The sequence below is a fragment of the Macaca nemestrina genome, chromosome 2 (genome assembly GCF_043159975.1).
Source record: "Macaca nemestrina isolate mMacNem1 chromosome 2, mMacNem.hap1, whole genome shotgun sequence".
Lineage (NCBI taxonomy): Eukaryota > Metazoa > Chordata > Mammalia > Primates > Cercopithecidae > Macaca > Macaca nemestrina.
In genome coordinates this window covers 144,788,964-144,861,052 of record NC_092126.1, presented here as the reverse complement: position 1 = coordinate 144,861,052, position 72,089 = coordinate 144,788,964, and positions in this window count along the sequence as shown.

Here is a 72,089-nt window from a genome sequence, read left to right as displayed (position 1 = left end):
AAGTGTTAGGATGATTTCAGATAATTATAAGACATGGTTCTTATTCATAAGGGATTGTACACACAATATAGCAGAGGAAAACAATTATGTCTATACTGAAAAATAATGGCCACCAGGAAGGGAGCTAACTTTAATTGACAACATGCCATGTGTCGGGCACTGCACTGATCACTCAATGTACATGACCACATTTGAATTATCCTATGGGAGGATAAAATATTCCATTTTACTATTAAATAAAATGCCACTCAGAGTTGTTTAGCAAACAAATATAATTTGCAGGATGCACTAAATATTATACCAACAGGTTATTGCAGAGCTTCCAAAGGAAAAGAAGAGATTGATTCCTGGAGAGTCATTATATATACACACAAACACACACAAATATATATTCATCTATAATATGAATTATTTAAAACATGATTCTGTGTGTCTACTTAGTCACAGAGATTTGTTTGGGCTTTATAACAGTTCTTTGCTATTTTACAGCTCTGATGGAGGCTGTAACATGGTGTTTATCATGCAAGTTAAACTTGAAGAGTTCCAATCCTAGCTCCACCATTCACTAGCTCTATGTCCCTGAACAAGTTATTTAACCTCCTTAAGTCTTGGTTTCCTCGAGCATAAATGAGTGTTAGTGGTATGTATCCCATAAGTTTGTGAAGATTAGCAACGTTAATATATTTAATCCTCAGCACAGTGACTAACACATACAAAATCACTCCATAAAAGCTAGGTATTAATTCTGTCTATTTTCTCTTGTGCTCTGTCGCCAGTATTTAGAGCAGTATCCATTATAGAGAACACAATCAATAAATATTTGCTAATGAAAGTTATGAATTTATTACTCTCGCCTGCAATTATTTTTTTCTATAAAGATTTACCCACCCATTGTGCACTATGGCAGACATGTACTAAAGGCATGGAAGGGTTACCTGTTGTCTAAATTGACCCGCTTTATGTGAAGAGGTATTAGGCATTTCTCTGGGTTGAAAAAAATAAGACTCAAACAACACTTGAAGAAAGGTGGCAGGCCTCAGTCCTGAATATAGCCTGCAGCAGCTTCCCAAGCAATGTGTTCCCTTTCAGAGAACTCAGATTCCATTAACTCAAGGTCACCTTCTCCCATTGTGCCTCTTGGATGTCTTCCCTCCCCAGACATTGCAGGGATGACTGGAGCAAAAAAAAAAAAAAAAAAAAGGGAGAAACAGAGCTGTAACTGCCCCCACTGAGTCAACAGGACCACGGTGTGAGCCTGGACATCTCAACCTCATTATTTTACTCACTTAAAGGACACTCAACATTATTATTTAACTCACAGGAAAGTGAAGGAGAAGAACAGGAAAGGGAAAGGCCATGAGTATATGAACATGAAGTATACCCAGGCCCAGAGTCCATAATTCTAATTGTTTATACAGAGATAATTAGCTGTCTTCATTTGTTCTATTTAAAGGATTACATGCCATTGCAAAGAATTCTATTAAAATGTCCAAATTCTTTTTAATGGAGACAAAGCTAACATTCATTAAGAAATGTCCATGGGTCAGTGTTAGTTTTACATTCACTGTCACATTTAATCCTCACAAAATCCCATGGAAGTGCTATCACTCGAGTTTACAAATGAGGAGACTGAGGTTTAGATGCATGAAATAAGCAGCTGAATCACCCAGTTAGCAAATAATGTTGTTGTTATACCAGGTCAACCTGGCTCCAGAGTTCATGTATCATAAACATATAACATGTGAACATCCAGAAATTTTGTGGTACTAATTACTTTTTGAAATGAGCAAACCTCCAAAGGATTTGGCCGTCTTTCTTGGTATATGGAATTTTTATTTATGTTGATCTTTGTGGAGAAGGGGTGTTGATCTATACTTAATCTCAACCAATCTACATTTTATGTATCAACGAATGCTTTCTTGAATGCCTTTTAGGTATCTGTCTAATCCGATTTGACTCATTAATTTGTCATTAAATGGATAAACAAAAAGCTTATTATAGGTATTCCTTTCATTTAAAACAGCAGTTTGCTATTCACTAATCTGTTCTCTGCATATTAATTCATACATCATAAAACAAATCCCTAAGGAAAATTGGTTTTCTCCTGCCATTCTCTAGTTGAAAGCTTAGGGATACACATAATTTGTTAATAACACAGCCAGTACCCAAGTTGCTGTGCCCTTCTACCTCAAGCCCAGTACTTTTTTCCCTGATCACAGCAACCTACTATAGGTGACATTGCACTGGAAACCCATGCAGCACATACCATCTTCTCCATCAGATACTTCCTGTCAGCAGATGAGCATAAGAATGGCTACTGGGTTGCTGGTTCAGTGCAACTAAATATTCATCATAAGTTTGCACATGAACAGCCACACACAATAATTAAACCCAAATTAATTTCCTCAGTTAATATATGCCACAGAATTAAGTTAAATCTCAACAGAAAACAGGACAGACTGGAACTATTAATCCTCCCAATGAGCAACAATAATTATTTTTGCCAACAGTTATTTCATTTGCATATGTAATATTACATCACACATTTTTTACATACTAGTGATGATTCTCTCTGCTTTGCCAGATTGAGAATTTAAAAGTATTAATTCAGATACTCTGTCAGCAGAAATTTCCACAGACCTTGTTCAGGAACAGACTTAAAATTTGGAGCAGTCAGATTCATTAACATTGCTGCTGTACTTCACAATGGAATCCTGTAACTACAAATGTGCATGTGGAATTAACAAATATACACACTATGAATAGCTAAAGACTAATTTCATAATATATGAAATGTGTCTACAAGTTGCATAAGAAATACTTCAAAAATTAATACATCTATTATTCCATATAATTATTTTGGGGATCAATGATGGTTTTCTCTGATTGGAAAATTATGTTTATAAAAATTCACTGATTTGTTTTTTCAGCAAATTCTTACTGGAAATCTCTTCTGTCCCCAGAATTGTGCCAAACCCTGAAAATACATCAATGCAAAAATAAACACAGCTTCTTTCCTCAAAGAGCTTCCTTTTAGTGGAGGACAGGCAGAGCTACAACTAGTAACTAACCAGTTAATTCCAAAAGTCTAGAATGCCTATTTTAGGGAACAAAAAGAGAGTTTGAAAAACTCATATGAACCTGCCACTTATTAGATTGTAAAAATTTAAACAAGTCATTCAGCCTCTATAGACCTCAGTTTCATCATCTGTAAAAACTGATGTGAGAGTCAGAGGAAAGAATTATAACAATTATATTAGCTTTGCTCATTGTGTGACAAGAACTGTGCTGATATTTTGCATATATTTTCTCGTTTTTTTCTTATAGCAATCCTATAATGTAAAATCAATATTATTAACATTGCCGTTTTACAAGGTTAGAGAAGTTAGCAGTGTTCACATAGCTAATACATGGTAATGCCACATTTTTTATTTGGTAAAGAGGACTTTAGAGATATTCTTCTTAGTTATTATTTTTGCCAATTAAGAACAAAATTCAGAGTAGACAGTAGCATACTTCTCCCTCTATGTAATCTGCAACCAGGGCATTTATTGAAAAATTGAAGAGTAACCAGCCCTTTTCATTCCCAATTACCAGCTGACTTTTTATGTTTTAACTGATAACTCAGCCATAACAACAACAAAAAAAACTTAATGAAACTTTTAATAACAAACATATTATCTCTAGTGAGTGCAGTTCTGCAGTTTTCATTGAAGCATATGTTATTTCTAGGAGAAACATATGTGAACTCCAGCACAGAACTGTTTATTGGCAACTGATTAATATTTCCTTGGCTGTGAGTTTAGCGGGGAGTAGAGAGTTCTTATAAATAGAAACTAAAAGATTAACAACCTCTTACTATTCAATTACCAATTTTTCTTATGGCAATGAAAAAAAAAATCTGTGACTTTGGGCTAGGAATAATAACTAAAAGGTAAATAAAAGAATTATCTATCTTATGTCCTGCCAAATAATATATTTCAAGAAATGATTACATACTGAATTGAATAGACAAAAAATGGATACAGAAAGAGAACACTATAAAAAATATCCTGGAGTTAATTGAGGATTTCACTGGTTGTAGCATATTGCTATGATCTAGATCCTATAAAATGTTTACATCCAATGTTCCTATTAATCCTTACACACCAACAGAAATGCGGCTACCACATAGAGTTGCTCTATTTGTAAACACAATGGATTCCAGATTTTATCTTATGAAATGAGAAGGAATTGACCTTCTGGTCTTCTGTATCACTTCCGCCTCCTCCGCAGATCCTCTTTTTCCCTGTTGTGTTTATTTGGCTGCATTTCCATCATCCATGAACCAGTTCCCTTTCCCAGGGACTCCTGAGTTTTGTATGGGAATCAATATGGCTTCAGGGGAGTATATTTTTTTGCTGGAGTCAGGTATAACCTAGGCAAAATGTGCTTCTCACCCCACTGGACAGCTGTGAATATGTGATCTAAACTGTTTCAATCACTGAGAATTACTTTCTTTTTTAATTCTATTTTTTTGCTTTGTTTTGCTGGGAGTACATGTACAAAGGCATTCTCTTTTTTCTGCTGTGTGTAAAGAGAACACATGGCCATAGGAGATGCAGACAACCATCTAGGGACCTGGGGAGAGCTAGCCTTAAAATGTAACCAAGACTAAACAAAAGAAAGAAATGATAACCTCATTGTAATGCTAAATCAAGTCAAAACGGAAGCTAGAGGCACCAGTAAGCCAATAATTTCCCTTTATTGTTAAGCCAGTTTGAGTTGGCTTTTCTGTTCCATGCATCTTGAACATTCTTCTTATACAAAAGCATACTAGAAAGGCCCATGAATCCATAAATCCTTTTGTACATGTAATAATCTTCCTCTTCCATTTCTCAGACTCTTGGGGCCCATTTGATTTTCCTCCTCCCATCCAGTGGGTGAATTCAAGTATCTAAATCAGACAAGAACCTGTATTCTAGCCTTTGATCATTGACAGCAATAATCAAGACCATCATTGGTTTTGAAGTCAGATACATCTGGTTTCCAATCTAGCCCTTTTTAGTTATTGGCTTGCATGACTTCCCTTGCCTCTGCCCCAGTTCTTCTTAGTAACTATATTCATATATTATGGTGGCCATAACAAAGTACCTGAAACTTAAACCACATAAACTGATTATATTTCATTTCTGTCGGCCAGAAGCCTGATATGGGTCTCACCACCCTAACATTGGCAGAGCTGCATTCCTTTCTGTAGTCCCTGAGTAGGATCCATTTCCTTTTCTAAAGGCCTCCCACATCCCATGGCTTTTGACCTCTTCTTCCATCCTCAAAAGCAGCAAGAGTAGGTTAAGTCCTCCCATCACCTCATTCTGACCTCATCTTTTGCCTTTGTCTTTTACTTTTAAGGATCCTTGTGATTACATTAGGATTGACTAGATAATCCCCAATCTCCCTACCTTAAGATCAGCTGACTAGCAACTTTAGTACCATATACAGCCTTGATTTCCCTTTGCCATATCAGGTAACATATTTACAAATTCAAAGAATTATGATGTAGACATCTTTTGGGGCCATATTCTATGTACCACAGTAAAATGTACTTCCTTGCAGGCATATTGTAAAGATTAAATGGTATGAAGCAAGCAACGTGCTTTGCACACAGTAAGTGTGTTATAAATTACAACTATTATTAAGCCATGCTGCATCCATGAGAGATGAATGGAGAAGTAAGATCTAGTCAGTTATTTAATCTTCCTAATACAGCCTGTGGATCATGGTCCCAAGACCCAGTAAGAAGTGTGTAGAGTCAGCACAACTTCTTCATTCCCTGTGTTTCCACATCTTCATTCCCTGTGTTTCCACATCACCTTATCCCCAAGTGGTCACCATACTTGCAATTCTCTCTCTGTGACTCTTCCCAGTGCCAGGATTTCTTGCTGCGGGTCTCACCTGGGTCTGTTCAAACCCTTGGTACACCGATTCCAGATCTTTCTTGGATCTTAACAAAGTAAACCTGAATTGATCTAATGCACTCTGATAAATTATGAAGCCAACTGGTTCAGAATGTTGATAGCTAACACCCCTAGACACAGAAATTATTACCTTTTAACAAAAAACCCCGGGGCCCTAAACCCATTGTTCCTTAACTGAGCTATTTGAATTTCAGTTCTATGACATTTGCCACCTCATTACTATCATACTTCTGTTATTACTAAGGATTTTTAAAATCATCCCAGTTCAATGAAACTTATTTTCAAAAAAATTTATATCACCACTTAAAATAAAAACTACTATAATTTTCTATAACTAGAAAGCAATAAAGAATGATAAGGGAATGAAGGCAATGCCACATCCAGATGACTATTGTTGCTTGCCAAGATTCTGAGCTGAGAGGGATATTAGAGTGGTCAAGAAAACCCACAAACCCAGGTATCCCTCAACATGGCATTGGGTGGTATAGCCAGACAACAGAATATTAGATCAAACCCTACAAAGCAGAGAGAATGTGTACACTACAACCATATGCTATCATGTGGATGAACCTCACAAACATGAGGTTGGCTTATAAAAGACAGACACAAAAGAAAATAAGTGGTATGACTTCACCACACTTACATAAAGTTCAAATCCAGGGAAAACTAATCTGTGGCGGTAGAAGTCAGGTTCACGTTCATGCTAGAGGTGGTGATGACCAGGCAGGGACACAAAGGGGACTCCATGGAATTGGCAAGGGGCTATTTCTTAACCCAGCTTCTGATATGTGGACATGTTTATTTTATGATAATGCATCAAGCTGTACACTTAAGATCTGTGCACTTTAATGTATGTATGTTAGATTTCAAAGAAATGTTTGCTTTCAAAACATCTCCACAAACACACTTTAGGAACAAACTGAGTTGTTCTCCCAGTGGAATCTAAAAGATTCATCACCACAGTCTTCAAAACACTACTTCCAAGGAGTAAGTTCTAGTGTTCCATCGCACGGTAGGATGACTATAGTTAACAATTATTTATTGTGTATTTCAAGACAGCTAGAAAAGAAAATTTGGAATGTTCCCAACACAGAGAAAGAATAAATGATTGAGGTGGTGGATTACCCTGAATACCCTGATTTGATCATTACATATTGTATGCAGGTATCAAAACAGTCCATGTGTCCTATAAATATGTACAATTATTATGCATCAATACAAAATGGAAAAAATCTCAGAAAAAAATAAAGGTAACATAAATAACACTGTCTCAAGTCAGATAAATGATGAGAAGAGTATATACCACTGCCCAAGGCATGTATCTCTGCCTACAACCATTTCCCCTAAGCTGAGCTAGTGACCCTCATCTATGCTTTCAGAGGACCATGGGACTTACCAGAATCATAGCATCTGTCTCTGTATTCGGCGTGATTATTTTCTAGCTGCCTTTCTCCAAACCAAGAGTCCCACGAGGGCAGGAACTAAACCTTTCACTGTAGGGCTTTATCCCCTAACAGGGTACTTGATGTGTAAGGGGGTACTCTGTAAGGATCTGTGGAATGAACGAAAAAGGGTGTGATTCTGTTGCAAGACACAGACTGTGTAGAGTTGGCAGGAGAGAGAGAAAAAGGGTGTGTATCTCACTGAGGGGAGCGATTGCACATAAATCCTGATGCTAGCACATTTACAAGTTTGAGGAGAAAGGAGGACTGGAATACTAGTAATCAGCTAGGAGCCCTTTGGAGGACAGAGGCTATGACTTTGCCTTTAAGGAGCCTTGAGTGGAACTGTATAGGGCCTAGTACTTTTTAATATTTGAAGGACCCAAGGTAGTGTTAGAGCTGTAATGTCAGCAATGAAAGCAAATGTGTGAGCTGTTTGGACCTATTAAAGATAAGTCATTTCAGGTGTATTCAGAATAAGTGCACATGGAAATGTGGAACTATTTCATTTTTCTTCTCCTTGCTGGGGATGAGTCAGAGAAAGAAGATGTCTGAATTCCTCAGATGAAGTTCCAAGTGCCTTTCAGCTACCAGTTTGCAACATTTTGTACTACAGGAAAAATCAACATGCCAAATTTCGTCTGATCTGAATGCTACAAAAGCCCCCATGTGCTTAGCAAGGTGCCTGATATCAAGTAGACACTCAACAAATGAAAGACTCTAGTAGCTCCAACCCCTATCTTCTTGCCATTAAGAAATAAAGAAGACAAGAAAGTACAGAAGAAAGGAACAGATGGAGGAAGGGAGAGAAAGAGGGCAAAAGAAACAATGGAAGCACAGTACATTTCAAATTAGTGGATTCAAACAAAACACTTTGCAGGTTTTGCAAAAAGGCAAATAAGAAAAGAAATTAAACCAACAAAGTGAACTGTAAATGTGTTCCATAATAAGAGATGATGTTATTAAATTACAGCTAATGATACTAACACAGATTGAAGAGGAAAAAAACAAATGATGATGACACTTAATGACTTTATTGTCCTGTGCTATGCACATTTTTGCTCAAATGTTCAGATATCAGAAATGTTCTGAATATTATGAATCAAAGAAGGGAGTAGACTGTGGAGAGATGTGCTAGACTGGAAAGCCATCCCCAGTGCGGGGAGCGGGGGGGGTTCCTTCAAAACCCTATTCTTTAGATGTGGGAAAACATGAAATGAGAAACAAGGTTACTCATGCCATAAAACAAGCAAGAATGCCTCAGCGTTTATATTTCATCAGAGAGTTTTTATAAAACCTGTGGTCCAGGCTATCAGAGATAATATCATCTATATAGCTCACAATTCTACATATTCTTGCTTATTTATTCATTGTGGACAACCTAATGATAACCTGTGAAAGGAGATTTCTTACTGTTTTCCATGATTTTACATTGCAGTTCAGCATGTAAGATAAATGCAACAGTCAAAGTGATTCAATAAATGTGCGGGATGATGTATGGTTACATTCCAGTTGTAGGCTGTATTACTATTCACCAAAAAAAAAATCCCTCTCTAGCTTGTTTCTCCCTGAGGGTGGATTATATACTCCCACTGTGCTGAACTCAAGATGTTTTATTTTGGTTAATCAAAAGAAAGGAGAAATGACAGATGCCTTTTCCAGGCAGAAGCACTCGTGCTGAGCTCTGGGTGCCATGTTTCTTTTCCCGCTGGCACAGCAATCACAATGTTCCCCATAGGAGCTGCTCCATCATCCTAGGTCCTAGAGTAAATGCGATATGGAGCAGACCCCAGCTGACTCACAAGGAACATGCAATGCCCTTTGTTTTCATCAGCTACCGAGATTGTTAGGTATGGCAGAACGACTTAGCTTGCACCAAATGGTATCCAAATGAGGCAAACAAAAATCAGAGCCAAACGTATAAATGCATTCATTGGTCCAACAAATTGGTATTGAACACATTCTATGTGCTGTCTGTGTTTACTTCTAGGATTAAAATTATGGACAAGTTCGTTATCTTCTAGACTAGAGTTGTAGAAACTCAAAAGTAAAGAACCAAAATGGATTGAAAAAATAAGAACTAGTGTTTGATAGATCAGTAGAGTGGCTAGAGTTAACAATAATCTATTGTATATTTCAAAATAACTAAAAGAGAATAACACAAATGTTTCTAGCACAAAGAAAAAACAAATATTAAAAAGTGATGAATATCCTAGTTACACGGATTTGATGTTTACAAATTACATGAACCTATTAAATTATCACACATATACCAAAAACATTTACATCTATTATATATCAATGAAAAGTTTTAAAGAAAAAAAATTCAGAAAGAATCAACATGGGCTCAAGAATTCTGAAGGAAGATCACATAGAGGTTTGCATCATGAACAGGACATTATTAGATAGGCATGTTTGGAGAGGACATTCCTAATAGAATAGATAGAAGCACATAAGCAGAGGTGTAACTAAAGGAGAGAACCTGTGTAGGGAATTAGTGGGCAGGAAATTGAGAAACAATCAGGATTGAGCCAGAGGAAAGAAAATCTTTATTTTTTTTTTTTTTTTTATTTTTTATTTATTTTTTTTTTTTTGAGACGGAGTCTCGCTCTGTAGCCCAGGCTGGAATGCAGTGGCGCGATCTCGGCTCACTGCAAGCTCCGCCTCCGGGTTCACGCCATTCTCCTGCCTCAGCCTCCCGAGTAGCTGGGACTACAGGCGCCCACAACCGCGCCCGGCTAATTTTTTGTATTTTTAGTAGAGACGGGGTTTCACCGTGGTCTCGATCTCTTGACCTTGTGATCCGCCCGCCTCGGCCTCCCAAAGTGCTGGGATTACAGGAGTGAGCCACCGCGCCCGGCCAAGAAAATCTTTATTATTAAACAAAAGCTTCTGTAGGCAATGGGAAATGAAAAGGTTTTGAGCATGGTAAAAATCAGAATTTTTAGGTACTTTGAAAGAGGTAAGAGACAGAAAATACTGGATTGGGGTAAAAATCATGGGTATGGAGCCAAGTCGACTTTTTTTGTCTTAATATGATTTAAGCAGAATTTTTGGTGTCATCAATTTAAAGTTATAATGCCATCCTGTTAAAATTATATATCAAGGTCAAAATTTTCAATCTCACATTTCATAACCAATAACAATGTGTACCCTATGAGACGTATATCAGAGCACTCTGCCTGCCATGAATACACGGTATATGTTCAGGGATAACAAAAATAAATGACCATATGGAAGCTTTAAAATATGCCAACTAATATCTACAGAAGACCTAGAAAACTACAGGATTTTTTAAAATTTAATCTTCTTAAAACGTAATGACTTATTTGCTCCCTTGAGTAAAAAATGCCCTATCTTAAAAAATTTATTGGTTGCTTTGAGTAGAAAGCAAATATCAGTTAAGATTGGGATCAGAATGACAACTAAGACATGACACACTTACTTATTGAAAATTATTATATTATTTTGTAGAGACAGGGTCTCACTATGTTAATCAGACTGGTTTCAAACTCCCAGCCTCATGTGATCCTCCCACTTTGACCTCCCAAAGTGCTGGGATTACAGGAGTGAGCTACTGTGCCTGGCCTGGCACACTTGCTTTTAAAATGATAGGTGGAGCAGACAATGCTAAATGTCCATTTCATTTTCCATTTTCTGGGCACAATGGAGCCAGACTCCCTTGCAGTTAGGCCACTGTTGTATGATTAAGGCAAGTGCATTGGGAGCAACCCAGTGATTTGCTTTTGTTTAATTCCAAACACACAGAGAAATCTACTTTCCTGCCTAGGAGTTCCCTATACTTACTGTTCAAAAGCATTAATTTACAAAATCGTTCAAAGAAAGACTAGATTAGCAAAGGATACAGGCAGGTCAGGAGCACTTAATACTTCAAATGCAACCAGATAAAGAGAGATATTCAAGGCAAAGCAAATGAAAGTATCTTTAGAGGAGCAATAATCACATACAAATCAAAATAGTTAGGTCATTTGAATTCTAAATGCATAAGCATATGGACTGATTCAAAACATTTATAACTTTATGTTTATGTAATAAAACAGAAGCAGCTTAGTTGTAAATGCATGTTTCTCTAAATCATGGTGTAATCTCTGTGGAAAAAATGTTTGAGGATTTCTGAACCCCATAATTATAACAAGTACTGTGAATTTGATATAATTATTGAATTCCAAGAGCATTACACGGTCCACCTCTTGTCTTCAGAACAGCCCTAGCTCATAGGCTTATATTACTGGCATTCCCAGTTTACCCAAAAGGAAATAGAATCTTAGAGATAAGGTAAATTACGAAGTTTCATGCAAGTGGGAAGACATAGTGAGGGGATCCTAGCCCAGGTCATCTGACTCTACAGAATACATTCTACACCAAGCTTGCCCAACCCATGGTCCGTGGGTCGCATGCGGCCCAGCACGGCTTTGAATGAAGCCCAAAACAAATTTGTAAACTTTCTTAAAACATTATGAGATTTTTTTTTTAGGAACTCATTAGCTATCGTTAGTGTTAGTATATTTTGTGTGTGGCCTAAAGCAATTCTTTTTCTTCCAGTGTGGCCCAGGAAAGTCAAAATATTGGATACCCCTGATCTAAAGTCTGTACAACTACCTTGCCTTTCAAGGTCAGCTAATCTTGAAAAGCCATTTTATTTAAACAGATGAGCCATTAGCTCTCAAATTAGTTTCTTCAGCATAAGCTAAATAAGTGTCCAGAATATAATTTAGCCAGCAATGATGGCATCTAACATCTCAAATGAAGTCCCTGCATATTTAAATGCTTCTAAATCACTACTTTGTTACAAAAGGTATACGATGGAGTCACTCAGAGGGACTGAAACATGTTGGCAAAGTATTCTGATGGCCCAACACCGGGTGAACAGATAAGAAAAAGCACTGAATGCAGTTAATTTTAGATAGGTCTGAAAGGGGGGTAGGGGTGCACAACGAAGAAAAGGAAATTTGCAGTATCTTGAGGACCTACAATTCCCAAGATCCCTATTGAGGACCAAGGAGGAAAACATAGGGACCAAAAATCAGTTGCATATCAAGAATCTTGAGGATTTAAATAACCTTGATTTAAATAAATCCTTGCAAATGCTAAGTGGTTCATGCATTTCCCTGAGCTCATTTTCTCTTGCAAGGTTCACAATGTTACCCTCAAATTTGTGGTAGCCCAGGTCCCAGTTCTCATTTCATGAAAAGATAGGAAAAAGAGTGTGTTTGGAATTATCTGGACCTACCAAACTCTCATAGAAAACTCAGGCCTAGCCTGCTGATGTTGAAGATGTGGCTGTTTAATACGGTGCTAAATCCAGTCCTGAAAGAGACAGGTTATTTGGAAGTGCTTCAACAACACTCCCACTAGGATGGCACGTACTGTGCCTTTTTTGCCCATTTCAGTATAAATTCTGTGATAAACTTTCTGTAAAATCTTTTTTAAAGAGTACAGTCAGTGACAACATCTTCATTAGAATTTTACCATGATGTGAGGCATAAAGTGTGGAGCATAAATTATGGCTGGCTTTCCAGAAATACAAGGTCACTTTTTTTCTGTATGAAAGGATGTAAATGCCCAAGAAATGCTTTTGATGAATCCCATAGGCTTGAATGAGTATTTATACTATAATAAACTTTCTTCTAATTTTATTCACTCTCAAAGAAAACAAAAATTCCTTTAACAGATTCAGGCTTTATAAGAACATTGGTACAAGATCTCATCTCTTTATTAATATTCTGTTTTAAAATTGAAGATAAAGATAGTACTGGCACCATTGGCTACACCCACCCAGCAGCAGGCTACATTCTTTGAAAACTTGCAATGGATAATCCATGAAGGAACATAGCAATACTGAAAATGCATAGTTTTTCTTCAGCTAATTGGAATAGGTTGCCATAATCATTTTCAGATTTAAGAAGAATTTGTAGTCAGTGAAAAATTGGTGTCTGTGAAATATGTGAAAACCTTGAGTGACATCCATGACACCATGGGGTGGACAGAATCAATATGTGTCTATACCTGGCACTGGACAAGGCTGTCCCAGTCTTCAGGTCACGATTCACAGTGTGTCCAAAAATCACAATTGGTTCAGAAATCTGCTCCAAGTATCTTTTGGATGAACAATTTATGAAATTCATCAATGCTTTAATATCATTTAGCAAATCAGAACAAATTAAGTTAATTCTGTAGTAAAATTTCCCTCATTAACTCATACTCAGATAAGTTTTTTGAGTGAAAGATAAAAGGGTACATTGCAACCTTATATGTAAATGTCAAAAATTATATGTATCACACTAGACAAAATGCTTAAGAGTTACCAGAGGGAGGAGCCAAGTGATCAAAGAAAAGACACATGGAGTTTGGAGTCTAAAAGATGCAAGTCTTTGTTATTGCTGCCTCAAAGACCGTGGACAACTTCATGCCCAGTCTTGGTCTTAGCAACATCCATAAAATTAGACATTTGAACTAGGGTTGACAAACAATGCCCATGGACCAAATCTAAACCACCATCTATTTTTGCAAATAAAGTTTTATTGAAAGGCGATCACGCACATTCATTTTCACATCACCTATGGTTGCTTTCCAGCTATAATGGCGGAATTCAATAGTTGTCAGAGAGACGGAATTGGACTGCAAAGTCTAAAGTATTTACTATACAGACCTTGAAAGAAGAAAGACTGTGGGCTGGGCATGGGGGGCTCATACCTATAATCCCAGCGCTTTGGGAGGCCAAGGTAGGAGGATCACTTGGGGCCAGGAGTTTGAGACCAATCTAGACAACAAAGTGACATCCCAGCTCTGCAGATTTTTTTTTAATTAAGTTTAATTAAAATAATTTTTAATTAAAATAAAGAGAAGAAAGATTGTGAACCGCGAGTTAGACTATGAGATCTGCTGGATTTCATGCAGCTCTCAAATTCCTATGTACCTATTCTGTGTCATGCCATTCAAAAGTTATTCCAAATGTCCCTCTTGCTTAAAGTTGATACAGTTAAAAAACAAACAAACAAAGAAACAAAAAGCAATAGAACAGTAGGACTGTAATGTTGGTTAACAGAATTCTTTGAAGTCTATGACACCTCTTTTCAAAACTCAGTTCTGCCATTGTCCTCGACATCCCATTCCTTTCTTCTATAAAATGGGATAACCACTATATAATATATTATGGATGTTGCTGAGCTTAAATGAAAAAAAAGTATGTCAAATATTAAGCATACTGTATGACAAGGGGTAAGTGTTAATTAAATAGTAGCTTCCATTAATACTACTACTGAGATAGCCTTTGGGATTATGGCAAGGGAAACAGTGCAACGACTGACTCATTTATGCCTTCCTCTATATACTAGCTTTTCGGTGAGAAAACGGAAGGAAGACCCTTTTATAGAGAAAAGCATCAAGTATATTGCCTGTGTCTGATCCACACGGCTCCCTTTTCTTAGTCTGCTGTGTAATCATAGCCAAGGAAATTTCTGGTCATCTTTAAAAATGAAACATTCTATGCATTTTTGTGCCACAGTGACACTTAGATTTGAGTAAAAAGTTGGTGGATCTAGAAATAGTCTAAGACTTCTTGAGGGTCCGGAGAAAAGCTGCCAGGAAAAACCATGTGAGTGAAGATATTCACCGAAATCAATAATTCCTAGATCACACTAATGCAACCTTACAGGTAATAATGTAAAACCTGCTGGCTAAGGCGCTCAAAGTTATCATGCCCGGAGCAGTCATAATTTGGTTCCAAGCATCAGGCTTCTATTTTATTTTGTGGTGCTTTATACATCATCTATGAAAACTACTGCTGAGACTTCCAGGTCCCTGACTTCTGAATGTGTAAATCACGTCAAACTATCATTTCTACCCCCACCCTAGTGAAAATATAAATAAATAAATAAATAAATAAATAAATAAATAAATAAATAAATATCTGCTAGGCATCATTTTTGAGGTAGTGATTTTCTTTTTCTTTTTCTTTTTTTTTTTTTTTTTTGAGACGGAGTCTCGCTCTGTCGCCCAGGCTGGAGTGCAGTGACCGGATCTCAGCTCACTGCAAGCTCCGCCTCCCGGGCTTAGGCCATTCTCCTGCCTCAGCTCCGGAGTAGCTGGGACTACAGGCGCCCGCCACCTCGCCCGGGTAGTTTTTTGTATTTTTTTTTTTTTTAAGTAGAGACGGGGTTTCACCGTTTTAGCCGGGATGATCTCGATCTCCTGACCTCGTGATCCGCCCGTCTCAGCCTCCCAAAGTGCTGGGATTACAGGCTTGAGCCACCGCGTCCCGCCGAGGTAGTGATTTTCACTACAAATGAGTTCAAGCAATGTTTTCCAAAGTAGCAAGGATGAAAGATAAGTTTGCTTCTTTTTTTTGTAGTCCGTTGTGCTCTGAGCCTTTAAAAACATAAATTACTAGTGAAAAATGAATTGAAAAGGAAACAAAATGCAAGATAAACCCAAGTCCAGACATATTATTTATTAAATTCAGGAGACACAAAATTGACTGTCAAATTGCTCTAAAATTTTCTGAGTTCTGTATTTCTGTACTTACCTCTTTGCAAACCAGTGTAACGTCAAAGGTTCTTGCCTTAGCCACGCCAAAGGACTGGTGTGGCAGCAGCCCGCGGCAACACAGAGAGACACGGATTGGACAGAGAGAAAAAAAGCTGTAGGCTTTATTGAGCAGAGTGACAGTACAACGTTTCCACAGCCTGGAAGGGGTCCGGAGCTGGTAGCCAGTGTTAGATTTTTTTATCACCTTTTAAACTCTTCAAGGTGGGAAATACCTGTGGTGGGAAGATGTTACCAGAGTGAGAAACAAAGACAATTAACATGTCTCAGATCTTGAGGAAAACCGGGAATTGCAACTTAAGTTTTATCTGCTTTAGGACCTTGCAACTACATGGCAAAGGAGACAGGATCTCACAGGATTTTACAAATTGTGTTTACAAGGAATTGGAATTGGGAGCATAGATAAGGTCTGCTGGTCACAGAAACATTAACATTCCTTTTAGTTTCAGGAGACAGGGAAGGGAGAGAGGAAGAGAGAACACAGGGAAGCTTACAGCAAAATTTTCACTGTTTACAGCTTTCTTGGGGAAGAAAACACATGCACAAATTCTGATGTTAGGAATATTTTAAGCATATATCTTCAATATTATTCATCCAGGACTAAAGTAAGTCCTGATGCAGGAAATGAGTGAGTTTCACAGCTTTCTGAGCCCCTACTTGACCCAGGAAGCCCAACTGGCACCTCCTCTCACCAGTAACCAACAGTTGGTAGTCCTGTACTTGCTGGCATTCTGCCTTTTACATAGAGGGTGGGCAGATCTGGAATTTGCTGGGCTGTGACGGTAACTTGGGATGTCCACAAAAAGCCCAGGATGGAAGAATAGCCTCCGCCAGACTAGCCACAGAGGCCACATGAAGCAACATGTGGAATCAGGGAGCGGGGCTGCCAAAGCAAGGGAAAGGTGGTTGTTTCTGGTTTACACTATCCATTATATGGTCTAGATTCTGTGCAATGAGCATGTAATTACTCACCTGCATTAGAGTGTTGAACAAAACTTTGCAGAAGGCCTCTGACTTGGACTGGGCTCCTGCGCTAAGCCTAATAGAACAAACCAATATGGCATTTACTACAATAGCTGAGCTTTATTAATTGCAGGAGGCTCTGTAACCAATTTACCAATTAAGTGATAACCAATTAAGTCATCCCTACACCGCACTTCCGTTTCCTATAAGTGAACGGAATTTTTTGCATTTTCACTAGGGATCACCTTATTGGTGGGATTTCTCTGAACCTGCTCATGTTCAGAGGTCTGTCTCATCCGTGAATCGGTTTTGCTTTGCTTTGCTTTGTTTTATTTTTCTTTGCTTAAATTAAAGTTTAAACTGTCTAAGGTATTTTCCTTTAACAGAGTTTTCAAAAATGCAAATTAAAGACTGATTAAAGCACTTTAGCACTTTTTGTTTATCTTTAGAAGTGGGGCAAAGAGTGGGGCCTTCAGAGCAAGCAATTCAAATGTTTCAGGTTCTCAAAAAGTATGTGTTCAATTACTGGTTTGTTTTTTTTTTTTTAATTTTTACTGAGCACACAGAAAGTAGGTTCAGTACTAGGCAGTGAAGGTACAGCAGTAAATGAGACACAGTTCCTGCTCTCATGGGACTTCTAGTCTGGTTCAGAGAGAGACACCTGAAAATTCATTAAATTCTTACAAAATCTATGCTAGAAATTTCTTCGGTGTAAAGTGGTAACAAAGAGGACAGGGTGGTTAATTCTCCCCAAAGGAAAACAGTTTGTCCCCTTTCCCAAAATGTGACCCCTTTCTTAAGGGTGTTGAGAGATGACAAGAGGTAGAAAGCTCAGCCATGTCATCTTGCACTAATTTTCACAAGTTTGTGTCTAAAACTTATAACCTCTAAAATCAGCATGCTCAACCCCACAAAATCCCCATCCCCAAGTGTAAATTCCTGCCAACAGCTACCCTTTACCACATGGAAAATGTACAAAATTGAGGGAATCATGATTTCCAGGAAAACCCTTGGGAAGCATTATTTGATGCCCAGGATCCTGCTGTGTCTTTGTCTATCTGGACAGGAGGGAGCAAGAAAGTCACTAAAAAGAACTGAAATCTTGATTGATAGGTCCTGGGGCCAAAATCAGAGTCAAGTAGCACCATGTGAATCTCCCATTGTAGTACCATGTGTGACATTCTAATACAAGTGGCATTTTTTTTCATGAACTTAATTGTTGTCTGACCCATCGTCCCATCTATAGCAGTGGCAGGAAAAGAGATATGATAAAGTTTCAGTGAAATCAATTCAGGCTCCCCAAATCTTCCAGGGAAGACAAGCTGCTGTGCTCACTCACCTGGTGTCAAAGAAGGGTTCTAGAGGGGAGTCAAAGAAAAGGAGCCCTTGGGTGTTAAGACTCCAAGCAGAAAATCTGAGCAATGTTTGCTTCCACTGGGATGGGCAATTGTCCTGTTTGACTTAGTTTTATTCACTACTGCAGTCACACTGTCCTTCAAAGAATTAGCTAAACAAACATTTTCCCCAATAATTGCTCATCTTCATGAATAAACATGCTAATAAGTCATCTCTGAAGCTACAAATATTGCTTACATGATGAAAAGTGGAGAGGTTCAGGAAGTCACACTGCATGCAGATATGACACAGATGCTTTTCAATTACTTTTCCAAATATGTGCTACCAGGTCTTGCTCCCATTTTTATGCATGCAACTGCATCCCTGGGGAAAATGGAATTTGGAAGCTTCTAATTATTTGTAAGACAATTTGCCAAGACACTTCTATATTACAGCCTGGCAAAATCTCTCACAAAAAGTTCAGTTATTTGCTTTTACCACTATACCTCTCCAACTATTTATATACCATTTCCAGGAAGACTGTCCTAAAGCCCATCTCTAATGGCATCAATATCTGCCTCAAAAATCAATAGCTCTCAGTATCTACAAATTAAATAGTACTGTGAAACTATTGAGATGCAGTACAGTATAATGGTTAAGAGCATGGCCTCTAAAGTCAGACTGCTTGACTTTAAATCCTATCTCTGCCCTTACTGTCTGTGTACACTTAAGCAGCCTATTTTATTTCTGTTTTCAGTTTCTTTACCTGTATAGTATGAGAAATCATAACAATATATACATTCTATATATTTAAGCAAGTTGTATATTACCTATGCTATGCATATGTATATATTATAATAAATTACATATAACATGTATATATTATAATAAATTATATATAAATATATAAACCACAAATACATAATATAATAAATGTATTAAATATACTTAATATATTCTAAATATACTATGTATAATATATCTTGCTTATTATATATAATTTTATATATATATAGCATTGTATATACAGTTGTATATACATGCGTATATACAGGATTTAGGTGTGGCCCAATCCTGCTTCCTTGGTTTTATTTGTCATATCTTTCTTACACATAGCCTAAATTCCAGCCAGGATGCCTAACTACTATTCATCCAATTCTCCAGACTTTCTTTTCTTTTTTAAAAAAATTAAAAAAAAAAAACATTTATTTATCTTTGTAATTTATTTCTTTGAACTGACAAATAAAAATTATATGTATTTATTGTGCACATGATGTTATAAAATATGTACATATTGTAGAATGTCTCAATTGAGCTAATTAACCATATGCATTACCTCCCATACTTATCATTTGTAGGGAGAATATTTAAAATCTACTCTTAGTAGTTTTTTTTTTTAATTTTTTAAAAAATTTTTTATTATACTTTTAAGTTCTAGGGTACATGTACACAAAGTGCAGGTTTGTTACATATGCCATGTTGGTGTGCTGCACCCGTTAACTTGTCATTTACATTAGGTATATCTCCTATCCCTCCCCCCTACACCCAACTCACGACAGACCCCTGTGTGTGATGTTCCCCACCCTGTGTCCAGGTGTTCTCATTGTTCAATTCTCACCTATGAGTGAGAACATGTGGTGTGGGATCTAATTAAACTAAAGAGCTTCTGCACAGCAAAAGAAACTACCATCAGAGTGAACAGGCAACCTACAGAATGGGAGAAAATTTTTATAATCTACCCATCTGACAAAGGGCTAATATCCAGAATCTACAAAGAACTTAAACAAATTTACAAGAAAAAAAAATCAAACAACCCCATCAAAAAGTGGGCAAAGGAGATGAACAGACACTTCTCAAAAGAAGACATTTAAGCAACCAACAGACACATGAAAAAATGCTCATCATCACTGGCCATCAGAGAAATGCAAATCAAAATCACAATGAGATACCATCTCACACCAGTCAGAATGGCGATCATTAAAAAGTCGGGAAACAACAGGTGCTGGAGAGGAAGTGGAGAAATAGGAACACTTTCACACTGTTGGTGGGACTGTAAACTAGTTCAACCATTGTGGAAGACAGTGTGGTGATTCCTTAAGGATCTAGAACTAGAAATACCATTTGACCCAGCCATCCCATTACTGGGTATATACCCAAAGGATTATAAATCATGATGCTATAAAGCACATGCACACATATGTTTATTGCAGCACTATTCACAACAGCAAAGACTTGGAACCAACCCACATGTCCATCAACGACAGACTGGGTTAAGAAAATGTGGCATATATACACCATGGAATACTATGCAGTCATAAAAAAGGATGAGTTCATGTCCTTTGTAGGGACATGGATGAAGCTGGAAACCATCATTCTGAGCAAACTATCCCAAGGACAATTCTGCAGACTTTCTAGCCATCCCACCTTTGTTCTTCCTGCCTGGGCTATTGAAGGCTTACTTAAACATTACTTTTTCAGAAAGATTTTCCTGCTTTCTCAGTCAAGTCACAATCTTCTGCCACCTTAGAGTGTCTACTGGAGAGTGGTAAAAAAAAAAAATAACTTTGATTCACTGTCAGTGGCTTTATAGAAACTCTGTTGAGAAGAATTAGAGGTCAGATATGACAAAGAGATAAAGAGAAATAAGACCGATTAGTAATGTCTGTCATGAGTGTTAGCAGGGGAAACAGCACCTTCTTGCCATCTCTGCCTATTTCTTCTGTTTAAAACATCATGAAGACATTGATTTATTCAACTGCTATTTTATATGCATCTTTGAACTGTGTCCTGTCTCTTTATACTCCATGAAGGAACAGCTTCCATTTTATTCAAATTTGTATTTTTTACAATGTGCAACCCAGTGCCTTGCACACCACATGAGCTTATATTTTGTTGAATTAGTTTGAGCTGTCCAGCCTTACATTCTCTTTATTTAAATCAATTCACTTTTTATTTTGCTTTGGGACTGACTCATGTCTCAGCCAGTGAGCTTTTACTCTGGAGACCAAGTCAGGCCATGTCACCCCATCTGCAATTCTTCTTGGCTTGAACCTGTGCCATCACAAGGACCAATGGATTCTTACAGCCTCCTAAAACCTACATTCACTCATGTTGCCCTTCTGTCCTACATCTGCATCTTTGTAATTCTTCTGGCTTGTTTGTGTATTAAATATATTTTCTTGTTTTCTGGATTCTTAATGCTCTAGCATCTGGGGCCTTGCTGATGAGGAAAAGAGTGCCTATCACAGGGCTAGCCAATCCTTAGAGATAGCAAATAACCCATCCAGAGTGCATCTTTCACATGCAAACTAACCAATTCAGAGCACATACTCCAAACTACCTCTTTCCTGTGGCCTTTATACTCCAGGAAGCAATATTCCCCTGCCCTGATCATCCCAAGGCCTGATACCAGACAACTAGAGACAACCCCTGGACCCTAGAGTTCACTAAAATTATTTAAACTAGCCAATTCCAAGCCTGCTGACCCTGCCTTGTCTTTCCCATGAAAGTCACATCAAAGGGCCCTGCCAATGCTTTCCCCACACTTTTTTTTTGCCTCCTGGTAGACCACAGCCAGCGGGTAGACCAGCCTGGAGCTTCCGCCCATGGCTCTGCATGCTATGGCAAGTCCCCTTCTCCCAGGGACTGTGAGTAGCAAATGATCATTTTCTGTTAGCCTCACCACACCTGAATGATAATAAAACCTACATTTTAAAGCCCACTTGCCTTTCTGTATTCATGGATCCCCCTCTCTTTACCCAGTCTTCTATCCTTCCTTTCAAATCATGAGTGAATCATCATGTGCCTTGAATAGCCAATTTTTAAACCCTTTCCCCCATTAGTTGTGAGATAACTATATGCATCTTTCTCTCTAAATCACCTTAAAGGGCTCTCTCTGCAGGAGACTGCTCCGGTTTATTCCCTCCTAGGATAATGCCATTAGAGATAATCACATTTTCTAGATACCATCTCCAAAGAACAATTGCCTAAACAGTCCCCATTGAAGTATTTTTCATTTATAACAAGATCTTATGATAGTTAAAAATAAATACAGCACTGAAAACTAATTCTCTGAATATCTATCGCTGTGAACTGTCACGTAGATCAACACACAGAGTATGTTTTGGAAAATTTTCCAGCAGATCTAACATTTCTTAATTCTATTTCTTAGTTTTCTGTTTTTTCAGAAGAAAGAAGTGTATTATTCTACTAATTAATGGACCTATACATCTTAAAACTTAATCTTTATTTGTAATCATAGTAATACACAGAATTTTTAGAAGTCTGTAAGAAATAATAACAACCTGAATCTAAAATAAAGTAAATTTTTCAAAGGAAATAATAGCAAAAGACATATAGGAAAAAGGCAAATTCATTCGACCACTCTTCATCACCCTCCTCACCTACCTAGTTGACCATGTTTATCTTTTATGGTAGTTATTGCCATGAATAATCATAATATGCTCATATTGCTATGTCTAAATTTACTAATTTTAAACATTATGCATTGACTTTATATTATTGCAGATAAGGCTTAATTTTCCTTAGATGCATTCTTTTCATCCCTTATGAAATCTGCTTGCTTCAGGCCTCTTCTTCTAATTTATTTACATCATAATTATCAATGAAATAAATTATCAGAATTTGGTTATTATCTATTTCAATGCTGTTCATTTCTCAAAAAATTATACAGTATTATTATTACTTTTATTTTCATACAACGTTTTGATTTCCTGTGGTTCATAACTATATTAAAAAAAATTTTTTTATGCAGCTATGCTAATTTTTCCTAAAACATTCAATACATGCAACATGCAACATACAAAAGCCTCTCCATATGGTTGATACATGCAACATACAAAAGCCTCTCCATATGGTTTTCCGTGATGCCATATACATCATCTTAATTGTTCTCCTTGGAGAACTTCCTCCTGGAGCCTTCAGCTCTTCTGTTCCAAATGGGACTGGTTTCTCCCTGGGCCTGCTATAAAGCTTCCATCCTGGGTCTTTCTGTCACCATCAACTGAAATTTCCCCTCAAGAATGCTCTGTTTCTGGATAAGGATGTTTTCCTTTGTCTTGATTTGTTCTCCCATTTTAGTAGAGCACATGTCCACAGCTTTCCGAGAAAGGTTCAGGAAGTAAAAATGTCTGAGATTTTTCTTGACTTAAAATGTCTTGATTAAACATACTCTCTTAAGACAGAGTTTAATATTCTCCTTCCTGTAGTGAGAACATTGCTCTGTATACTTTTTAGAGTTTCCTGACAGTAGTTCTAACACCTAATCTTTGGTACATAAGCTGTTGCATAGTCCTCCTTTCTTCTTAGTTAAAAGGAAGTTTGTTAAAAAAACTAACATCTTCTTAATCTTGTTATTTGGTCAGAGAGATTTTCTTGTTTTCTTTTTTTTAATTTCACCACTGTTTTCTTCATTCTTTTTTCCTGCAGCATTATTAAATAGATGCTGGAGTTCCTTGATTCACCTTATAATTGTTTCATCTTTTCTCTGCTACAGTCTTTTTGTACACTTTTTGACATTACTTTTTCAAACTTTTTACTATTTTAAATTTCAGTTACTAAAGTTATCATTACCAAGAGGGTTTTTTCTGTTGTTCTCAGAAGGTCCTCTTATTATTTCAACGAATGGAAGATCTCTCTTTATTTCTCCAAAGATATCAATTTAAAGTGCAAATGCCTTTATTATCTTTATTCTTCCAAGTTTACCATTTTTCCTTGTTTCTTGGTGTGTTTTGATCACTCTTGCATGTTGAAGATCTACCAGAAATCTTTGCTAGGGTTTTTTCCTGTCTATTTAATTTTGATGAAAAGTTACTAAAATTATTGTAACCCCATTGAATGTTAGCCAAGATGTGGACTGTAAATCACTTGTAGAGTGATCTACTGGAGCAGACTCTGGATTTCTGTGTTTATACTCCCATCTCTAGGGAATATGCCTCTGAGCATGGTATTTGGGAAAAGAGGGATAGGAAATCTTAGAACTCTTGATGTGTGTTTAGTTACTCTTTTATCAGAAAGCCTCTGATATGCCTGGTATCTCTGAAATTTTCCAGGAGAAGACAAGGGCAGGCAGTGGGAAGTGGAGCTAGAGTCTTGGTATTTAATTTTCCTTAAAAAGATTAGTCCTTCCAATTCCTGAACATCTCTGAGTTTCTGAAAGATGAACTGTCCACTTTTTTATCTGTAACCTGCTATATAAGCGTTGAGTCTTCTCTTTCTCTCCTGAGTTTCATTCTCATCAGGGACCATTTCCTCATCCTCACTCCATCTTCCAATATGGGTTGAGAGTTCTCACCTGCTATTGTCTCTTCTCCCTTTCTCATTGTTCTGGTAGATCTATATTTATTCAAGGCTTTTACTCTCATTTTATTAGGGTGTCAGCAGTAACCTGAGAAGATAAATGTGCATGTTCTTATATTATACTTAATTTAAATATAGCTGTGTATGTTTTAATGGCTAAATTGTTAAAGAAATGAGCTATGACTGTTTACACATGGGAAATCAATGAGGTAAATGGAGTAATATCCATTCCAACGCATACATCAGGGAGTCCCAAAAGCAAGATATGGACCATTGCATAATATCATTTAGAAAATTTCTTAAAAATACAGGCCAGATCCCTGAAGTGTCATATTCAGAACATCTAGGTGGTGAGTAAGGATTGGTATATTTAATAAATTCCCAAGTAATTTTTATGTTTAACTACTGATGTGGAAGTACTATTTTTTCATTTAATATAAGAGAAAAATTCCTCACTGAATTTACTCATGCAATTTACAAAGTAAGAGTGCCTCTCATTGACTTAATGTTTTTTCCACTGAGCTTTAAAAAAATGCAAGAAAATTAATATGTGTTGAACTTTCTGCCACGTAGCTTTTTATGTGTTCCCCAAACACTACAGTGACATAAGTAGATTCCCCGTTATATAGATGACTCAATAATGATCGGAGATATTACGTCATTTGTCCTTTGTCCAGTTAGGAGAGCCTAAAAGTGATTTAATGGCACAGAGGTGGGAGTAAGGAGGCTGGAAAGAGGTTAGCCTGCTTCAGATGGAGGACACATACAACCACAATGAGAGCTAATGCAAGTGTCAACTGGAAAGAGATTCAGAAATCCTGGAGGAGATGGGAGGTGGCATGAAAACTTAAGTAATAAGACTGTGGAGCAATGAAGCTGATGGTCTCCTATGCCAGCCCAACCATAGAATCCCAATATTGAAGAGACTGAAAATTGTAATATAGTAAGATGATTCTCTTCACTTACCAGGAAGCTACTCGTGATCATTTATATATTTTAAAAACACATGTTCTGAATGTATTTACTCACATTAGAACTAACTAATAAGTAAATAACACAGTAAATGTATATTGATGCTAACATTGATAATACTCTTATCTTTTCAAAATAATGAACATGGTCACTCATTGTGATGTACTTTCTTATTTGATCTTTACCAAAACCTTTTGAAATATATATGGTAGTCATTATCATCTCTGATGTTTCATAACAGTGAAAATGTATTCATGTCAGAATTATTTTGGTTGCAAGTGGCCAGATTCAAGTTAAGCTAATCGAGATAATTGATTAGCTATATTAGATTAGAAGGGTATTAGGTAAGCTTAAAGGGTCAAGGAAAATAGTATGCTTGTTAGTTTCTTATATTTTTCTCTCTCAAATGGCAGTGATTTTATTTGTCTTGTTCATGCCTTGTCCTTATCACTTTTTGTAAAGCCTGTCGCTTTTAAGGCACTAATTATTAATAAATAGTTACTGAAGAAATGGATTCTGAGCAAAATATCAATAATCATCTTTAGAGGTACCTATTTGTACCATAAACAACTTTTACTTAAGTAAAAAGTACTCTAAAAATAAACTATCATTCCCTTTTTTCACTAAAATATACAATAATGGGAAGGCATATAGGTTTTATAGAAACACTGAATTGAAACTTTCTATCAGAAAAAAAAAAAACCCTGCACCAGAACCTGAAAAGCTAACTGGAAAAATTATTAAATTTTTTTTAATGGAATAGATAGCCATCTTAAAAGTCCAGCAGTGACTTCTTACAGATTGTAAAATATATTCAATTACAAGCATTTTCCTTTCAGCAGAATCTGATTATACTAGCAAGAAGATATTTTGGATTAAACTCTGCTCTTCCTTTACATTAAGGAAAGATTTAAGGTAGGCATTAATGAGTGAAATTATATTTGAGGTACAAGAAGAACAACCAGGGGAGACATAAAGACAGAAAAGCTTAAGTTACATTTAGGTCCCAATAACTAGCTCAGTTTCAGAGGAGGCTGGAGCAATTGGGCAAAGTAAGTGCTGACAATGAAGAGAATTTTTTTAATTCTCTGGAGGTTCCTGAAGGTAAGGGTGACAGGACTGTTCTTGGTTTTATAGCTGCTCAAGGATTTTAAAGTAGGAAGTTGCTATTTAGGAAGAATAATTCGGCAACAGTGCTTACACAGGATTGGCGTGAAGAAAGTAGCATCTATTGAAGTAGAGACTAGACCATGGAAGAAATAATGGATGTCTAGGCTAGGCGAATGGAAGCAGGGAGGAAGCAAGGAGGTGATGGTTTTAACAGATCTTGAGGGTGTGGCCAGGCATGAGGAGGAAATGACAGTAGACATGAGGACAGACAGGGATCTGAGTCTTGGCATTGCTACAGCCCATCAGCTCATCACCCTGGACTAGACACTCGTGGTTTTCCCACGACCAGCAACTTTTTACATTACACTTTTAATGATTCTACATTCCCAATCCCATCCACATAGCGGGAGCACATGTCCCAGGCCTGGCCAGTCACAGTTCCATATTTTCTTGGCATCAGTGGTCATATGACTCAAGCAGGACCAGAGGCAACCTTTCCTGGGATTTATATTTTGTGCTGAAAGAAATTCTTTCCCCTTGGAAAAGGTCCCTCTGCAGGAGAAAAATTATTGCAGGTAGAAGGAGAGAGTCTTAAGTGAATAATTTATCAGTTCCAGTCCTTAAGGTACACGTCCATGATTTTGTGAGTTGCCCCTATATCATTCTTAGTCATATGAGACAATACGTTTTTTTAATGAAAGTTTAATTTTTGCCACTGTAAACCAAAACAGATCCCAATAATGCATAACCTCCTGGTGCCAGGTTCTGCCATTGTGATATGGCAGGAGTGCACAACATATCCCGCAAATTGTTGCAAGACTGATGTAGAAACCACATTCTATTATTTACTATCATCTATTTTCTTTTACTACTATATATTATATTTTACTTGCTATTATCTATTATTTACTTTACATGTAAAATTCTATACTCTGAATACATGTTAATTTTTTACCACATTACTCAAAACTATTGTAGATGCACTTTCATTTTGATTTCTCTAAGGCATTTATGCATCTGGTCTAAAAGAGTAAGAGTGGTAATGGTAATGATTTACAATACCAGCTTTCATTTGCAGTGTTTTATACGACCATTCAGCTAACAGAAGTTATAGAGTTGAGATGAAAACTCAGGACATTTGACTAGAGAATGCATTGTTAGCTACTATCCAAATCATCATCAGATGTACAATTTCAAAAAGGAAAAAGCATAGTATTGTCTTCCTTAATATACATCCTGACTACATCAGATGAATCAGACTCTGGTTTCAATGGCCTAAAGATAATTCAATTTTTGTGTCTGCAATAAAGTTAAAAGTTGAAAGTAAGTTGTCAGAATGGTCTATTATGGTTTTTGCAAACTGTTCTTGATATTGTTCAGTTAACATGAGGAGTTGGAATCATGACTCAGCTATCTGAAATTACATCTACTTTTTCTTCCCATGGAAGTAATTCCATTCTAAGGCCCATTAACTAAATAGAAGATATCAGGATATGGAAGACTGACTCTAAAATAGAAACTAATTAATCTAACATTGTATGAAAGATTCTAGTTTAAAGTACAGGATATCATCTTTTATACTTGAATTACCCACATTTAGAGAACAAACTTTTTCCATTTGGTGTGTCCACAAAAAAAGGCTGTAGGAAAAATAAATTAAATGTTTTGCTATTAATTATTTCGGTTGCTTTGAGATCTAAAATCAAATTTTTTGTCAAACAGGTATCATTAAATAGCAAAAATACAGTCATATTTCATTAAAAGTATATTTTTTCAATCAAACGTTAAGCCTCTGCTCTCTTTTGTTCATTTTACATGCTTGCACAGGCAAAGAAATTATGAAATATTATTTGAATTCCTAATACAGGCCAACTAATTGTGTTAAAAAGAACAAATCCAGCCTGATGGCAATTATCCATGTGAAAAATTAGTTTTCTTAGGAGGTGGCATTGTGCAATTTGGCTTCTAATTGGTGTATGGCACCAATTAATGTCTAACAATCCAACTAGGAAATGAAAGAAAATTTACTGAAAATAACCAAGTAAAATGCCATGCTTTGGTAGTACAGAATAATGACAGTGTTTGTCTCTCATTCTTTAAAAAAATTTTTATGATATGTAATTGTTTTGTCTTGCTGTTTAGGATTCATTTACATTTTCTTCTGGCCCTGTTGTATCCAGTAGTCTTTGCTGGGTTTCCAATTAGTCAATTAGCCATTGATAGGCATTCAATCACATTTTCCTTTGTGCAATGCTCTGTGATAGGCACTGTGACCACCACAAATTCAATCAACATTATTCTTGCTGCAGTGTTTCAAATCTCAAGTCTGATGTCTCTTTTTCCAGACCAGAAGCTTTCTCTGCCTGTCGCTGTAAAATCAATTTGACATCAGTGTTTTCATAGCAACTTGTGGTTATTTCTGTCTTGTGGTGATGGTGATGATGATGGTGATGATGAAGATGATGATGGCTAATATTTGTATAAGGTTTACTATGTGCCGGATATTTTTCTAACAATTTTACATTTACTAACTCATTCAATCCTCATAAATTTGTGAGTATAATTATTATTACATCTTCATTTTATAGAATAGAAAACCGTGGCATAGAAGAGTTAAATAACTTTCCCAAGGCTATGAAGTTCATAAGTGAGAGTCACACTTCAAACACAGACTCTCTCCTTACAGTGTCTGTGCTCTTAGCCACCACTTTACAATGTCCTTCTCTAATATGTCTCCTGAACCAACCTCCATGTAACTGGCTCAATGGATGAACTGAAAAAAACATATAATTATGAATGGGAAAAGAAAGTGGTCAGTTTCATGACAATAAATTAACATAAATACTTCAGAAAGAAAAAAAAGTAAGTTACCAAAATATGTTATAAAATTAGATAAGAATGAGACAATTAGAAATGAGGTAAAATCACTAGACTCATACTTAAAAAGTAACGAATAAAATAAATGTATTCACATATGTTTATTTTAACCTGAAATAAAATATGTAAGGTACATACACACACACACACACACACACACACACACATACACACACACATCTTAAAGTGTAGATGTATAACACATACATATATATAATTTTAATAAATCCACTCTTTAACCAATATTTAACAAAATGACTACGTTCCTATCCTAATCATGTTGGCTAACAGTGTTTCTGCTTTTCTCAAATCCATCAACTTCCTTGTATCTTTCTCTCATAAGACCCTAAGCTGCTTATTTAACACCATGACTAGCAAGGTTTTTACACATACATGATACTGACAAAATATTCTTTGGATATATGGGTATATGGATAGGTAAGGTAGGTATATTATAATGGAAGACATAGTTCGGACATGTATGCCTTCTAAATCTCATGTTGAAATGTTATCTCCAATGTTGGAGGTGGAGAGCCAGGTGGGAGGTGATTGGGTCATGGGGGCAGATCCCTTATGGCTTGGAACTGTCCTCGCAATAGTGAGTGAGTTATTGCAAGATCTGGTTGTTTAAGTGTATGACACCCTCTGCCCCCACACACACATACTCTCTCTCTGCTCCTGTTTTCTCCATGTGAAGTATCTGCTCCTGCTTTGCCTTCCATCATGAGTAAAACCTCCCCGAGGCCTCCCCAAAAGCCAAACAGATGCTGTTGTCATCCTTTCTGTACAGCCTGCAGAACTTTGAGCCAATTAAACTACTTTTCCTTATAAATTATCCAGCCTCAGTTATTTTATTATAGCAATGCAAGAATGGCCTAACACAATGGGCAAAGAGAGGTAGGGTGGAGTTAGAGCATAGAAGGTATAGGTAGCTGAAAATAGTAAGGAAAACAGACCAAATGGTAAGTCTCTGTTGTGTTGGAAAGTTTGAGGATCCTTCTGAAAGAAACTGGGAGCCATTCAGTGATGTGAGGAGAGGAATAACTTGATCATATATCAATATTTTGTTTTAAAAAAACTCTATGTTGATGATACAAGACAAACCAAATACAGAAGGCATGAGGCACAGTAATATTGAAGGTTTGGTGGCCATAGGATTATGACTAGCAGATCTCCAAGTGCAAGAAGCTGAATTGATCAAGGACCCCAGATGCCTCTGGAAACCTTTCTGGCATATGCCCTGAATCCATTCTTCATGCAGGTTGCTCACAGAGAATAACTAAGCATGGAAGGAATACCAGGTTAGGCCTGCTCCTGGAAACATGAAGTTCTCTGATGGCTTACTTTGAATCTATGACTCCTTGATTGCCTCATGAACTATCCACAGGTGCAGGACAGTCTAAAACATTTTATGCAACCTCTCATCTCTCTCTCTTTCACTCAGGGTCAGATTTGCATCACAGTCTGATGACTCTCAGTCCTACTTGACTTCCTCCCCATTGTCAATGAGGACATGTCTTGCAAAAAAGTCTTTGTACATTTCACCTTGCCTTGGCTTCTACTTGGAGGATAGAATAGTGCTGCACTGGATGGAGTCAGTTTATACAAGCTTATGAGAACCAACATTTAAATTTGCAGGAATTTTGCAAGCCAGCTTTTAAATATAATCATTATCAAAAATCGTTATGTAAATCTACAAGCAGATATGTTAACAAAAACGTTACGAAGATGTTAAACTCATCGCTTTATAACTATTATATTATTCTACTATTTATGCTTTCAATGTTATTTCTAATAGAGCAGATAATATACAATATCATGATGCTCTGCTGCACACATGGCCATCACATGGATATTTATGCTGTGGAAATCAACAAATGCTACAAATCAGTGTTTGTGTTTTTCTTTGTTTCTATTACCTTTTTATTTCAAAGAGCCAATTGTGAAACACTTGCTGACACACCACTTATCTGCATTCTCATAGAGGACCTTGTCCTTTGTAGGGACATGGATGCAGCTGGAAACCATCACTCTTAGAGGACCAAAAGAATATGGCCAGAGCAAAAGGACAACGGAGACCCTTAATCAAGTATCTTTTATTTTTAAAACATTGTTTAACATAGCAGAGTTTTTATTTTTTTGTAGACTAAAATTGTATATATTTAACATAAACAACATGAAGTTTTGAAGTATATATGTTGTGGAATGACTAAATTTAACTAAATAACATATGTGTTGCCTCACATAGTTATCATTTTTATGGTAAGAACACTTTCTATTCACTCTCTTACCATTTTTCAAGAATAAAATATATTATTACTTATGGTCACTATGTTGTACAATAGATCTCTTGAATTTATTCTTCTCCTTGCTGAAATCCTGTATCCTTCGATCAGCATCTCCCTAAATCCCCCACCTACCCACCAAATACTGCAGTCACTGGTAAGCACCATTCTACTCTCTACTTTTATGGGATAAACATTTTTAGATTCTACATGTGAGTGAGTTCATGAGGTGCTAGTCTTTCTGTGCCTATGGCTTATTTCACTGAACATGTCTTCCAGCTTCAATTATGTTGTTGCAAATGACAGTATTTCTTTCTTTTTATGGCGGAATAGTATTTCATTGTGTATATCACATTTTCTTTATCCATTTATCCATTGATGGACAGTTAGTTTGATTTTAAATCTTTATTATTGTGAATAATGCTTCAATAAACATGGCAGTGCAGATACCTTTTCAACACACTGATTTCATTTTCTTTGTATAAATAGCCAGTAGTTGGATTGCTGGATTATATTGTAGTTCTATGTTTAATTTTTGAGGTAACTCTACACTGTTTTTCCATAATGAATGTACTACTTTACATTCCCACCAACAATGTATAAAAATTTCTCTTTCTCCACATTCACCATAGCATGTGTTATCTTTTGCTTTTTGATAATTGCCATTCTAACAGGTATGAGGTAATATCTCATTGAGGTTTTGATTTGCAGTTCCCTGATGATAAGTGATGTTGAGTATTTTTATCACACACATATTGACTATTTGTATGTCTTCTTTTGAGAAATGTCCATTCAGGTTTTTGGCCCATTATCTAATCAGGTTATTTGTTTTCTTTCTATTGAGTTGGTCAAGTTGTTCATGTGTTTTTGATATCAACACCTTATCAGATGTACAGTTTACATATATTTCCTCCATTCAGTAAGTTATGTTTTCACTCTATTTAATGTTTTCTTTGTTGTGCATAAGTTTTTAGTTTGACATGATCCTATTTGTCTTTTTTTGTTGTTGTTGTTCCCTGTTCTTTTGTTGTCCTATCCAAAAAATCATTGCCCACACCAACATCATAGAGCTGTTCCCCTATGTTTTCTTCTACTAGTTTCATAGCTTCAGGTCTTATATTTTTTAGTCATTTTAAGTTTATTTTTGTATGTGGTTTGAGATAAAGATCCAATTTTATTCTTCTGTATGTGAGTAACCAGTCTTCCTACCATAATTTCTTGAAGAGACTATCTTTTTCCCATTCTGCATTCTTACCGCCTTTGTTGAAATCAGTTAGCTGTAAATGTGTGTATTTATTTTTGGTCTCTATATCCTGATCCATTAGTTTGTGTGTTTGTTTTTATGTGAATACCATACTGTTTGTATTACTATAGCTTTGTAGTATATTTTGAAGTCAGGTAGTGGGGAGTGTGATGCCTCCACATTTGTTCTTTTTGCTCAAGATTACTTTGACTATTTGGTTTTTTATTATGGTTCCAGACAAATTTTAGGATTTCTTTTTCTATTTCTGTGAAAATTATATTGGTATTTTGATATGTATTGCATTGAATACATACATTTTTTGTATATGATAGACATTTTAACAATATTAATTCTTCCAATTTATGAACAGGGAATATCTTTCCATTTATTTGTGTCTTCTTTATTTTATTTAATCAATGTTTTGCAGTATTTAATGTGGAGATCTTTCATCTCCTCAGTTACATTTACTTCTAAGTATTTTTAGTAGGTATTATAAATGAGATTGTATTCATAATTTTTTACAAAGTTTGCTGTTAGTATAGTAAAATGCTACTGATTTTTTATGTTGATTTTGTATATTGCAACCTTAATGGTTTTCAAAATTGATTCCAGCAGCTTTTTAGTGGAGTCTGATATTTTTCTACTTGTTTAGAACGTATCATTTGCAAACAGGGGCAACTGAAGTTCTTCCTTTCCAATTTGGATGACTTCTATTTCTTTCTCTTGCCTAACTGTACTGGCTAGAATCTCCAGTATTAATAGAAGTGGGAAGAGTGGGTATCCTCATCTTGTTCTGGATCTTATAGAAAAAGCTTTCAACTTTTCCAATTGAGTGTGATGTTAGCTGTGGGTTTGTCATATATGACCTTTGTTTCATTAAGGTATATTTCTTCGATGCCTAATTTGTTGAAAGTTTTTATTATGAAAGTATGAAAGTGTGCTGAATGTTGTCAAATGCTTTTTTGTATCTTGAAATAATTATATAGTTTGGGTCCTTCATTATGTGTATGTGATGTATCATATCTATTGATTTCCATATGTTGGCTTTGATATCAGGGTGATGCTGGCCTCATAAAATGAGTTTGGAAATATTTTCTCCTTTTTAATTTTTAATAAAAGTTTGAACAAATGGCATTAGTTCATCTTTAAATGTTTGCTAGAATTCAGTTATGAAACCATCAGGTCCTGGGATTTTCTTTGATAGGAGACTTTTTATTACTGGCTAAATATTCCTCCTTTTTACTCATCTGTTAAGCTTTTCTATTTGTTTGTAATTGAGTCTTGGTAGGTTTTTTGCATCAAAATTACCTATTTTTACACAGTATCCACTTTGTTGGCATATAATTATTAATAATAGCTTTTCACAATCTCTTGTATTTCTGTGATATCAGTTATAATGTCTCCTTTTTCATTGGTGATTTTATTTATTTGCATCTTCTCTCTTTTTGTCTTACACGCTTAGCTAACCCACCAGGGCCTGACCATCACTTGATGGGGGAACCCCTCTCCTGCCGTGGTGGGTGATGGGGAAACCCTCTCCTGCTTTCCTCCTGCCTGACTAGCTGTCTACTGTAATAATTGTGCTGCAAGAAACTAGGAAAACAGGAAGAAACTAAGCCTAAAATTAGTAGAAAGAAGAAAATAATAAAGATCAGGGCAGAAGTTAATGAAATAGAGACTATGATAATAACTAAAAAGATAAACAAAACTAAGAGTAATTATTTTGGGAAGATAAAGAATTCCAATACATCATTAGCTAGTCTAAGACAAAAAGAGAGAAGGTGCAAATAAATAAAATCACAAATGAAAAAGGAGACATTATAACTGATATTACAGAAATACAATCTTTTGTATTTCTCTCTAAAATAATAATTGGTTGCAGATGGCACCAGGGAAAGGGGGTTTCCCAATAGATAGAGAAACCTGAAACTGGTAATTAGTAGCTTCCAGATAAGATCTCAGGGGTTGGGCCAGTTGGCTCAAGCATGCACATTTAGAGTCAAAATGGCAGAATTTATGTGGTATATGACCTTCCAGGGACATCCCGCCAGTAAAGGGAAGAACACTTCTAGTGAGCATGCATACAACTCCAGTAAACATACTGCACATACTCACCTTCTGAGCACTAGTAGGCCACTGTCCATGTGGGCAATCCATCCCAAGGGGAGAATCAGGGGAGAAGGGAGCAAAGACCTGGGAAGTATGCTAATGTATAAAACAGAAGTAAAAGGTTAGATCATGCACTTATCCTTCAAGTAGCCTGCTTGGTCCTCTTCCAAGTGTACTTTCCTTCCTTTTCTTCCTGTTCTAAAGCTTTTTAATATACTTTCACTCATTCTCTAAAACTTGCCTCAGTCCCTTCTTCTGATTATGCCCCTCAGTCAAATTCTTTCCTCTGAGGAGTCAAGAATTGAGGTTGCTGCAGACCATAAGAATCTGCCATCACTAACACAATGTCGTAATTTGAGATCTTTCTTCTTTATAATGTAAGTATTTATTGCTATAAACTTCCCTTTTTAGAATTGCTTTTGCTTTATCCCATAAGTTTTTGTATGTTGTGTTTCACTTTAGAATTAAAAAAAAATGATTTCTTTTAATTTCTTTATTGATCTATTGATTGTTCAGGAACATATTGTTTAATTTCCATATATCTGTGACTTTTCCAAACTGCTTCCTGTTATTGATTTCTACTTTCATAACATTGTATTCAGAAAAGAAACTTGCTATGATTCCAATCTTCTTAAACTTGTTAAGACTTGTTTTGTGGCCTGTTATATGATCTATTGTGGAAAATGTTCCATGTGCTGTTGAGAAGAATCCAGCTACTGGATATAATGTTCTATATATACCTGTTATGTCCATTTGATCTTCAGTGTAGTATAAGTCCCATGTTTTCTTATTAACTTTTTGTCAGTCGTTTGATAAAAATGAGATGTTCAAATCTCCTCTTTTAAAAATGAGATGTTCAAATCTCTTTAATGTATTGCAGCCTCTTTCTTCTCAGATCTATTATTTCCTTTATGTATTTAGGTGTTCCAATGTTGAGTGCATATATAATTATTATTGTTATATCACCTTAATCAATTGACCTTTTATCATTATGAAGTAGCCTCTTTGTCCTGGGTAAATACCCAGGATTCATTGTCTCACGTGAAGATTAAGGACATGTACACACACAAAGAGTGTGTTTAGGAGCAGAGATTTAATAGTCAAAGAAAGAGAAAGGAGAACAGCTCTCTCTTGTGAGAGACAGGGGCTCCTGAATAGGAATTCCTGCGGGGAGTAGGTGTGCACTGGATTTTATAGGCAGGCTTGAGGAGGTGACGTCTCGTTTACATAGGGCCCACAGATTGGTTGGACCAGGTGTGATGTTTACATAGCATGTAGGGAAGCTGGCCACCCCACTCTAATCTTATTATGCACATGTGGTCTTTGCTTTAGCCAGCGCCATGTTGCCTGCTCCTTACTGTACACATGGCTGGCAAAGAGAAGGAAAGAGGGAGGCACCATTTTGAACATGCCTAGTTCCAGGTAGCCTTTTCCCATTGGCACAGCTGCCTGCAAATCACCTGTGCAAGCTTCTAGCCTGCTTTTGTATATCTGCAGCTTGATTTTACCAGTTGTTCTTTGTTAGAAAAAAACTGATTTTGGGGCTGCTTTCCATTTAAAGGGAAACCTTACCAAGGACTTCCTTACCCTCACTCTCTGCCTAAATAATTTATTTTTAACTCCTAGGTCAATTATATATAATGACCTTCTTTGCCTCTTTTTACAGTTCTTTATTTAAAGTCTATTTATCTGACATAGTATTGCTAATCCTCCTTTCTTTCGATTTTCATTTGCGTGGAATATGTTTTCCATCCTTTCATTTTCAGTCTTTTTTTTTCTTTAAAAGGGAAGTGAGTGTTTTATCAGCAGCATATATGTTATTTGCTTCTTTCTCTGGCTGCTTTCAGAATCCTCTTTTTGTCTTTGATTTTTGGCAATTTAATTACAAAGTGTCTTTGGGCAGTCTTTTTTAGATGGAATCAGATTACAGACCTTTCACTTTCCCGTACTTGAATATTTACATCTTTTCTCCAGGTTTAGAAAGTTTTCTGTTACAATTTTTAAAAAAATGTTTTCTACCCCTTTTTAGTTTTCTTCTTTTTCCTTAATTCCTATTACTTGAATATTTGCTGTTTTGATGCTGTAATATAAATCCTATAAATTTCTTTCTTCCTTTTCACTCTTCACTTTTTTCTCTTCTGACTGTATATTTTCAAGCAAACTGTCTTTAAGTTTAAAGATCTCTCTCTGCTTAATCTGGTCTGCTGTTGATGCTGTCTATTGCATTTTTCATTTTGTTTACTGTATTTTTCAGATCTAGGATTTCTGTTTGATATACAGTCTCTATTAAATTTCTCATATTTCTTGTTCTGGTCTCTTATTGTTTTACTCATGTTATTGAATTGTCTCTCTGTATTTTCCTGAAGGTCACTGAGTTTCCTTAAAACAGTTATTTTGAATTATTTGTCAAGTTGTTCATATATTTTCACTTCTTTAGGGTCAGTAAATGGCACCTTATTTTGTTTGGTGACATAATGTTTACTGATTTTTCATGATTTTTGTGCTTGTACATCAATGTAAGTGAATTTGAAGAAGTACTTATTTTGGTCTTTGCAAACTGAAAAGCCCTACAAAAAGCCCTGTAGCAGCTGTGGCACTAGGGTGCACCAAAAGCCAGGAACAGCTTTAGTCATCACAGTACAGCCAGAGGCCTGGGTTCTACTATAACAGGCATGGTCCTGGGGTAGGCCAGAAGCCCAAGGCACATATATCTGGCATGGCACTGAAACATTTCAGAAGCTCAAGGTCACTGAGGGCTATCTGGGTCCTGGAGTCACTGACATCAGCCTGGCAGTGGGGCAGGCAGGAGATCAAGTCCAACAAACAAGACTGAGGGATGGAACTGTATGATTCTTCCTGAAACTGGAGTAGTCTAGAGGCTCAGTTTATAGGTACTAGCCTGGAGTATGGGGCCATGGGCATATGCCTGGTGCTTGGTTTTACTGTGGCAGGCCCAGTTGTTGGGGTCCAAGGAAAAGTCCCATGCTCACTTCCCTCTTTTTCCCAAGTGGATAGTATTTCTCTATGCACTGTGCTGCCTAAGGTTGGGGGGTATAACGATGTAGGTAATGCAAAACTTCCATTTCCACCCTCTTCAATGCATCTTTTCTTATAATTGTGCTACAACAGGGTACTTCAATCTCTTACCTGGTTTTCTATATTCTTGTGAAGGTATTTGTGTGCATAAGACTCTGTGTGTGTGTGTGTGTGTGAATAATTTCTTTACAGAAATGATCCCTGGAGAGTTCTACTCCATTATCCTGTTTCACATATCACCTATCAGAAATTTTTAAAGGAAGAAAAAAAATACTAATAATACAACAGAACTTAAAGATAAATCCAATTCAATTTCAACATTATAAAAAAAATGAAAACTGAAGCCCAGATTGGCTCATGCTTACATAATTAAACAATAGTGGAGACAGAACTAATTTCAGAGAAATAAAATGAAATAAAGCAAATATAACCTGCAATCTACAGAAAAAGATAAAGTGATATAAACTTTTAGTTTCAAAGCCCTTATATTTTCCTAGTCTCCTTCGTTTGCTCTTTTTGTCTAAAGTGATGTTGGAATAGAGCTTTTTGAAGGAAAAAAATCAATATTACTTTTGGACACATAAGTTATTGCAGTTCTATCTTCATATATCTTAACTTAGACATCTTATATGTCAAGTTAAGGAATAAACCAAAACTGTGTTGCCTGGCTGTCTGTCCGATGTCTCAGAACAAAAGTAATTCAAATGCTTCTAAATAAGAACACTTACTTTGGGATTAAAAATATATCATCCAAATTTGGAGATGTGCGACAAATGTTTTGCATGTTATTTTCTTTAACAGGAAGCTGAGTCACTGTCACAGTGATTTCCAGGCTTTGATTTGTAACACCTCTGTAATGTTCCATGAAATTTTCAAAATAAAATTTGCTTCAATTCATCTCCATTTTTAAAATATAGCAATTTTAGGGCAAATGTGATTGGTGAAATATACTCCTATTATGTTTGAATGGAGAATTTGAAATAGACTGTGAATCACTTCTGTACAGAACAAGCTCCCCTAGTCTTAGAAGCAAGGCTAGCAAAAACAGCTGATGGATACCCTGTGATTTTATTTACTTGTCTTCTGCCTGCATCACAAATCTCCCCCTGGCTGATTATAAATGTAAAGTGCACTCCAGGGCAGTGGCATTCCAAGTGTGGTCCTCAAACCAACAGCATCATATGAGAACTTGTTTAAAATACAAATAGTTGACCCTAACCTCAGATTAACTGAATCCAAACTTCTGCAATGGAGTTCAGGAATGTGTGGTGTAAAAATCCTCCAGGTGAGACTGCTGCACAATAAAGGGCATGAATCACTGCTATTGCTCTTAGTTTTTAGGTGTCTGATGGGATCTAAGAAATGAACTAGGAAATTGAAGCCTTCTAAGAATATGCTATTACACAGAAAATAGATCTAAGGTAATACAGGTATACACACACACACACACACACACACAAACACATGTAAATATGTGTATATGTATCACATATCAAGAAAAGTAAAGCATGCTACTCTTCACCGGATGTTTCTAAATATCCAGGTGCTTTTTGTTGGATAGTGCATATATCTAGATGACCATATAAATTTTTCATCTATCTATCAGAAATCATATAAATGGAGTAATTTCCGTTAGCTTATTAATTATGACACTCACAACCATGTAAACACCATGAGTATTCCCTGCATTTATTTGACTTCAGGGCATTCTTTTCTGAGACAAGTGTGATCAAAATTCTTGGACAGTGGGGGATTGCTAGAGGCTATGGGGAGCTCTCATCCTTTTGCTTTTCACTAGGTTACCTCCCTTACAACATTCATTCAAAAAATTCCAATCTCTAGTGTTTCTCAGCCCCCTCCCCAAAGTGGATTCTCACGATACGTTGGTGGTTCCCAGACTTTGTTCTTCATTGAGCATCTAATTTAATTATTCCCTATATTCCCACAAATGATTCCACATATTGCAAGATTTTGTCTAGGAAAATATATTTAGCAATACTAACTTTGTTTTCTTAGACCCATTAAAGGCATAATTAAGGGGTCAATCAAAGCTTCCGATTAACACAAGTTACCAATTACTCCTTCAGCATTTTGTTTTATAATTAAAGTTTTGGTAGCCATTTCAATACTATATTTATAGATTCTTGCAGAATTTTTTAAATATTGGAAATAATCCTTTCTTGCCCAATATGACCTGCAAAATCTCAAAAGAAATGTATTTCTCTTCTTTTAATTCTGATGATGGTGTCTTGACCAAATATACTATCTGGGCCCAACTATACAAAGACTTCTATTGCTTTGCAAATAGAGTACAAAATCCCTTACAGGACTAAGAAGGCCTGGGTTTCCCCCTGTATCTTCCTCCCCATTTTCATCCCTGCCTTTGCTCTCTAAATTCTACCATCTGGCTTTCTTTAAGTTCCTCAAATGGGTTTTCTCTTCCCTACTTCAGGACCCTTGCGTATGCTCTTCTCTCAACTTGAAACCTTCTTCCTGCTCCTTTGCTTGTTAATTTCTACTATTTCACTCTCAGTTCAAATATCTCTTCCTGAAGACACTTTCCTAAAGCTTCCTTCTTTGCCAGCTCCACAGCTAGGTAAGGTCTCCAAAGTATTATCTTTTATTGTTCTGCTTTTTCTTCACTGCAAACTATAGCAGTATACTAAAGTAATTATTTGCTTAATTATTCTCCTCCAGAATGCAAGTTCATGGCAATAAAACTCATATTTGGTTTTCTCTTTGGTATCCTTAGTAGCTACCATGGTGCCCAATACATAATAAGGGCTCAATACATATTAGTTAAATGAATAAATGGACAAATAAATTAGCTGGGCAAATGTTTGGGTTTTTAAGTAAGGTTGAGATCAGTAGTAATTCATGAATAGGCTCATACTGCTGGAAGTAAACAACCTCTGCCTCTCAAGTGGATAGAACTTCAGAATAATATCTACAATATCACTATTACTGGATTTTGTCACTTCACACTGAAATTTTTAATGACATGAGAGAATTCTCTTTAAAAAATCTGAGTGAAATGCAAGAAATACATTTCTATATTGATCTTAAATGTGTGAAAATATAAAGGCATGTCAGAGTGAAATTCTCTATCCCCTTTACCACTTTATCTCATCATTGTCCATCTAGCTGGGGAGAGATACTTTAAAATGCCTTCGAATTGTTATAAAAGACAACCAACAATAAGAACAACAATAATAAACAAATACTTACTATATATCAGGCACTATTTCATATGTTTCATATGTAATTACAGTAAATCTATAAGTTCTGTTTTTAGTTGGTTTGTTTACCTTATAGATGCTCCACACTACAAACTATAGGTGTCTGATGTTGCCTTCTTGATTGGGGGAAACATTTCTTGTGTTCTAGACATGATTCATCTACATTACATCTTGTTCATCATTACAATCTGGGAACCTGAATATGACCTAGAGTGAGGGGAGAAAGATGGGGAAGAAGAAAGAAAGAAGGAAGAAAGAACAATTGGGAAAGGACATTTGAGGGTTTAATTAGAAAGATTCAATATCATTTGAAAATCTTTCAGGAGGGAATAGTAAAAAAATATTTTTATACTACAGTTTTGGACTCTAACATAGTTGTCAGCTCCAAGGGAGAACAGGATTATGTTGGTAATAGACTGTGCCCGCTTTAAATCCCAGATGTTGGGGAGCAACAACGCGATGCCCAGGCACATGCACACACACAAACAGATAATAAAGGACTAGAAAGAAATGCACTAACATTCACATTGCTTACCTCTTGTAGAGAGTTTATAAATTATTGTTATTTTACTGTTTGTATTACATTAATGGTAATAATTTCTACAGTGAAACCAGAAATTGCCAGAACATACATTTCTATATTCTATGATATTGTCAATATAAATATAATTTGCTGCCATGGTTGTTTGCCACATTTGTGTGTTCATGCCTAGTTTCAAGGACCCCTGAGGATGTGAAGATTATAGACACAGTCAGAACATAAGCAAATTGCAAAGGGACTTGTGTTGACTCATTAAATCCATGCTCAGTTTAAAGTACAGTTTAGGTTATGGTTGAACAGGAGCAAAGGGAGAAAGAGAGTTGAGGAAATTCAAATTCATTTAAATAATGCTGTACTTGAGGAAAAGGCCAGGTTTTTGAGCTGATTTTCTTATTTCATTCTATACAGGCACTCATGCATTCAACAAATTTACTGAATGCCAGCACTGCCAAGGACTGCAGGGCAAAACAGAGCTTAGACTTCAGTAGACTTAGAGAATGTGTAATTTATGTAAGGCATCTGATATTCAGCCTGCTCTGAATTGTTTTTTTTTTTTTCCTGATACAATCTAATGATCTTTTGAAAACATCCCCCCACTCCTCAGTTATACTAAATCCAGGTGCTTTAAGAAGAACTGAACCGGCCGGGTGTGGTGGCTCACGCCTGTAATCCCAGCACTTTGGGAGGCCGAGGTGGGCGGATCACAAGGTCAGGAGATCGAGACCATGGTGAAACCCCGTCTCTACTAAAAATAGAAAAAATTAGCCGGGCGCAGGGGCGGGCGCCTGTAGTCCCAGCTACTCGGGAGGCTGAGGCAGGAGAATGGCGTGAACCCGGGAGGCGGAGCTTGCAGTGAGCCGAGATTGCGCCACTGCACTCCAGCCTGGGCGACAGAGCGAGACTCCGTCTCAAAAAACAAAAAAAAAACAAACAAACAAAAAAAAAAAAAAAAAAAAAAGAAGAACTGAACCTTCATTAGGGATAAGCACATGACCCAAATCTTGCCAATGATAAAATAATAACACCCTCAACATACACACACATACCAGAAATATCAATTAAAATTGTTTTAGAAAGGCATGTGATCCAAACCAATCTACTGAGACTGATTCCTAAACATATTATATGAGTTAACTGTCATTACAAACTAACCCAAAAATGTAGAATGATTCTAATAAACTAAAATTTATTTCTTGCACAAATAAAGTCCAACAGATTTACTGGGAAAAGGATATATCTTTTGATGCATGAGTTAGTTTTGAGAATTCTAAATTTTATCTACTCTCTTAAGCTTACAAATAAAAACATCAATACTCAAAGGCAAAGCCAACTTGTAAAAGAAGGGATGGCCTTTTACCGTCACCAGGATCAGAACTTAAGGGTTCAGTGTCACATTGCATTCTACCCATGATGCTACGCTATCAAACTAAGTCAGCACCCAAAATACTCAAACCCTGCTTTTTGTGGGATAGGAAACTCACAAGGAGCTATAACTCCTCCAGTCCATTCAACCCATTCATTCTCCAGGTTTCAAAAAGGGAGGACAAGAAATACCAATATGAGTGACACAAGATCTCTTGAACTTCCTCACCTATTCGAGATTCTAAATTTCTCATATCAATAGTAAAATTGACGCTATCCCCTCTGAATGGAAAGTGGTGGTGGAGAGATCAAAAATAGAAATGAAGTAGGAGTCTCAGACCACGATGTTCAACCCCCCACCGTCCAACATCACAAACACATACTTTGAGCAATGTTTAGGGATACGTGAAGTTGAAACCTGTTGACATCACGATGCCCCTGTTCTAATTTTAATACTCAAAACATAAAAACACACTTCTTATTTACAAATTGATATGCACATCTTTTCCTTGTACCTCTTGCCCTTAGGACTCAGCCCTAGTGTAGTAGATAAAACTACAGAATATAGAGAGAATAGGTGCCATTGAGAACACTGGAATGTTCAATTTCAGGACATGGAAGTCTGCGAGTCAAACACATGGAAACTGTCAATTCTGTAGGAGGAACTTAAAGAATCCACTTTTCCTTGTTTTCTGTAGCCCTATGGCTCCTTTCTGCCACCATGATTATAAAAGCAACAAAAGAAAGGTTTCTTTTTTTCTCAATTCAGAAAGCCAGTTAGAGGCCAAACTGATCAGTGGCCTTTTATTTTGAGACTGTAAATGAAAAATTTAGTCTCAAACAAATGCAAAACAAATAGATTGTTGGGCACCGTTTTATCTAAACATTGGGTATTCCATTTTCCTTGAATATTATTAATTGTGTTGAGTAGAAGAGAGTCATCAGAGAATTAAAAGTGCATCTGAGTATTCTGAGAAATTCTATTTATTCTGAGAAGAAAAAAAAATATATAGCCACTAAATTAAGTGCTTACAAACAGCTCAATGACAAAAACAAAAGGCAGCAGGGTTGCGACTTTATAATTGCCTTTTCTTAGGAAATCGGCATTTAACATGGGAAAAGATGAGGTTTACCATAGCTAATCCTACTGTAGATATTTAATTCACCGTGACATTATCAATTATCTCATCAGAGGTTGTTCAGGTATTTCTTGCCACATTTTAACTGCAGGAATATGCAGTTCTATCTTTTGTTCCTTGATTTACAGCCTAATTTACTTGCTATAAAAACGCATGTGCTCATGCATTTATCTGCTTCACTAAGAGCCTTGGAACCATTTGTCTGAGCATATTCCATTTCTTCTTTGCAATGCAAAAAGCCCTTAGATAAACTAAGGGATATTTCACTCCTCAGTTTTTTATTTATGAACCATATCTGAGACACCACACTAATCAGTCCAAAGCCATTCATATCTGAGACATTTTCTTATTCCTTTCAGAATCCAACATGTTTCTCTTTCATCACTTACCATCTGCAAAATACAATCAGCATATTATGATGTGCTCTATTATGATATTCTTTAATAGTTCTACATCTGTAATTTTTATTTGTCTCAAGTAAATTTTAAAATCCTCAAGGACAAGAGTCATTTCTTCGACTTCTTTCTAGATGTATGCAAGATCCAGGTGCATCATACATATTAAATAAAAATCTATTGATGAAGTTCAATAGTTGCATATTGATCTAGATATTGACTCATTGAACAAATACTTGTTGGATTATACTAAGATCTAGACAGTGTTCTATATCACAACTTCACATACTTCATGTGTATCACCTGTGGATTTTGTTAAAACAAAGGTACTAATGAAGTAGCTCTGTGTTAGGGTATTAATATTGCATTTCCAACAAGGTCTCTGGTTCATGGACAACACTTTGAGTAGCAGGAGACTAGATCAGGATTGGAAAACATTTCCTCTAATGGGCCAAATAGCAAATACTTTACACTTGTTGGGCCATAGGGTCTCTGTCACAACTAGCCAATTCCGCATTTGTAACACAAAAGCAGCCATAGATAATAAGGAAATGAATAGGTGTTGTTGCGTTTCAATAAAATTTTATTTACAAAAACAAGTGTCTAGCCAAATGTGTCTTGCAAGTTGTAGTTTGCCTACCATGGCCTATGAATCCACAAATGATATGGGCCCATGACGTTCAAGCAGGAACTATCTATAGGCTTTTACATTCTAAAGTGTTAGTAAAATTAAATATACATTTTCTAGGCACCAGAACATCTTAATTTTATCAGGTGATTAGTAATTTGTATTTGGTTAGCAATTCACCTCATGTAAATGGGCTTGGATTAGTCTCTCTCAGGTTCTGCTAGACTAGCAAAATTAAAAAGTATTAATTTTCCAGTGTATCCAATCCATGATGCAGCTGATCAGCCAGTTTCAGGTAAGCATATTTTTTTTTTGTTCCTTTAAATGTGTGTGTATGTGTGTGTGTGTGTGTGTGTGTGTGTTTTGTTTGTTTTGGTTTAAAAAGATAACACTAACTTGACTCTGCCACCACCACTAGGAAGCACTTTTATGTGGTTGAGAAGACTTTACTCATTTTATTTGTCTATGAAATGTCCAAGAAAATTACCCAGTATTCAATTGTCCTGTTTTTCTTTATTTTCTCCCTTGTCTTTTCAATATTTCCAGACTGTCCTTTCCACTTTCATTTCCATTTTCAAACACCTGGTTAAGTGTATGTCAATACCTATTTATACCTCCCTGATATGGTTTTGCTGTGTCCCCACTCCAAAATCTCATCGTGAATTATAATTCCCCTAATTCCCACAATCTCCATGCATCAAGGGCAGGACCAGGCAGAGGTACTTGGATGATGGGGTTGTTTCCCCATGATGTTCTCATGATAGTAAATGAGTCTCATGAGATCTGATGGTTTTACAAGCATCTGTCATTTTACCTGCTTGTACTCACTCCATCCTGGCACACTGTGAAGAAGGCATCTGTTTCTCCTTTGCCTTCTGCCATGATTGTAAATTTCCTGTGGCATCCCCAGCAAGGTGGAACTGTGTCAATTAAGCCTCTTTCCTTTATAAGTGACCCAGCCTTGGGTATTTCTTCATAGCAATGTACAAACAGACTAATACAGTAAATTGGTACCAGGAGTGGAGTGCTGCCATAAAGATACCTGAAAATGTGGAAGTGGCTTTAGAACTGGGTAACAGGCAGAGGTTGAAACAGTTTGGAGGGCTCAGAAAAAGAGGGGAAGATGTGGGAAGGTTTGAAAATTCCCAGAGACTTGTGGAATGGCTGGGAGCAAAATGCTGATAGTGATATGGACAATGAAATCCAGGCTGAGGTAGTCTAAGATGGAGATGAGGAACTTGTTGGGAACTGGAATAAAGGTGACTCTTGCTATGATTTAGCAAAGAGACTGGCAGCACTTTGCCCCTGCCCTAGAGATCTGTGGAACTTTCACCTTAAAATAGATAATTGAGAATATCTGGTGGAAGAAATTTCTAAGCAGCAAAGCATTCAAGATGTGACTGGGTGCTCTTACAGGTATTCAGTTTTAGACATTCACAAACAGTTGGTTTGGAATTGTAACTTATATTTAAAAGGGAAGCAGAGCATAAAAGTTTAAAACATTTGCTACCTGATGATGTGATTGAAAAGAAAAACCCATTTTCTGAGAAGAAATTCAAACTGGCTGCAGAAATTTGCGTAAGTAACTAGGAGGCAAATGTTAACGACCAAGACAATGAGTAAAAATGTCTCCAGGGACATATCAGAGATCTTCATGCCAGCTCCTCCCATCACAGGCCCTAGGGGCCTAGGAGGCAGAAATAGTTTCATGGACTGGACGCAGGGGTTTGCTCTTGTGCAGTCTTGGGACTTGGCGCCCTGTGCCCCAGCCATGGCTAAAAGGGACAAATGTACAGATCAGGCCATTTCTTCAGAGGGTACAAGCCCCAAGCCTTGGTGGCTTATACATAGTGTTATGTCTGCAGGTACACAGAAGTCAAGAACTGAGGTTTAGGAACCTCCAACTAGACTTCAGAGGACGTATGGAAATGCTTGGATGTCCAGGCAGAAGTTTGCTGCAGAAGCAAAGCCCTCATAGAGAACCTCTGCTAGAGCAGTGCAGAAGGGAAATGTGGGGTTGAAGCCTCTAAACAGGATCCCCAATGGGGCACTGCCCAGTAGAGATGTAAGAAGAGGGCCACAGTCTTCCAGACCCCAGAATGGTAGAACTATGTGACTGGAAAAGCTGCAGACACTCAATGCCAGCCCATGAAAGCATCTGAGAGGGCAGCTGTACCTTGCACAGCCACAGAGGTGAGATGCCTGAGGTCTCGGGAAAAAACCTCTTACACCATCATTACCTGGATGTGAGACATGGAGTCAGAGATCATTTTGGTGCATTAAGATCTTACTGCCCTGCTGAATTTGGAGCTTGCATGAGGCCTAAACCCCTTCATTTTGGCAAATTTCTCCCATTTGGAATGGGTATATTAACCCAATGCCTGTACCCTCATTGTATCTAGAAAGTATCTAACTTGCTTTTGATTTTACAAACTCATAAACAAAATGGACTTGCCTTGACTCAGGCAAAACTTTGAACTTGGATTTTTGGTTAATGCTAGAGAGACCTAAGAATGTGGGGAACTGTGTGACTGGCAAGATGGCCAAATAATTACAGCTCCGGTCTGCAGCTCCCAGCAAGATCAACACAAAAGGCAGGTGATTTCTGCATTTCCAACTGAGGTACCTGGTTCATCTCATTGAAACTGGTTTGGAGGGTGAGCCAAAGCAGGGTGGGGCATTGCCTCACCCAGGAAGTGCAAGAAGTCAGGGAACTCCCTCCTCTAGCCAAGGGAAGCCGTGAGATAATGTCCCCTGAGGAATAGTGCATTTCAGCCCAGATACAATGCTTTTCCTGTGGTTTTTGCAACCTGCAGACCAGGAGACTCCCTTGGGTGCCTACACCACCAGGGCCCTGGATTTCAAGCACAAAACTGGGAAGCCATTTAAGCAGACACCAAGCTAGCTGCAGGAATTGTTTTTCATACTCCAGTAGCACTGGGAATGCCAGCGAGACAGTACTGTTCACTCCCCTGGAAAGGAAGCTGAAGTCAGGGAGCCAAGAGGTCTAGCTTAGCAGATCCCACCCCCATGGAGGACAGCTAGATAAGATCCACTGGCTTGAAAATCTCACTGCCAGTACAGCAGTCTGATATCGACCGGGATGCTTGAGCTTGGTGGGGGGTGGTGCATACACCATTACTGAGGCTTGAGTAGGCAGTTTTTCCTTCACAGTGTAAACAAAGCGACCAGAAAGTTTAAACTGGGTGGAGCCACCACAGCTCAGTAAAGCCACTGTAGCCAGACTGCCTCTCTAGATTCCTCCTCTCTGGGCAGGGAATCTCTGAAAGAAAGACAGCAGCTCCAGTCAGGGGCTTATAGATAAAATTACCGTCTCCCTGGGAAAGAGCATCTGAAGGAAGGGGCAGCTGTGGGCACAGATTCAGCAGACTTAAATATTCCTGCCTGCTGGCTCGGAACAGAGCAGCAGATCTCCCAGTGCAGTGCTCGAGCTTAGCAAAGGGACAGACTGCCTCCTCAAGTGGGTCCCTGACCCCGTGCCTCAAGATTGGGAGACACCTCCCAGTAGGGACCAACAGACACCTCATAAGAAGAGCTCCGGCTGGTAACTGGCAGGTGCCTCCCTGGGGCAAAGTATCCAGAAAAAGCAACAGTCAGCAATATTTGCTGTTCTACAGCCACTGCTGCTGACAACCAGGCAAACAGGGTCTGGAGTGGACCTCCATCGAACTCCAGCAGACCTGCAGCAGAGGGACCTGACTATTAGAAGGAAAAATAACAAACAAAGGAAGAGCATGTCCACTCAAAGACCCCATCTGAAGGTCACCAACATCACAGACCAAAGGTAGATAAATCCATAAAGCTGGGGAGAAACCAGCACAAAAGGCTGAAGGCTCCAAAAAGCAGAAGGCCTCTTCTCCAAAGGATCACAACTCGCCAGAAAGGGAACAAAACTGGATGGAGAATGAGTTTGATGAATTGACAGTAGTAGGCTTCAGAAGGTGGGATATAATTAGCTCTTTTGAGCTAAAAGAGCAAGTTCTATCCCAATGCAAGGAAGCTAAGAACATTGGGAAAAAGGTAAAGGAATTGCTAACTAGAACATCAGTTTACAGAAGAATATAAAAGACCTGAAGAAGCTGAAAAACACAACACAAGAACTTTGTGAAGCATACACAAGTATAAATAGCTGAATCTACCAAGCAGAAGAAAGGATATCACAGATTGAAGATCAACTCAGTGAAATAAAGAGTGAAGAGAAGATCAGAGAGAAAAGAATGGAAAGGAATGAGCAAAGCCTTCAAGAAATATGGGACTATGTGGAAAGACCAAATCTACGTTTGATTAGTGTACCTGAAAGTGATGGGGAGAATGGAACCGAGTTGGAAAATACTTCAGGATATTATCCAAGAGAATCTCCCCAACCTAGGAAGGCAGGCCAACATTCAAATTCAGGAAATACAGAGAACACCATGAAGATACTCCTCGAGAAGAGCAACCCTAAGACACATAATCGTCAGATTCACCAAGGTTGAAATGAAAGAAAAAATGACAAAAGCAGCCAGAAAGTTCGGGTTACCCACAAAAAGAAGCTTATCAGACTAACACCAGATCTCTCTGCAGAAAATCTACAACCAGAAGACAGTGGGGGCCAATATTCAACATTCTTAAAGAAAAGAATTTTCAACCTAGACTTTCATATCCAGCCAAACTAAGTTTCATAAGTGAAAGAGAAATAAAATTATTTACAGACAAGCAAGTGCTGAGAGATTTTGTCACCACTAGGTTTGCCTTACAAAAACTCCTGAAGAAAGCACTAAATATGGAAAGAAAAAACCGGTATCAGCCACTGCAAAATCATACCAAATTGTAAAGGCCATTGACACTATGAAGAAACTGCATCAACTAACAGGCAAAATAATCAGCTAGCATCATAATGACAGGATCAAATACAAACATAACAATATCAACCTTAGATGTAAACAGGTTAAATTCCCCAGTTAAAAGACACAGACTGGAAAATTGGATAAAGAGTGAGGACCCTATGGTGTGCTGTATTCAGGAGACCCATCTCATGTGCAAAGACACACATAGGCTCAAAATAAAGGGATGAAGGAATATTTACAAAGCAAATGGAAAGAAAAAAAAAAGCAGGGGTTGCAATCCTAGTCTCTGGTAAAACAGACTTTAAACCAACAAAGATCAAAAAAGACAAAAATGGGCATTACATAATGGTAACATGATCAATGCAACAGGAAGAGTTAACTAGCCTAAATATATATCCACCCAATACAGGAACACCAAGATTCATAAAGCAAGTTCTTAGAGACCTACAAAGAGACTTAGACTCCCACACAATAATGGTGGGAGACTGTAACACCCCACTGTCATTATTAGATAGATAAATATGACAGAAAATTGACAAGAATATTTAGGACATAAACTCACCTCTGGACCAAGTGGACCTAATAGACATCTAGAGAACTCTCCACCCCAAATCAATAGAATATACATTCTTCTCAGCACCACATCTCACTTAATCTAAAATCAACCACATAATTGGAAGTAAAACACTCCTCAGCAAATGCAAAAAAATGGAAATCATAACAAACAGCCTCTCCAATAACAGTGGAATCAAATTAGAACTCAGGATTATGAAACTCACTCAAAACCACACAACTACATGGAAACTGAACAACTGCTCCTGAATGACTACTGGGTAAATAACAAAATTTAAGGCAGAAATAAAGATGTTCTTTGAAACCAATGAGAACAAAGAAACAATGTAGTAGAATCTCTGGGACACAGCTAAAGCAGTGTTTACAGAGAAATGTATAGCACTAAATGCTCACAGGAGAATGCAGGAGATATCTAAAATTGAAATCCTAGCATCACGATCAAAAGGACTAGAAAGGCAAGAGCAAACAAATTCAAAAGCTAGCAGAAGACAAAAAATAACTAAGATCAGAGCAGAACTGAAGGATGTAGACACCTGAAAAACCCTTCAAAAAAATCAATGAATCCAGGGCCTGGTTTTTTGAAAAGATTAACAAAATAGATAGATCACTAGCAAGACTAATAAAGAGGAAAAGAGAGAAGAGTCAAATAAAAATATCAATAAAAAATGATAAAAGGGATATCACCACTGATCCCACAGAAATACAAACTACCATCACAGAATACTATAAACAACTCTATGCAAATAAACTAGAAAATCTAGAAGAAATGGATTAATTCCTGGACACATGCACCCTCCCAAGACTCAACCAGGAAGAAGTCGAATCCCTGAATAGACCAGTAACAACTTCTGAAATGGAGGCAGCAATAAATAGCCTGCCAAACAACAACAACAAAAAGCCCTAAACCAGATAGAATCACAGCCGAATTCTACCAGAGGTACAAAGAGGAGTTGGTACCATTCCTTCTGAAACTATTCCAAACAATAGAAAAACAGGGAATCCTCCCTAACTCATTTTATGAGACCAGCATCATCTTCATACCAAAATCTGGCAGAGACACAACAGAAAAAGAAAATTTCAGGCCAATATCCCTGATGAACATCGATGTGAAAATCCTCAATAAAATACTGGCAAACTGAATCCAGCAACACATCAAAAAGTTTATCCACCACAATCAACTCAGCTTCATCCCTAGGATGCAAGGCTGGTTCAACATGCACAAAATAATACATAATCCATCACATAAACAGAACCAATGACAAAAACCACATGATTATCTCAATAGAAGCAGAAAAGGCCTTTTACAAAATTCAACAACTCTTAATGCTAAGAACTCTCAATAAACTAGATATTGATGGAATGTATCTCAAAATAATAAGAGTTATTCATGACAAACCCACCACTAATATCATACTGAATGGGAAAAAACTGGAAATATTCCCTTTGAAAACCAGCATGAGACAAGGATGCTCTCTTTCACCACTCCTATTCAACATAGTATTGGAAGTTCTGGCCAGGGTAATCAGGCAAGAGAAAGAAATAAAGGGTATGCAATTAGGAAGAGAGGAAGTCAAATTATCTCTGTTTGCAGTTGACATGATTGTATATTTGTATATTTAGAAAACTCCATTGTCTCAGCCCAAAATCTTATTAAGCTCATAAGCAACTGCAGCAAAGTTTCAGGATACAAAATCAATATGCAAAAATCACAAGTCTTGCTATACATCAATAATAGACAAACAGAGAGCCAAATCATGAGTGAACTCCCATTCACCATTGCTACAAAGAGAATAAAATATCTAGGAATTCAACTTACAAGGGATGTGAAGGACTTCTTCAAGGAGAACTACAAATCACTGCTCAAAGAAATAAAAGGACACAAACAAATGGAAAAACATTTTATGCTCATGGTTAGGAAGAATCAACATCGTGAAAATGGCCATACTGCCCAAAGTAATTTATAGATTCAATGCTATCCCCATAAGGCTACCATTGACTTTCTTCACAGAATTAGAAAAAATTAAATTTCATATGAAACCAAAAAAGAGCCCGTATGGCCAAGGAAATTCTAAGCAAAAAGAATAAAGCTGGAGGCATCATGCTACCCCACTGCAAACTACACTACAAAGCTATGATAACCCAAACAGCATGATCCTGGTACCAAAACAGCTATATATATATATATATATATATATATATATATATATATATATATATCTCAATGGAATAGAACTAAGGCTTCCAAAATAATGCCACACATCTACAGCCATCTTATCTTTGAAAAACTTGACAAAAATAAGCAATAGGGAAAGGATTCTTTAATAAATGGTGTTGGGAAACTGGCTAACCATATGCAGAAAACTGAATGTGGACCCCTTCCTTACACCTTATACAAAAATTAACTCAAGGTGGATTAAAGACTTAAACGTAAGACCTAAAACCATAAAATCCCTAGAAGTCCTAAGCAATACCATTCAGGACATAGGTATGGGCAAAGACTTCATGACTAAAACACCAAAGGCAATGACAACAAAAGTCCAAATAGACAAGTTGGATCTAATTATATTAAAGAGCTTCTGCACAGTAAAAGAAAGTATCATCAGAATGAACAAGCCACCTACAGAACGGGAGAAAAATTTTGCAATCTATCTGACAAAGGCCTAATATCCAGAATCTACCAGGAACTTAAACAAATTTACAAGAAAAAAAAAATCAAAATGTAGGTGAAGGATATGAACAGACACTTTTCAAAATAAGACATTTATGGGGCCCACAAATATATTTTAAAAAGCTTATCATCACTGTTTATTAGAGAAATGCAAATCAAACCACAATGAGATGCCATCTCACGCCAGTCAGAATGGTGATCATTAAAAGTCAGGAAACAACAGATGCTGGAGAGGGTGTAGAGAAATAAGAAAGCTTTTACACTATTGGTGGGAGTGTAAATTAGTTCAACCATTGTGAAAGACAGTGTGGCAACTCCTCAAGGATCTAGAACCAGAAATAACATTTGATCCAGAAATCCCATGACTGGATATATTCCCAAAGGATTATAAATTATTCTACCATAAAAACACATGCACACATGATTATTGCAACACTATTCACAATAGCAAAGATTTGGAACCAACCCAAATGTCCCATCAATGAGTGACTCTCATGCCATCTGATGGTTTTATCAGTATCTGGCATTTCCCCTGCCTTCACCCACTCCATCTTGCTGCTCTGTGAAGAAGATGCCTGTTTGTCCTTTGCCTTCCACAATAATATAGAGTTTCCTGAGGCCTCACTAGCAATGCAGAACTGTGAGTCAAGTAAGCCTCTTTTCTTTATAAATTACCCAGTCTTAGGTATTTCTGCATAGCAGTGTGAGAACGGACTAATACATTCTGTATTTCTTTATTATGATTAATTCCTAAAAACAAACAATTATATAGATGGCTAATTAATCTAGATAACTAACATTGTAGACGATATTTTAATCATTAGAAGTTAGTTCTGGATATTGATTCCAAGGATTGCTGGCAAGATGGCCGAATAAGATCAGCTCCAGTCTGCAACTCCCTGCGAGATCGATGCAGAAGGTGGGTAATTTCTGCATTTCCAACTGAGGTAGCCGGTTCATCTCATTGGGATTTGTTGTACAGTGGGTGCGGTCCAAGAAGGCAATGTGGCATCACTCACGCAGGAAGTGCAAGGGGTTGGGGAATTCCCTCTTCCAGCCAAAGGAAGCCATTAGATACTGTACCTTGAACTCCAGCCCAGATACAGCGCTTTTCTCATGATCTTCGCAACCTGCAGACCAGGAGATTCCCTCCAGTGCCTAAGTCACCAGGGTCCTGGGGTTCCAGCACAAAACTGGGCAGCCATTTGGGCAGACACTGAGCTAGCCACAGGAGTTTTGTTTTGTTTTGTTTTGTTTTCATGTTTGAACTGGGTGTAGCCCACTGCAGCTCAGCAAGGTAGCTGTGGCCAGACTGGCTCTCCAGAGTCCCTCCTCTCTAGGCAATGCATCTCTAAAGGAAAGGCAGCAGCCCTAGTCAGGGACTTATAGATAAAATCCCCAATTCCCTGGGACAGAGCACCTGGGGGAAGGGGCGGTTGTGGGTGCAGCTTCAACAAACTTAAACATCCCTGCCTGGTAGTTCTGAAGAGAGCAGCCTATCTCCCAGCACAGTGGTTGAGCTCTGATAAGGGACAGACTGCCTCCTTAAGTGGTCCCTGACCCCAATGCCTCCTGATTGGGAGACACCTCCCGGTAGGGACCAACAGACACCTCATACAAGAGAACACCGGCTGACATCTGGCGGGTGCCCCTCTGGGATGAAACTTCCAGAGGAAGCAACAGGTAGCAGTTGTTGCTGTTCTACAGCCTCCACTGGTGATACCCAGGCAAACAGGATCTGGAGTAGACCTCCAGCAAATTACAGCAGACCTGCAGCAGAGGGGCCTGACTGTTAGAAGGAAAAATAGCAAACAGAAAGGAACAGTATCAACATCAACAAACAGGATGTCCATTTAGAGATCCGCTCCGAAGGACACTGACTTCAAAGATCAAAGGTAGATAAATACATGAAGATGGGGAGGAACCAGCATTAAAAGGCTGAAATTTCCAGAAACCAGAAGGCCTCTTCCCCTCCAAAGGATTGCAACTCCTCACCAGAAAGGGAACAAAACTGGATGCAGAATGAGTTTGACAAATTGACAGAAGTAGGCTTCAGAAGGTGCATAATAACAAACTCCTCCAAGCTAAAAGGGCACGTTCTAACCCAATGCAAGGAAGCTAAGAACCTTCATAAAAGGTTAGATGAATTGCTAACTAGAATAACCAGTTTAGAGAAGAACATAAATGACCTGATGGAGCGGAAAAACACAGCACAAGAACTTCGTGAAGCATACACAAGTATCAATAGCCAAATCGATCAAGTGGAAGAAAGGATATCACATATTGAAGATCAACTCAATGAAATAACGCGAGAAGATTAGGTTAAAGAAAAAAGAGTGAAAAGAAATGAACAAAACCTCCAAGAAAGATAAGACTATGTGAAAAGACCAAATCTACGTTTGATTGGTGTACCTGAAAGTATTGGGAAGAATGGAACCAAGTTGGAAAACACTCTTCAGGATATTATCCAGGAGAACTTTCCCAGCCTAGCAAGGCAGGCCAACATTCAAATTTAGGAAATACAGAGAACACTACGAAGATACTCCTTGAGAAGAGCATCCCAAAGAAACATAATCATCAGATTAACCAAGGTTTAAAGGAAGAAAAAAATGTTAAGGGCAGTCAGAGAGAAAAGTCAGGTTACCCACAAAGGGAAACCCATCAGACTAACAGTGGATCTCTTGGCAGAAACCCTACAAGACAGAAGAGAATGAGGGGCTGATATTAACATTCTTAAAGAAGAGAATTTTCAAACTGGAATTTCATATCCAGCCAAACTAAGTTTCAAAAGCAAAGGAAAAATAAAATTGTTTACAGACAAGCAAATTCTGAGAGGTTTTTTTTTTTAAATTTTTTAAAATTTTTTTTATTTTTTTACCACTGAGCCCCTGAAGGAAGCACTAAACATGGAAATGAACAACCAGTATCAGCCACTGAAAAACATACCAATATGTAAAGACCATTGTGACTATGAAGAAACTGCATCAACCCACGGGCAAAATAACCAGCTAGTATCATAACGGCAGGATCAAATTCACACATAACAATACTAATCTTAAGTGTAAATGAGCTAAATGCCCCGACTGAGACCATCCTGACTAACACGGTGAAACCCCGTCTCTACTAAAAATGCAAAAAATTAGCTGGGCGAGGTGGCGGGCGCCTGTAGTCCCAGCTACTCGGGAGGCTGAGGCAGGAGAATGGCGTGAACCTGGGAGGCGGAGCTTGCAGTGAGCCGAGATCGCGCCACTGCACTCCAGCCTGGGCGACAGAGCGAGACTCTGTCTCAAAAAAACAAACAAACAAAAAAAAGACACAGACTGGAAAATTGGATAAAGAGTCAAAACCCATTGGTGTGCTGTATTCAGGAGACTCATCTCATGTGCAAAGACACACATAGGCAAAATAATGGATGGAGGAATATTTACCTAGCAAAGGGAAAGTAAAAAAAAAGCAGAGGTTGCAACCCTAGTCTCTGATGAAACAGACTTTAAACCAACAAAGTTCAAAAGAGACAAATTACCATTACATAATGGTAAGGGATCAATGCAACAGGGAGAGCTAACTAGCCCAAATATATATGCACCCAATACAGGAGCACCCAGATTCATAAAGCAAGTTCTTAGAGATCTACAAAGAGACTTAGACTTCCACACAATAACAGTGGGACACTTTAACAACCCATTGTCAATATTAACCAGATCAGTGAGACAGAAAATTAACAAGGATATCCAGGACTTAAACTCACCTCTGAAACATGTGGACCTAATAGACATCTACCAAACTCTTCACCCCAAATCAATAGAATATACATTCTTCTCAGCACCACATCACACTTATTCTAAAACTGACCACATAATTGGAAGTAAAACACTCCTTCGCAAATGCAAAAGAATGGAAATCATAACAACCAGTCTCTCAAACTATAGTGCAATCAAATGAGAACTCAGAAATAAGAAACAGTAAAAACTGCACAACTACATGGAAACTGAACAACCTACTCCTGAATGACTAAGGGTAGACAACAAAATTTAAGGCAGAAATAAAGATGTTCTTTGAAACCAATGAGAACAAAGACACAACGTACCAGAATCTCTGTGACACATTTAATGTAGTGTATAGAAGGAAATTTATAGCACTAAATGCCCACAAGAGAAAGCAGGAAAGATCTAAAATAGACACCCTAACATCACAATGAAAAGAATTAGAGAAACAAGAGGAAACAAATTCAAAAGCTAGAAGAAAAAAAATAATAACTAAGTTCAGAGCAGAACTGAAGGATATAGAGACCTGAAAAACTCTTCAAAAAATCAATAAATCCGGGAGCTGTTTTTTTTTTTAAGGATCAACAAAATAGATAGACCACTAGCCAGACTAATAAAGAAGAAAAGAGAGAAGAATCAAATAGATACAATAAAAAATGATAAAGGGGATATCACCACTGATCCCACAGAAACACAAACTACTATCAGCGAATTCGATAAACACCTCTATGCAAATAAACTAGAAAATCTAGAGAATACATTTCTGGATGCATACACCCTCCCAAGACTCAACGAGGAAGAAGTTGAATACCTGAATAGAACAATAATAAGATCTGAAATTGAGACAGCAATTAATTGCCTACCAATCAAAAAACATCCAGGACCAGATGAATTCACAGCTGAATTCTACCAGAGGTACAAAGAGGAGCTGGTACCATTCCTTCTGAAACTATTCCAAACAATAGAAAAACAGGGAATCCTCCCTAACTCATTTTATGAGGCCAGCATCATCCTCATACCAAAACCTGGCAGATACACAACAGAAAAAGAAAATTTCAGGCCAATATCCCTAATGAACATCGATGTGAAAATCCTCAATAAAATACTGGCAAACTGAGTCCAGCAGCACATCAAAAAGCTTATCCACCGCAATCAACTCAGTTTCAACCCTGGGATGCATGGCTGGTCCAACACATGCAAATCAGTATACATAATCCATCACATAAACAGAACCAATGACAAAAACCACATGATTATCTCAGTAGAAACAAAAAGGCCTTTGACAAAATTCAACAGCTCTTCATGCTAAAACCTCTCAATAAACTAGGCATTGATAGAATGTATCTCAAAATAATGAGAGCTATTTATGACAAACCCACAGCCAATATCATACTGAATGGGCAAAACCTGGAAGTATTCCCTTTGAAAACCAGCACAAGACAAGGATGACCTCTCTCACCACTGCTATTCGATATAGTATTGGAAGTTCTGGCCAGGACAATCAGGCAAGAGAAAGAAATAAAGGGTATTCAATTAGGAAAAGAGGAAGTCAAATCACAAACATTCCTATACATCAATAACAGACAAACAGAGAGCCAAATCATGAGTGAACTTCCATTCACCATTGCTACAAAGAGAATAAAATACCTAGGAATACAACTTAAAAGGGATGTAAAGGACCTGTTCAATGAGAACTACATGCCACTGCTTAAGGAAATAAGAGAGGACACAAACAAGTGGAAAAACATTCCAGGTTCACGGTTAGGAAGAATCAATATCATGAAAATGACCATACTGTCCAAAGTAATTTGTAGATTCAGTGCTCTCCCCATCAAGCTACCAGATGTTCTTCACAGAATTAGAAAAAGCTACTTGAAAGTTCATATGGAGCCAAAAAGGAGCCCCCGTAGCCAAGGCAATCCTAAGCAAAAAGAACAAAGCTGGAGGCATCACACTACCTGACTTCAAACTATACTACAAGGCTACAGTAACCAAAACAGCATGGTACTGGTACCAAAATAGATACATAAACCAACAGAACAGAACAGAGGCCTCAGAAATAATGCCACACATCTATAACCATCTGATCTTTACACACCTGACATAAACAAGCCCACAATTTACTGAAGAACAAAATTACAATGTAATGCTTTAGCTTTGTCTCTAGTGGGGGAAGGTTATGTAAGGATTTATTGGAATTTGGAACTTTTGTTTATGGTGATTCCTTCAATGTAGAGACTTAAATTAGGAGTACGACAACAATACAAGATTGGTGGAAACAGCAAAGTGAGTGTTTTGAGATGAAGGATTCAAAGACTCTTAGGGTAAAAACTGTTGATACTTTCCATTAAAGAACTGATAGGTCTTTGGAGAAGTTCCTGAATTCAACCATCAAGCCATTTGCTTAGGCAGGATAACTGTCAAAGAATAAAGCATGCTAATGAAGACAAAGGAAAAGCAAAATATGTCAGTGTGGATAGTAAGGTGTAGTTTTGGTTCTCTGTGTCTAGGCTCAGTATGTCAGTGGTTTCAGTTCTAAAGTAACATCCTTTAAGAATTTTATGTTTTAGTGCTCTACACTGGTCTTCATTTAGATATTTTAAAATATTCTAACTGATCTTCCAAAATATCAAAATGTTTTTCAAAGCTGTGTGGCAAACATTCTTCACATCTGGATTAGAATGCCACAGCATTATCAAAATTTCAAATGTTAGAGGGGAGTGTGCAAATATTTGCCCAGTCCTAGTCTGGCAGGTGGAAAGTGAATCTATGAACTTTACAAACCTGTCATAAGGATTCAAGATAATGACATGAATGTCAGACACTAATTTCCTGATTAAAATAATAATTGTTATGGTTTGAACGTGTCTGCCAAAAAGCATGTGTTGGAAACTTAATCCCCAATGCAACAGTTTTCAGACGTGAGGTCTAATGAGAGGTGATTAGGACATGAGAGCACAGTGACATAATAATGCCACTGTCATGAAACTGGGTTTATTATAAAAGGTGGAGTTTGACTTCGTTTTATTCTCTAGCTCTCTAGCCCTCGCACCTTCCACAATGAGATGATATAGCAAGAAGGCCCTTGTCAGATGCTGGCCCCTCAATCTTGGTCTTCCTAGCCTTCAGAACTTTGAGAAATGGATTTCTGTACATTATAAAAAGCACAAAATTGATAAGATAATTAAAAATAATTTCAATTGCACTAAAACGTATGTCCCAAATCTAGCCTTGATGTCTTTGGGTCTTTTTTTTTTTTTTTTTTTTTTTGAGACGGAGTCTTGCTCTGTCACCCAGGCTGGAGTGCAGTGGCCGGATCTCAGCTCACTGCAAGCTCCGCCTCCCGGGTTTACGCCATTCTCCTGCCTCAGCCTCCCGAGTAGCTGGGACTACAGGCGCCCGCCACCTTGCCCGGCTAGTTTTTTGTATTTTTTAGTAGAGACGGGGTTTCACCGTGTTAGCCGGGATCGTCTCTCCATCTCCTGACCTCGTGATCCGCCCGTCTCGGCCTCCCAAAGTGCTGGGATTACAGGCTTGAGCCACCGCGCCCGGCTATGTCTTTGGGTCTTAACACTCTGCTCTTCAGAAGTGTGACTTATATACTTGCCAAAAGTTTTCTGAAGATGCCACAGATTTCCTGCTTTTACCATATGATACTGAGGGGTGTGCTATTCCTTCAGTGATGCATATAGAGGAGGTTAAGGTCAATGATCTGCAGTCAGACAGCCCTGGGTTTAATGCCCAGCTCTGTCACAAACCTAATATGTGACTTTAATTTTTACTGCTGCTACCTTACCTGTTGGGTGGGGATAAGAATGCAAACTCTTTTGTAGGGACTTCTGTAAGGACTTAATAAATTAGTGTTTGTAAAATATATATGAAGTTCTAAAATAGATACCTACTGATTTGAGGCTATCTAGGATCTAGTAAATCTATTTCTGCTAATAAACCTGAGATTTTACTCTGGAGAATCATCCGTCTCTCATTCCTGGTCCATAAGTTTCAGGCAGGTCCTAAGCTCTTCTTCTACAGCTAAACATGAAAACTAAGTAAAAGCTAATCATGGCGTTATACTATATGCTCAATTTGCTTCGGGAATTTGCAAAATGATCAACGTCAAAGGGCCCATCAGAGCTAACTCCTGGCTTGTTCTTTAATTGTAGGAAAATGGCATCTGTCACTAGGTTCAAATCAAAGCTTTGAAGTTCGAGATGCCACAGGCTGTCCTGGCCTCCTCACTTGCCGGTCCCCAGTAAAGCTTGAGACTGACCTGAGGTCTTGTTACATTATTTGAGACCCTGGTCCAGTGTGTGGAGAGTGGTCCCTGATGTCTGTCCTCTTCATGGATTCTCAGTTATGTGAGCAGGCAAATCCCTTGTTTCATTTCTTTTACTTGCAACTGCAAGAATCATAGTTGATACAAAAGGCCTGGCAAATAGGATTTAACACATTCTTTTGTCATTGTTATTTATAAAATTTCTTTGTGTCTCTGAGGGCCTCACCCTTCAACTGGAACAATGTCTATGCAAACATCCAGAAGAAAATGTATTCCTCCTGTATATGTCCATAGAAAATGTTCATTGCTAGTTTCTCAGCTACAGATTAATTTGTTGGCTTGAGAAAAAAAGGAAGTAAAAATTACTTTCTCTACTAAGACTTACTGTGGAAAGAAAATGCGTCTTCTTGTCAGATGAAACATTAGTGAAGTTTTAATCAGATAACTTTGCTTTCTGGAAATATCAAAATTATAAAGATCTATCCTTTTGCAATCTCTTGAATGGAAAAAGTGCTTATTAATTGAATCATTGATTTGTGCCTTTTCAGTTTCTGAGTATTCTTGTGGAAGGCAGAAAACCATCCACAGTTAGCTTCCCGTGTAATAAATGCACCAGTCTTCTTGATGTTGAATCCCATATTGGAAACTGTAGACACTAAGAAAGAAACTTGAGGACAAGCTTCACTTCACCAGTGGATTTCTTTGCTAATTCTCTGGTAGATCCTTTTTCCTAATTCTCCCACATAGGTTCCCACTGAGTATTCTGTAGTAGATTTTGTTTAAGTAAGAGTGACATTAATTCTCTTGAATTAATGCAATTCAAGAGAAATAAGTGTGTAAGTGTTTATTGGGAGACAGGGTAGAGGTGTGTATTGGAAGCAGATTAAGCTGAAGTCATATGTTAAACTGAATCAGCAAAGAAGTTACTCACTGCTCAGTCATCAACTAAGGTGGTAATGTAATCATGTGAGGCAGTAGGGGGTTTCCAGATATTAAGCACAAGCTGTGTCTCCTTCTTCATATTAGCAAGCACCAGGATATGAACAGACACTTCTCAAAAGAAGACATTTATGCAGCCAACAGACACATGAAAAAATGCTCATCATCACTGGCCATCAGAGAAATGCAAATCAAAACCACAATGAAATACCATCTCACACCAGTTAGAATGTTGATCATTAAAAAGTCAGGAAACAACAGGTGCTGGCGAGGATGTGGAGAAATAGGAATACTTTTACACTGTTGGTGGGACTGTAAACTAGTTCAACCATTGTGGAAGACAGTGTGGTGATTCCTCAAGGATCTAAAACTAGAAATTTGACCATTTGACCCAGCCATCCCATTACTGGGTATATACCCAAAGGATTATAAATCATGCTGCTATAAAGACACATGCACACGTATGTTTATTGTGGCACTATTCCCAATAGCAAAGACTTCGAACCAACCCAAATCTCCACCAATGATAGACTGGATTTAGAAAATGTGGCACATACACACCATGGAATACTATGCAGCCATAAAAAAGGATGAGTTCATGTCCTTTGCAGGGACATGGATGAAGCTGGAAACCATCATTCTCAGCAAACTATCGCAAGGACAGAAAACCAAACACTGCATGTTCTCACTCATAGGTGGGAATTGAACAATGAAAACACTTGGACACAGGATGGGGAACACCACACACCAGGGCTTGTTGTGGGGTGGAGGGAGGGGGGAGAGCTAGCATTAGGAGATATACGTAATGTAAATGATGAGTTGATGGGTGCAGCACACCAACATGGCACATGTATACATATGTAACAAACCTGCACGTTGTGTGCATGTACCCTAGAACTTAAAGTATAATAAAAAATAATAAAATAAAATAAAATAAAATTAAAATACATAAAAAAAGGAAAATGCATTTTACCAAAGGCAGCAACACGTGTCTCAGAATGTTTCACTTACCATAAAATATGAAGTGGCAATTTCTGAGTTCAGACATGGCTGAAGAAACCTCAGTACACAAGAGCAGAAGGAAACCTTCTTTGCCTTTAGGTTTTCTGAAAGAAAATAAAAGTCACCCTGTATTTCCCTCAGCATTCAGGGTAGTGCCATGTGTGAAAAGAGATAGCAATGCTCTATCAGCTATGATGGCCTTGGTGACAGAATCCTGTATTTACAACTGAGAATGATTCTGGATCCTCCATGAGGTACATTGTCAAAATAAAGTCATATTTTATGGGGACGTGAGTTTTGGTGTCAGTCATGGAACAGTTTTCAGGTAGTCTCATCAGTATTTTCCATAAATTTCCAGAAGAAGGGTCTAATTTTGAATTAAATTGGAATTGCTCATTTCAGAATGGCTAAGTTGAAAGCGTATAATAAAAAGGTAGGATGACATTTCTTAGGAAGTCTGTAAATCTGGAGCCTTGAATCTTTTTTTCAATTTTTCAACTCTTTCAGAGTTTTAAAAGCTAACACCTCTTTGTAGAGCAGCTCCGTGTGTGTGTGTGTGTGTGTGTGTGTGTGTGTGTGTACGTGAAAGTGCGTACGAATAACATGATACCCTAGTCATCTTTTATGGATCAATAAAAGAGGCAAGTTAATTAATACGATAAATTCAAGAAAAATTTTATCTGGGAAAAATCTTGCATCAAATGGTCTCTGAGGGAGGAGCTTCTAAAACTAGAAAAAATTCTGGCTGTCTTTTAAATATACGGTCAAAATTGGTAATTTCAGGTACCTTTGTTCAAATACTAAATCATATAAAAACCATTTATGCTTAGATTGACGTTTCCTTAAGGTAAATAAAGTACTGGCTTAATTCTGTAATCCTCTGCCTTCCTCAGCTCAGGAAGCTGAAGAGGAAAGAAAAATCTCACTCTTCTATGGCAAAATTCGTAATAGCGTTTCTATTTAATAGATAATCTACTCACAGATAATCAGAAAGCAATTTTATACATTATTTAGAATATTAGGAGATCTGAGTATAAGCTCTTAAACAAAATCTAGTATGTGCCCAATTAAAAGACAAAGCTTAAATAGTATAATTTTAGCTTTAGGCCTAAACAGTATAAATTTTGGGGGGAAAATATAAGTTTGACTTACTTTATGATTGTAAGCTGTCCCAAAGCCCCTTTAAGTTAGAATACTGAAATAATTTCATCAACGTAAAAAAAAAATCAAATAGTGAGCATTAAAATTATTTACACATATAATTGAATATCTATCTAAATGGAATTTAAATTTCCACATTTGTTAGCGGGTCAGTTAGAGTGTTACATACAAGTAATGATTCATGTGATTTAGTCTTCTAAATATCTTTGGCTATACAATGTGTTATTTGAATATACTGCTAGTTCTGAAGTTCTAAAGGGTTTATTAACATTTTATGTTATTCACTCTGAACTAGAGTAACAGACCAATTATTTATATTAAACAAAGGACTTAACATGACTCATGTTCAGAGTGACTGCTTTAAGATAGTACTAAAAAACGCAACATGTTAATACTCTGACGTTAATACTTCTTTAGGCATGCTGCCTGTAATATTCCAGAGCTTTACCTCATTAGGCTTTAACCTCATGCAACAAATCCGGCTTTATTTCCAAGCCATCTTTCCTGCGACCCACAGAACTGTTAAGTTGGGAACTGTTCCTTTCTTGATCCGATATTAGAATCCTCTAGGTCTAAAGCCACTTTGTGCGAATTGTGGTGTTTTCTGTTGTTTTTGTTGTTGTTTTTCTGGTTTTTCTCTTTTTTTCCAACCCACTTGGTAATCAACTGTCAACTTACTGAAGTGCTGAGCTTAGCTTATAGATGCAGAGCTGCAAAAGCTTAGCCTCTGCAGAAGCTGGGTCAGTGGGAGAGAGTGGGCAGGGGCAGCATACAAATACGTAACTAGTACAAAGAATGGTCTCACTTGAAGTCAAATATATTCTCTCATTTTGTAGAGTCCTGGGTGACTATGTTTTAGCTCCCAAATGTCTCTCAGTTATCTGAAAAATGAACTTTCTACTTTGGAGGCAGGTATAGCAGCCAGGTGAAGGTTCAGGCCTCGACTTGGGTTTAGCTCCACCGAGAGTTAGATGTGCATTCTTGGGAAACTAACTGAACATTTTAGCTTCGGTTTCATCATCTATCAATTGGGAACCCACATGGTATTTTTTTCTCATAAGATTTTTATAAAGATTAAATATGACCATATATATAAGGCATTTTACATGATGGCTTCACATATGAAGCATTTAATAAGTCTATATTTATTTCAGTAAATGTGTATTATCAATGATTTCTTTCAAACTTTGCATTAGATATTCCCTATCACAAATCACTACTCTGTATTTCTTTTACTATAAATGTGTGTAGTATTATGTCCTTGGTTTGAAGTTAGCAAATACAAGTTAATTTCAATGGTATAGGTTGTCAATGCTGTTGCCAAAATAGTAGTTATAAAATGTATTCAAAACCAAAAGAAAATGGATTTAGATTATTTCCCTATTTTAATAGCTGGTCACTGATCCTCTCCCATCACCATAAAAAGTTAATAGTTATCTCTATTTTGCATAGACACTTGGGCAAGTCTTATCTAGATGAGAAAGACCCAGGTCAATATTGCAGGTCTGGCCCCATTTTAGCAAGACTTCATAGGTTTAGAAGGGTACAGAGACCCACAAACTTGTGTCCCCAGCCCAGACGAAGGAGAGAGGAATTAGAAAGGTCAAGATTGGAGAGAGTACTGACTGCTTGTAAGATGCCCTGGGGATGGTTGCTCAGGTCACAGACACACTTCTCTGAGCAGTTTGCCAACCCCCAGCACATGGGTGAACATCACTAGTAACTTAATGTCCTATGTTTGCTGCCCCTCCTCAAGTTGACTCGATCAGGGTGGACACTCTTTTGGGAATTTCTAACTGTGGCTGACAGAGATAAGCATTTTTTTTTTTTTGATCACTTGAATTAAAGAAATGCGGACTCAGGCACCATGAACCACCTATCAGCTCGTCTTGTGCATAGAAAAGCAAGGAGGGCTCTTCAGAAAGAAAAGATGGAAGAGGAGTAGAAAGGATATGTTGTGCAGGGCATCAGAAAGCATGTCTGCCTTTGTTTCTATGGTGCCTTGTTCCCTTTCCTGTCCGCAAGGGGACCAACCTCCACTCTTAGCTTGGCTTAATAGGACGGCTTAAGTCCTTGTAACAATTCCCCACCATGCTCTGCCTTTTTCTAGCCTAAATCAATTTCAATAAGTTTCTGTTTCATATGACCAAATTAGATAGGAACAAACAATTGTTCTTGCCACTTTCCTTTGCCCCAGTAACTCAGAAAGATGAGTGTTTTCTAAGGGAGTTTTTTTATTCAATTCCAATGAGAATAAATCATGCCTTATGCCCCACATGAAAAATACAATTGTTTTTTCAAAAGAGAAGAAAAAATGTGAATATATTTGTGTGTGTGTATGTGTGTGTGTGTGTGAGAGAGAGAGAAACAGAGAGAGAGAGAAAGTATATAGTAGCCACTATAAAGAAGGTGTAAAAAATAATAAAAATGCATTTAAGTTATTTTCTTTATTATTAAGGTTTGGATATACCTTAATATATCCATATATTATACCATATACCATAAAAGAAAATATCATATAGAGAACCTGCAAATCCATGGGCTCTTTCTTAGTATTCCATTATAGTTATTACGGTTTACCCTCACCATGACCCTGGAAGAAAGAATTACTATACCTAGTTTAAGGATGAGGCATGAGAAGACAAGTGAACAGTCCAATGTCACAAGTCAAGTAGATCATCTGTCTTGGATATAACTCCAGGATACATGACTTTAAAGCCTTAGTATTTCTTTTTGTTGTTGTGTTGTTTTCTCTGTTTCCCAAAATGTATTCTTTGTTACACTAGTCACAGGGAATATTACATGGCCCAATAAATTCGGGAACTGCTGAATACTCAGTCTCCCTTTTGGAGATTTACAATGTACACTTTTAAGCAGTCAGTAAAGAAATGCATTCAACTTTGTTTAACCCAGTGTTTAACAAATATATTTTGTAAAGAACAGTTTTAAAGCATCATTAAACTTTGGTTGCCAAAAGAGCTATTAATAAAGTGAAACATTAATTATTACTTAATTTAAAATTAGGAAATACTGAAGAATAGTACATGGCCTCTTTCCCTACATATAGCCAATATTTCTTTTTAACATAATATCTTCTAATCATTAAAAAAATACCAAAAATACATTAAAGTATAAAAAAATCAGTTAAAATCCCATGGGCTTGAGACACCTAATATCACATTTCACTGATCCTACCATCATGTGTCTCCATTCATTTCTACATTCAATTATAAACAATTTTGCATAAATTAATTATCACAGGATGATTAATTATGATGATACCTCCCATCCCTTTGCTATTTTTTCCCAACTCCACCTGCAGTATCACACACCCATAGATGTTAAAAATGTGATGAATAGCTTTCCATGATTATACAGATGAGAGAGAGAGAGAGATGATTTGATTGGTATTGATATTGTTATGATAATGAGATAATAACATATACAATATTCTATACTATTTAACTTTTTTTCTCACTTTACAATAAAATGTGAAAATTCCTCCAAGTTGACTTGTATGGAACATTTTTGTTTATATAGTTGAATAATTCAGAAGATACAGCTTCAGGCATAGCTGGCTGCAGAGGCTCAAATAGCATCTCTCTCTCTCTCTCTCTCTCCCCACCCGCCCCCCACCGCCTTCTTCTATCTATAATGATTATTTTCTTAGACGCACTTTTCCCATGGGAGCAGAAAGTAGTTTTTGGCAATGCCAGGACTAATTCTCTGCTGACTCACTTCTATTAGCCAGAAAATGAGTAATTATATCCCAGCATTCCCTACACATTCATTCTAATTGGATGGACTTAGATCACCTGCTCTCCCCTCAACCAATCTCCATCGGGTATAAATATCCCTAATGACCTTTGTCTTTGAATTGGAAGTTCAGCCTTTCCTGACTTAATGGATCAAAATGAAGATGGTGAATCACCAATAAAGATATGGGAGGGGTGGGTGACAGTAGTAGGGTAAATGGGATAAATAGGGTAAATGCCAAAAATAACAAAGGTCTTATAAACATGCTAAAAGATGGAGGACAAGGCCAGAAAACATAATATTCCACTAAACACCAAGAAAATTTGGCATAGTTACATTTCTCATACTTAGAGAGTTCACTTTAATGTGGAGTATTGGGACAAAATAAAACTACTTGCCAAATTCCATCCCTGGATATTTTGGCCAGTCATCACGTGGCTACAAAGCACAGAAGTAATTTCAAGCTGGTTTAAGTTAGAAGGAACTTTATTGAAAGAGTACAGAAGAAATGTACAGAATCAATCACACAGGAACGAGTTTCTCAATGAAAATATCTAAGATTTTATAATCTCCTACTTATCTCCTCATACTTGCATCATTCTCTTCTCTGCAGATTAACTTCTTCTCTACTCTTGTAATAAAGGTATTTACTACGTTGCTGATAAAAATGAGGTTTCTCCCCCATTTTGTTCTATCTCTTGTTTAACTCGCCACTGGAATGTTGATTATTTAGTTTTTATTGTCTTATTTTATGTTGTTATATATTTATTTAATGATTTCAACTTTTATTTTAGATTCAGGGCATACATGTGCAAGTTTGTTACATGGGTATATTGTGTGATGCTGAGGTATGGGGTATGACTGATTCTATCAACCAGGTAGTGAGCATAGTACCCAATAGTTAGTCAACCCTTGTTCCCCTTCCCATTCTCCCCTCTCTAATGGTACCCAGTATCAGTCATTGCCATCTTTATGTCTATGTGTACCGATGTTTAGCTACCACTTAAAAGTGAAAACATGCAATATTTGGTTTTCTATTCCTGCATTAATTTGCTTAGAATAATGACCGCCAGCTACATCCATGTTGCTGCAAGACATAATTTTGTTCTTTTTCATTGCTGCATTGTACTACATGGCATAGATGTACCATGTTTTCTTTATCCAGTTCACCACTGATGGCCACCTATGTTGATTCCATGTCTTGGCTATTATAAATAGGGCTACAATGGACATACAAGTGCATGTGTCTTTTTGGTAGAATGATTTATTTTCCTTTGGTTACATACCCAGTAATGGGATTGCTGGGCCAAATGGTAATTCTTTTCTCTTTTTTTAGACGGAGTCTTGCTCTGTCACCCAGGCTGGAGTGCAGCAGTGGCACAACGTTAGCTCACTGCAACCTCCTCCTGCTGGGTTTAAGTGATTCTCCTGCCTCAGCCTCCCTAGTAGCTGGGATTCCAAGCACGCACCATCATGCCCAGCTAATTTTTGTATTTTTAGTAGAGACGAGGTTTCACCATGTTGGCCAGGCTTGTCTCGAACTCCTGACATCATGATCCACCCGCTCAGCCTCCCAAAGTGCTGGGATTACAGACATGAGCCACCGTGCTTGGCCTTAAGTTTTTTAAGGAGTCTTCAAACTGCTTTCCATAGTGGCTAAACTAATTTACTTTCCCAACAACAGTGTATAAGCGTTCCCTTTTCTTTGAGGATCTATAGTGTTTTGACTTTTTAATAGCCATTCTGACTGATGTGAGACAGTATTTCATTGTGGTTTTAATTTGCATTTCTCTGATGATTAGTGATGTTGAGTGTTTTCTCCTAAGTTTGTTGGCCTCATGTATGTCTTCTTTTGAGACATATCTGTTCATGTCTTTTGCCCACTTTTTACTTTTTCAATTATTTGTTTATTTTTATTGTTAATTTAAGTTCCTTATAGATTCTGGATATTAAACAATTCTGGACACCAACTTTGGGAAATAATTTATGACTGAGTGCTCAAAAGCAATTGCCACAAAAACAAAAATTGGCAAGTGGGACCTAATTCCACTAAAATGCTTCTGCACAGAAAAATAAACTATTAGATTGGTGCAAAAGTTAGTGCAGTTTTTGCTGTTGAAAGTAATGGTAAGAATCACAATTCCTTTTGCACCAACCTATATGAACAGAGTAAACAGACAACCTACAGAATGGGAGACAATATTGTCAAACTATGCATCTGGCAAAGGTCTAAAATCCAGAATCATAGTTTGTAATACCTCTTCCCAAAAATGTTCTGTGCCAGTGGTTTTAAACTATAAATATGTTAACTTCAATTCAATCTCAATGTGATCTTACAGCTCCAGGATGGACACATCAGATTAACTGTGTTTGTTTCTTAATTCCAAATTCTTAACAGAGACAGTTGGAATGGTACATGGTTTTAGAAAGGGCTCTCTTAGAGGGACAGAACTATATATGTATATATCCTATTAGACTTACTGACATCATATCATCATTTAAGTATTGTTAACTTTATGTAATAGTATTTGGGTAAGGGATTGGTGCATATATATATATATATATAAGCTTATTAAGCATTAATGTACATGATCACAAGGTCCCACAATAGGCTGTCTATTAGCTGAGGAGCAAAGAGAGCCAGTCTGAGTTCCAAAATTTAAGAACTTGGAGTCTGATGTTTGAGGGCAGGAAACATCTAGCATGGGAAAAAGATGTAGGCTGGAAGGCTAGGCCTGTCTCGTTGCTTCACGTTTTTCTGCCTACTTTATATTAACTGGTAACTGATTAGATGGTGCCCACCCGATTAAGGATGGATTTCCTTCCCAGCCCACTGACTCCAATGTTAATTTCCTTTGGCCACAGCCTCACAGACATACCCAGGTTTAATATTGCATCCTTCAATTCAATCAGGTTGACACCCAGTGTTAACCATCACAAGTCCAACCCCTTGTCAACTTGAACCCATACCCATCTCCTGAGATCATACATAATCTTCAAATAAAGACAATAATAAAGTCATAATTATACCTAACATAATACAACTATCCTCTGTACAACTGGAAATGCACCAATCCCCAACCCAAATACGATTACATAAAGTTAACAATACTTAAATGCTTATATGAGGTCAATAAGTCTTATGTCACATGATAAAGGAAAAGGAAATAAAATGAAGATATTTTCTTATTACAAGTGCATACATACACAAACATCTTTTTAAAAAAAGAAGGAGGACATGACAATTAGTCCTTGTTTCTGTAGCTGGTCACGTGGTCATAGCTAGTATTGATGTCTACCTTCTTCTATTACTCATTTTGTATTCCCTTTGCCTTCAGCAAACACCTCAGCAGATCATGGTTTTATTCCTGGTGGAGTGACCCAAACCTTCATTCCTGAAGGGTCTGGGTCTTTCGTAGTCCTGCCTGGATTGGGTTGTTGTAGTTTCCCATTGACCTTACTCACAGGGCATGGTAATACTAAGAGACACCTTAATGGATCTCCCGTATTCCATGACTACTCTTCCTTACTTCTGTTGTGCAGTAGTAGACTGATTTTATCTTGATATTCCAGGTCAATCACCCCAT